We start from the raw sequence: 72,089 nt of genomic DNA, 5'->3' as shown, positions 1-72,089 counted from the left end.
ATCTTATTTTATTTCCTAGTTGCATTCTCTCAAGCCCCTTGCCACCTCTCACTCTCATACCTCAATCTCCTTAAATACAATCTTATTTTATTTCATAGTTGCATTCTCCCAAGCCCCTTGCCACCTCTCACTCTCATACCTCAATCTCACCTTACCTAACCTTTTTTGTTTTGTTTTTAATGGTCCATATCAATTAAGTTAATGCTAAAATTTTTTTTTTTTTTTTTTCTCTTTGATAAAATCTAATAAAAAAGTTGACACGACTTACTTGTTTAATAAATAGGTCATGTTAGAGTTAACAAATTTTGACCTGTTTAATAAATGTGTTATGTTCATGTCAACCCATTCAGTCACATACTCGTGAATCGATACGACACAAACCCAACACACGAACAAAAATTGTCATCCATAATAATAGATAATGTGGATTTAAACTTTAAATTTCTCTATTGAAAACACCATCGAGGATTTTTAACACTAGTTTTGAATTAGTAAAAAACAAAAACATTTTACATGACCACTTTGGTCACAACAAGAAGTTTCAAAGTTTCAATCAACTAAACTAAATATGAGTGATTCAGTTAGTTTAACTTTTGGGACCCGTTTTGTAAGAGATTTCTAGTAACATTGTTTAATTGTTGTGGAAATACAGGTGAGAAAAAAAGTATTGTGAAAATATGTATTGTAGTATTTAAACAACGAAAATTGTTGCTCAAACAACATTACCAAATAGGCCCTTAAAGTTTTATTTCACCAAAAAAATTATATATATATATATATTTGTAAAGTTTTTTGTATTCGAATAAGAAATCACATCAAAAACCAATTAGTATATTTTTTTTTTTTTTGGGAGAAAGAAAATTGGTATCTTGGTCAAGTGATGAAATACAATGATTATGGAGCGGAACCTATAAGTTAAAAATCTTTTTTTTTTTTTAAAGAAGAAGTAAGCACTAAAAGTAAGCTAAATATGACTACAACTTAAATATCTTCCTCAAATTTTTATTACCCATTTTAGAACAAGAAAAATAAAATAAAATAAAATAAAAACTTGAAACTTTGGGGTGTTTGTTATATGCACTTAAATAACCGTTTTCAGTATTTAAACAATATTATACGTATTTTTATACACTTTTTACCCATTTATATTTAAAAAAAATACAATTAATATTACTAAAAATATATTACCAAACATGTCCTTAATTTCTAAGTTTTGAACTGCTCACTGTCCAGACCTTGAGGCCCTATAATCGAAGCCAGAGTTCAGAATAAGCTTGTAAATGTAACCAACCACAACGTGCTAGTCAAATCGGTTGGTAACCCGACATCGCGAAACCCCGGTTAACAAAAACTGTGGGACCCACAAGGGTGAAAGGGCTCCACAGGTGTCACGTGAAACTGAAAGCCTGCAATGACGGAATTGATATTTTTAAGGACTGAGAGAGATATTTACTAACCTCGAAAATATCTCAGATGATTAAAATACAGATTTGCCCCTCACGTCTTACGAGATTTTCAACTTTCCAAACCTGCAATTATTGTCGTTTTTTATTATATTGTTATCCATTCATTATTATATGGGGCCCTCTAAAAAATCCAATGCACCTATCCTAGAATGGTATCTTTGTGCCTCAGCTTTGGTTTTGGATGGGAACAAAATATTAATAATTGGGATACAGGAATGGGCCGACAATTAATGGCCTTGATATTGTAGGTCAGCCCAATAAAATCTAAGAGATTATAGTGGTGGGCTTCATTTCAGTTTCAGCCATTAAAGCCCATTGGTCTCATAGGATTTACATAAAAGTTTGCAGGATTTAAGCTTAGGTCCAGTGTGCTGATCCCAACACGATTCAGAATCGTATTAGTTTACTCGACACAAATCGAACACATATCTAAAAACTAAATACGTGTCCAAATTGTCTCAACTCTAATGCACTGATGCATTGAACCTAACTCGTGTCCAAAGATATATAATGTTTATTTTATATAATTTTCACTTTAATACTCTTTTCTTTTTTGGTACATATAAAAATCTTGATTCTTTTATTGCACAACAAGGTTCAATTTTTGGGCTTTTAAAAAAGAAATTTACAAGAAGAAATTTTATGAATTAAATCAATTGACACATGGCGAAACAAATTTTAAGGTTAATAGAGTTGTATGAATAATATAGAAACCAATTAATTTGAGTTTTAATCATATAGTATGGTGCTATACAATAAAATAAAAGTTAAAGTATTAAAAATTGTGGTTTATCTACTTTATTTTTATCCATTCTAACTAAATAATCTATGAATAAACTTTGATTACGCTTACTTCCTGCCTTCAGCTTTCCTACATTTTTAAGATGTCGTAATCTTTAGGAAAGTTTGATTCTTTGAGCATTGTTTCTTCATTACTTGTTGTATGATTGAACTTCCTCCCCATTTCATCTCTACTTCATAATGCCAAGATTAGGCACATCATTGTAAAACAATTTCTCATTCTCTTCCTTCTGGCCATATTTGTATGTTCACATAGGGGATACCAAAAAAAAAAATTAAAAAAGTTTATGGAAAAATAATTATTGATCTCTTACTGTTTTGAGATTTGACAAGCATGGAGGATAAACAGGTAATGTAATCCAAAAAATGATTTTTCAAAAAAACTAAAAAAATTTACTAAATAGTATAAATTGATAAAAGTTATACCATATATAACTTCAACCCATACTTTTTTAATATATAAGTGGAGCAACCACCAATTTTCTTATTTTTCAACCATTCAATTTACATGAAGATAAAAATTCAATTTTGAGTGTTTGATATCGTATAATTAACACCATGTGAATATTCTATCTATTATATATTTGGGAACATTAAGATATCATCAACAATAACCTTGAACAATGTCTGTCAACATAATAAGACAATAACAGTCATTTTGTCGATGCAAACAATAATGCATTATGCAAAAGGATATCTCACTATGCAAAATCAAAACATTGATTCCACTATGCAAGAAGACATCCCACAATATTCCATTATCGGAAGATTCAAAGCATCCAAGACACTTACAATATTATAAATACCAAGTTATGTATATTATTCTTTCTTTTTCTTTTTCTTTTTCTTTTTTTGCCCTGTTAAGTATATTGAAACTAGTAAGATGTTTTTTTTGACAAAAAAAAAAAAATTATCCTTTTTTCTTTTTTTTTTTTTTTTTTACCATCTTTTTACTAAGTGGAAGTCTACTGCTAAACTTTTTTTTTTTAATCCCAAAAAAATGTTATTAATCTCATGAGTGCTCTTTATGGCCCAAATGGAAATATGGATCGCTATTAAGTGTTGATAATCTCTTCGGCTGCTCATAAAGGCCCAAAACACAGACAAATTGTTTGTGCAATCACAATTTTGAAATCGATTGGGCCTTGGTTCAAATTTCAACTGATTACTGGCTTTTGCCTATGGGCCTTTAGCCACTACAATTTTGGTCCGGTGCGATTTCGATCATCACTTCATAATAAGAAGTTGGGTTTGTGTGGGTTTCAGTTAGTTCAATTGGTAAAGTCTTTGATAGTTGGATAAGAGATCTGAGGTTTAATCCCTGCCTACATCAAAAATTGAACAATGTTTTGGTCTTTTGATAAAGAATTATTATTAAAAGCAGATGTCATAGGTTGAAACTCTCTCAAAAAAAAAAAAAAAGGTTGGGTTTGTCTCTCCTGGACTTCAGTCGTAAAAGCATGCATATATATAGGCCTATTCTGTTGACAAGATTTTTTTTGTTGCTAAAGATTTAAGATTTTAGTAAGTTTAAATTACTAATTATTTTTGAAAAATTAGATGTTAGTGTTTGGTATGAAACTAGTTTTAGAAATCCCGAAAGGTTTTTTTTTTAAATGAAATCCTGAGAGCTTAGTACAAATTTAATGGGGAAAACAAGTTAAACAACTCACAAGACCGTTATGTTAAGTGAGACATGATAAGAAATGTTAAATAGTTTTAGGCCTAAATTTTTACAAGTACAAAGTAATGTTAGAGATGCTACAAAATTACAAATTTCACCGTATAAGTCTTACAAATTAGTGTGTGTGTGTGTGTGTTTTTTTCTTTTTAGATACAATAAAATTTCAACATATGACATTAACTCCATGATGATTGTTTCTTATCATCAAGTCAAGACATCAATTGGATTTTGTATAAGCGGGGTTTGAACCCCTAAATCTCTTATTTGAGATCAAAATACCTACCAGTTGAGTTAACTAGAAACCGATACTAATGTGTCAACTTTTAAACATATAACCAAAAAGGTTTCAAAAAAAAAAACATATAACCAAAAAAGACTAAGAAATTTATTTTTATGCTATTAATGTAGTACCATCTTAGCAAAAAAATAAAATAAAAATTGATTTGGACCAATCATATTCATTAACATGCCAATTTGTGAACTTTTCTAGTAAAATTGATAATGAATTTAGCATTTTTGTCAAGTGGAAGGCACGAGAGATTAGAATTCCTTAACTTTTCTTAATTTCGACAACCTAAATACATAATATTTGAAAGCTCATTTTAATTCATCTAATTATATTAACGTTTTATTTTTAATTTTGGTTTTTAGAATTATAAATGGTACTAAATTATGCTTTTTAAAACTAATTAGGACTTAGACTCACCATCCTTTGGGATAAAACAGCTCAACACCAAATTAGATATGTTCCCTTTTATTTATTAATAGATTCTCTAATTAGAAAATTTATTTATTAATGCTTATTAATTAAATATGTATCAGGTTCAAACTATTTTATAAATTATAGATATGGTGAGTAGTTACTAGTAAATAAAAAAGTGATGTTAGTAGTGGACCTAAATAAAAATCAATAAAAATTTGTCATATCAATAGTTTATAAAAATATTGTAAAATAGTAAGTGGTTGTACGTAGCATTGCTCAAAAAAAAAATTGTTGGACTTTCATGCATGTGCATGACACAAATTAGAAACTGGTTTATAATATATTCTTGACACATTATATTTTATTTAAATTGTAGAATATATAGTTTCATATACAAATACAATCCTAATAAGTGCTTAATAGTAAAATATTTAGTTCCATGAATAATGCTAGAGATGCAAACTATTTTACAAAAAAATTTACAAACTACTGATGTGGTAAGTGATTATTGATAAATAAAAAAGTTATATTAATGTTAGGTCTAGATGAAAACCAATAAAAAGTTGGTCACATCAACATTTTGTAAAAATATTGTAAAATAATTTGTGTCTGTAAAATAGTTAGTTCCATATGCAACTATAATAATTATAAATAGCTATTATAAATACCTTAACTCCTTAAGTATCAAATTCCATATTTACACCCACAATATAATAAAGATAAAAAAAATTACTATGTTCAAATTTCTTGTGCATTATACGTACAAATTATAGACTATTCAATATTAAAATATAGAATAAATTTAAATTATATTATATATTTTAATATAGAATAAATTTAAGTTTTATTTTATATTTAAACTCTCCATTAAAATCTTACCAAATTATACTTTTTTTTAATAAAACATATAATTACATATACAAAATTGTAATAATTTTTTTTAATAACTACCATATATATATTTATTAGTTTCATGTAAAAACATAAATTATAATATATATATATACCTATTTATAACTACTATCATTATCAAATCTCATATTTAATATGTCATATAAGAATACATCAAAACAAATTCTTATTAATAACTATCATAATTATCAAAATTTTAATTTATAAACAAAATAAGAGCGAGAGAAAATCATTTTTTTTTTAGATAAAATCATATTTAATGAACTTTCATGTGTATAATTACAGTACATGGGTAGCTGTAATTTACTTAAAATGTAAAAAATGTTTAAAAAATATGTATATATAATCATTTATCCTTTTTTTTAATTGAATTTAGATATTTTACATGTTTTTGTTATGGGAAGATTATATTTTATACTTAAACATTCTATTTGAATATTGCCGCATCATATGTCATGCAATCATCTGCATATATGCTAAGGTCATATTTATTTCATATGCTTATAATTGCAGTTTTGAAATATTATATAGGGAAAAATAAATAAAATAAAAAGAAAGAAACTTGGAGAAGAAGCATTCCAAGAGTTCTAATAATCAATGGATTTGACTAAATCTGACAACAACATATATAATTACATTCTTTTAGCGGTGTTCACAAATATGATGGCGTATCAATGTTTTCTTCATCTTTTAGAAAGAACGCTACTTCAAATCAGAATTTTCAAGACATAAAATATAAGTTGTTCCCATCGTTTTAGTTAGGTTTGTAGGTAACTTATGTTGACCGTGTTCCTATAGAAGGAATTTTCATGCAAAACAATGAAAGATTTCATTCCTTTAGTTCCTTGAAAGTTGACACTGTTAATTCTAAATAAAATTGTGTGCTATTATTTGACTAGTTGGAGATGTTTTTTTAATGGTTATAGAGATATATATTAGAAAAGTTGCAAATATTTTTCAATTGGTTATATAAATAAATATTACAAATTCTTTGAGGATTTATAGTAAACCAATTCAAAAGCATTGCACTTATAATTTATCAATTGACTAGCCGAATGAAAAAAGTTTTTAATCAACCTCTCTATCTTATTCTCTTTTATTTAATTTCTTTGAATAATTCTTAAGACTAGGTTTAGATGCCACCTTGAGAATCAATTCCCAATCTTTAATACCAGTAAACACGCTAATACGATATCGTTCCTTATAGATATTCTCTTCACAGACGTTTCTTTCGGCTTAGGTTAGAGTAAACAAACAATTCCAACATGTGCCATTTTTTATTTTATTTTATTTTTTTTAAAAAGAGTTTCAATCCACAGCGTCCATTCCTGATAATAACTCTTTAAATCTTTATCATCAAACCAAGATATCAATCGAATTTTGGTTATGCGGGAATTGAACCTCATATCTCTTATTTAACCATAAAAAACTTTACCAGTTGAGCTAACTGGAACCCACTACATCTATCATGTTTTAATTGTGTATGGAGATATGTTTTGAGAAAATGTTTGTATCAATAAAAACGTCGGAGATTGGTATGCAGAATTGAATTGGCAGTAAAAGAATTCAAGAAAGTTTAAAATATAAAATGAAATACAAAAAGAGGTGTAAAGGATTTGTATTCTTTTATAAGTTGGTTTTGACAATTCTAGTTCCCAATATACCGAATACGGGCAAAATTTATGTCTAGTACTTAGGTGTTATTCCTTAAGTTCTCATCTTAACATTTAGCCATATGACTGTACTTAACTATAAATACATTTTCATCACATAAGAAAAAAGCCACATAGTTGAATTTTAAGAGAAAAATTTAAGGAACAATACCTAAGGTACTGTACCCAAGTTTTGTCCACCAAATATAGATTTCATGTAGCATTGTTTGTGTTCTACTTTATACTCTACTTTTTTTTCTCTCCCTCTCTCTCTTTTTTTTTTTTTTTTTTGAGAAAGTCCACTTTATGCTCTACTAATTATGGTATGCCATATGTTTTTTATTTTTTTAAAAAAGCTTTACTTATTGAGAAATGATATGTCTACAACATTTCTACAATATTTTTACAACAAATCCTAAGTGGTAGGTTGTTACTGGTTGTTATTGTTGGAGCAAAAAAATAATCTTAGTGTTAGTTTCAAATTTGAACCAATAATAACTAACCACCTGTGATTTGTTGTAAAAATGTTGTAAAATTGTTGTAAACGTAGCATCTCTCTTACTTATTTTATAAGGTAAATAAATATAATACATGGCATGGCATAATTGGTCGAGTAAATTGTAATACAAAACGAGAAATTATTGTGTACTTTCAGAGTACTATAAATGCGTACTCCCTCCTTTTACATGAATGGTGGGTCCCACTAATTAATTTCATGGTGGGATCCACTATTCATGTGAGAGACTACGCATTTATGATACTCCAAGAGTACTTAATAATTTTCCATACAAAACAGAGGAATTCTATTCCAATTGAGTAATGCTAGGGATACATGAAAATGCATAACTTTGTGAGTTGTGACTTGTGAGTAGTGAAAGTGTGTTCCCACATGGCCCACCATCACACATCCACCAATTACAACTCACCACATGGCGAGTTGTGGCATAAAGTTATGCATTTTTATGTGTTCATAGCATTACTCATTCCAATTTACAATGGACAAGACTTAAATACAGTACTTAAGTGTTGTTTATTAAGTTTCACTTTTAAAATTTTACCATGTGAATTTTTTCTCAAATGATAGAAGTGTATTTTTTAGTTAAATAGTCACATGACTGAATCTTAAGAGTAGAATCTAAGAAACAGCACCTAAATTATTGTACTTAAATTTTGTCATTTACCAATTACAATGAATGGATATGGAAAAAAAATATTAGGATCATAATGGCAAGCCTAAAAATGGGATAATTATTAAGTACTCTCGGAGTACCATAGATGTATATTCCTCCCTCTCACATAACTGTGAGTTTCACTAATTAAATTTATAGTGGAACCCACAATTTATGTAACAAGGGAGAGTACGTATTAATGGTACTCCGGGAATATTTAATCATTTTCCTTAAAAATGAATGTTTTATAGTAGTGACAATTGTTTTTGTTTTTTGAGATAGTAGTGATAGATCTTTGATACAGAGTTTCAACCCAAAAATAATAATAATTATAAATTCCATTCAGAATAGAATACTCTGCTTTTCTAGAAGTTCGTTGTTGTGTTTGAGACTTTAAGAGTTCATTTGGATACCGCTTATTTTGCTAAAAACTGAAAACATTGTTATAAAATAATTTTTAAATGTGTGAATAATGTCGTGAGACCCACTTTTAATGAAAATTTTGTTAAAAAGAGGTATTTGTGAGTCCCATAAATAGTGCACAAGACTCACTATAATCTCTCAAAAGTGCGTCCTGGAATGTGCTTCAAAAAAGGAAAAAAAAAAAAAAAAGGTGAAACACAGTAAATGCATAACTTTGTGAGTTGTGACTTGTGAGTAGTGAAAGTGTGTTCCCACATGGCCCACCATCACACATCCACCAATTACAACTCACCACATGGCGAGTTGTGGCATAAAGTTATGCATTTTTATGTGTTCATAGCATTACTCATTCCAATTTACAATGGACAAGACTTAAATACAGTACTTAAGTGTTGTTTATTAAGTTTCACTTTTAAAATTTTACCATGTGAATTTTTTCTCAAATGATAGAAGTGTATTTTTTAGTTAAATAGTCACATGACTGAATCTTAAGAGTAGAATCTAAGAAACAGCACCTAAATTATTGTACTTAAATTTTGTCATTTACCAATTACAATGAATGGATATGGAAAAAAAATATTAGGATCATAATGGCAAGCCTAAAAATGGGATAATTATTAAGTACTCTCGGAGTACCATAGATGTATATTCCTCCCTCTCACATAACTGTGAGTTTCACTAATTAAATTTATAGTGGAACCCACAATTTATGTAACAAGGGAGAGTACGTATTAATGGTACTCCGGGAATATTTAATCATTTTCCTTAAAAATGAATGTTTTATAGTAGTGACAATTGTTTTTGTTTTTTGAGATAGTAGTGATAGATCTTTGATACAGAGTTTCAACCCAAAAATAATAATAATTATAAATTCCATTCAGAATAGAATACTCTGCTTTTCTAGAAGTTCGTTGTTGTGTTTGAGACTTTAAGAGTTCATTTGGATACCGCTTATTTTGCTAAAAACTGAAAATATTGTTATAAAATAATTTTTAAATGTGTGAATAATGTCGTGAGACCCACTTTTAATGAAAATTTTGTTAAAAAGAGGTATTTGTGAGTCCCATAAATAGTGCACAAGACTCACTATAATCTCTCAAAAGTGCGTCCTGGAATGTGCTTCAAAAAAGGAAAAAAAAAAAAAAAAGGTGAAACACAGATGCAATAAGTTTTCAGTTATCCAAACATATACTAAGCATATAGGGATGGCATTAGGTTGGGTTTGGTGACTTTTTTGAACCAATCCGACCATAATAGTAAGGATTTAATATTTTTTAAATGAGTTTGGAGTGTGTTTGAGTTCACATTGGTACTCCAGGAATATTTAATCATTTTCCCTAAAAATGAATGTTTTATAGTAGTGACAGTTGTTTTTGTTTTTTGAGATAGTAGTGACAATTCTTTGATACAGAGTTTCAACCAAAAAATAATAATAATTATAAATTCCATTAAGAATAGAATACTTTGCTTTTCTAGAAATTCATTGTTGTGTTTGAGACTTTAATGATCCGTTTGGATATCATTTATTTTGCTGAAAACTGAAAACATTGTTGCAAAATAATTTTTAAATGTGTGAATAATTCCGTGAAACCCATTTTTAATGAAAATTTTGTTGAAAAGAGGTGTTTGTGGGTCACATGAATAGTGCACAAGACCCACTGTAATCTCTCAAAAGTGCATGCTGAACTTGCTTCAAAAAAAAAAAAAAAAAAGGTGAAACACAAACGCAATAAGTTTTCAGCTATCCAAACATATACTAAGCATAGAGGGATGGCATTAGGTTGGGTTTGGTGACTTTTTTGAACCAATCCGACCATAATAGTAAGGATTTAATATTTTTTTAAATGAGTTTGGAGTGTGTTTAAGTTCACATTTTTAAACCCATCATGATTTGTAAAGAGTTTTGTTTTTTTTTTAGATATGGGAAGGGTTTTGTTTTTATACCTTATAAGTACCCAATTATGTCTTTAAATTATTAAATACCTCTATTATTACTTTACTTGTAAAAAGCTAAGGGTTTCTATTAAAAAGTAAATGTACCTATATTTTTCTCTTTAAAAATTTCTTTTATTTATGTAAAAGTGTTTAATAATCCTTATAATTCATTAAAAGGCATTTTAAATATTCAATTTTAGGTTAGCATGAGCTCTTCAGACTTGTTTGACCCGACTCTTATTAAGATATATGGATGAGTTTGAAAAAGGTTGGGCCTTTCATATGTACAACGGGATGGGTTTGGGATGGAATTTCTAAAATTTAAGAGTTTGCTATGTATAATACTTGTGTTTGTTTGTTGTATAACTTATTTTTTTCAATATTTTGAAAATGAACCTTTTGAAAAAGAATGTACCTAAAATAATGTGAAGTTTAAAAAAAAGTATACCTCAAAAAAGTGTGGTTTCAAAATGATATCACAAATGAGGATTGAGTTTGGAAGGAAAAAAAAAATCTTTGTCTCAAACCCACCAATTGCCATTCTTAGTTGAGTACCCCTTTATCATTTAAGATGTTGACAAAGGGTCGATTATCATAATCTAAAAGATAATTCAGTACTTAATCGGTGGAAAGGACTTGGCATATGGAGAATATTGGTGTATATGAGCATATGCAAGAAGTTTGTACAACAACCAATGAGCAAGTACAATCATAAATCTCAACCAAATAATCAATTTTGAAGTAATAATTCCAAATTCAAAAACAAAATTGATTGAAGAAATGGTAGGTTGGTGAAATTTGATTTTATTGATGGCAACTATCCTGTTTTTTTTTTTTTTTTTCCGATGGGATATAGGTGCCCTTTTAGGCTTGAGTGACATGGTCTATATTAATCATTATAATGTCCTTGTACGCCAAACTTAATCATTATAATCCTTCTCAAAAAAAAAAAAACTTAATCATTATAGTGGTATAATCAGCTCGATTCCTCATGATTGTTGTTCTGTCGTTGTCTTCTATAGTTATTTATCCTCTTCTTTATTGAATGAAAAGTGCAGATCTGCACTAGATGATAACATAACCAGGACAAAGTCAGTTTAGCTTCTCACGTGTATTGATATAAACTATAAAGTATAATATATATATATATATATAATTTAGCTTGGAATATTAAGGAATTCTCCATTGCATTCCTTAAAGAATTAATCTAGCTGTCCGTTGCATTGGGAAGCGGCAAAAAGTTAATAAACATATACTTTTTAACTAATACAAATAATCTATTTCATTTTTTGTGTTTCATTTTAAACTCCATCAATAATGGTAAGTCATGTGTTTTATTTTTTTTTTTTCCATTATAAATTTTGATTATTTTATAAGAAAAGTCAAGTAAACACATAATTAGTTGTAATTAATAGAAGACAAATTGGACCACAAAAAATTTGGTACAGATAATTTATATTCTCTCTTTAACTGAATGTTGTGCGACTCCTCATAAACAACTAATCTATCGTAATAAAAAATTTAACTTGCCAAGAGCTTTATAACTTAATTTATTGTTCCATTTTTGTATTTCCAACAAATATATATATTCAAAACTTAACCATAACCAATGCACTATAACACTAGTTAACCGGATCCTTTAAGATTAATGCATATTCTATTTTGCTACAGTAATATTGCGATACCTCAAGGGTTGTTGGACATGAACATGATGTCAGTTTGTGTGGTAGTCCATTGCCTTAGTTATATGGTAATAATAACTCATAACACGATGTTGTTTTAACTTTACTTTTAAAAAAAAAATTTAAATGTAAATATGATTGCATTTGAATTGTTGGTTTGATTATGATTCTCAATTATGTCAAAACACTAATAGTTTTGTCTTAGATGTGATTTGATTTTAAAAACCATTATTTGACGACAAGAGATTTTATAAATTGAGTTAATTACAACTCACAACTCGACATGCTATTAATACTTGAGAGGGGTAAATAATGAGATTTGAAAACCATAGTCTTCTCATTTGAGATGAGACACATACCCTCAAAATTATTGATGATTTTTTTTTTTAATAGATTCAATTGATGAAGTCATTTGGATATGAAATAGAATAGATTACTTCATGGTACATTGTACTACTCAGTAGGGTTTTTTTTTTTTTTTTTTTTTAGTAAAAGAGCTTTTTAGATTTTAGCAGTGTTACAATTTTTTTTTGGGCATTATTGAGTTATATTTGCAATTTTTTTTTCCTTCTCAAAAAAAAAAAAAAAACATTTATATTTGAAATTATTTGTTAAGTTGATGACAATGCATTAATATATTTTTTTAATAAAATACTATTAGTATTTTAATCTATAATATACAAAGTTTAATATAACTTAAATATATAAACACACGTTAAAAATAAGTTAAAAATTTTATAATAAAGACCTTATGAATGGATTGGGTTTGATCAATCACCTAGTCGGATTGAGTCAAAATCAAATACCGGAAAAAACATTTTAGACAAAAATAGAGTGCTATAACTATTATCTATATTTTATTTTTTTGTGTTCAATTTTTTAAAAGTCATTGGCAAAAAAAGGAATATATGTCAAAGGTTTTAAATAATAAATAAGGAGAGAGAAACAAAATTGCTAATAATTAAATGAATGAGGTGTAAGTCAATTAGCATTTAATGCTATTTTTTTAACCATTAGATCAATTACAAATCTATGGTCTACAAATGGTGTAACTCTTGTCAAGTTACACCAGGTGTAACTTGAACTCATCTCATATATATATATATATATATAGAGAGAGAGAGAGAGAGAGAGATGGGTTCAGGTTACACTTAGTGTAACTTCACAAGAATTACACCTTTTATACACCGTAGATTCTTACTAAATCTAAGGGTGAGAAAAACATCTTCTCATGTCATTAATGTAGAGTATTAATTTCCCAAATTAGCTACTGTAGGGTCAAGATTTGTGGCCCAAGACCAAATGATTTGGAGTATGAGTCCAATAAGCCCAATATAATGAATTTGTAGAGAGTGAGTGAAAGAGCTGGGCTGGTTGTGAATTGAACATCGTTCAATACAGGTTTTACTAATGAATCAATGTAAGAACAAACTTGAAACTTGAATATATTCATGTCCGAAGAGACAAACTTTTGCATGTATCATTCTTAGAAATATCACAGGCCTTTCTTTTTTTCCTTCCCCCCTCTCTCTGGGAGACCTCTTACATTATATAGTCTCTTTTTAGATCATCTTGATCGTACACATGTTAGTCATTTGAGCCTTCACTTGAGTGTATATCCCATCTGGCATCTTCTATGGTTCTCTGTGAGTGGTGGTAGTTGAGAATGCATTGTTTAGGGGTCTTCTCTACATTAATGCGGCTAGAAAAGTTGCTGCAGTGCATTTAATGTGGTGGTAGCAGCTTTTTCTCTAGATATTTATTCGTTCTTATCATCTCTATATATGTCTGAGGTTTATCTTTATCATTGGAACCGTTAGGAAGGTCACTCGAACCTCCCAGGTGCTTGCTTGACTGAGACTCTTTATATCCGAGGAGAACACACTCTTCGGACTATACTCTCTGTTCATTCTCAAGTGTAGTTCTCACACTTGGGTTCCTTCTCAACCATTTTCTTCCCTTCGGACACACTTTAGTCTTCAAATAGGGCCTTAGGCCTAATACATAATTTTGGGCTTTTATCACCACAACTACTTTTACTTAAATTCCTCACATTTAATGCCTCACGCTAATCAATCATCTTCCCCTCTTGTCCTATACTGATATGGTGGTAATACCCTTTAATTTTTGTTTCCCCTCTCCTCATTTGTGTCCATTTTTGTTAAAATCAAGTTACAATTCATGTATAGTCAAAGAAGTTGGTAGGGTTAGAATATTGGGTTTTGAAATTTTGGACACTGTTAATTTTAGTTTTTATTTAGTCTGTTTATTTATTTTTTCTTAGTTTGGTGGATTTGAAATCTAACCAACAAGTTACCCATGACGCTACCAATACAATAAAAATGAAAATGAAGATTAGATCTAGAACTGGAAGATCAAAATGAAAATGGAGATATATGGTTTTGGGTTTTGACAAAGGATGTAAGAAAAAAATGGAAAAAATTGGCATTTGCCATTTTAAAAAAAACAATCCAGCATTTTGCCTTTTTTTTCAAACTAATTAGGGAAATGCCATTCTTTTGAAAATCGATTTTCTCAAAATCATGTTAAGCCCTATAGCGGCGTTTTTAAGGAGCCTATAGTGATGTTTTAAGTACTTATAGTGGTGTTTTGTAACTCGATCTCCATGAAGTCGAGTTATAGGTAAAAAAAAAAAAAAAATTACATGTAACTTGACTTCATGGAGATCGAGTTACAAAACGTCATTATAGGTCCTTAAAACATCACTATAGGCTCCTTAAAAACGCCGCTATAGGGCTGCAGAATTTTTATTTTTTATTTTTTATAACTCGATTTTATGAAAATCGAGTTTCAAAAGAGGGGCATTTCTCTAATTAGTTTAGGAAAGGAGGCAAAATGCTGGATTTTATTTTTGAAAGGGGCATTTGCCCATTTTCTCCAGAAAAAAATAGAAATGGAGAAAAAAAGAGGGGAGGGAAATTTATTTAGGTGGACTGGTAGAGGAGAATATTAATATAAAGAGAACATTGAAGTGGTGGGTCATTGCAAGATTCTTAGAAGCATCTAATACATTTTAGCTAACAATAACAAAGAATGACTCATGATGAAAAGATGAGGCTCTCTTTCTTGAATTGGGCTCATAATTTCTTCTATGTTTCCTCCGATTTAATTCTTAACACATGGTTTTGCTATGCCATTTTATTGCATGTTTTGCTATTATAGATGAGAACCAATTAGCTGTCAAAACTATCTTTGAACAATCATGGAACTTCATTTTTCTCAAAGGGCTTCCTTAGTTCCTTTACATGAGTTCTTAGGAATTAGAATGGGCTAATTAGGCATTGCTAACAATTTTCATTTTTTTTTTAATTTTAAATTTTGCTGGTGACCTAGCCGTGGAGGAGATAGAGAGAGATTTTTTTTTTTTTTTTTTTTTTGGGGGGGGGGGTACATACATTCAAATATAACAATTGGATTACAAAAAACTCACTCATATTGCTGCAAAGATTTGATTTATGCATATGAGTACACATGCATTCCCTAGGGGTCCCAACTCCCAAGAATCAGTGAGTCACTTGGTTGTACTGTACAGTCTGGACTAAATGTGTAATCAATTAGGCCACTTGGTTGTACTGTACTCCGCCCTTAATTGAACGTCAGATCATGAATGATGTAATCTTATTGGACTGTTGTCCGTATTAATGAAACCCAGTCATATGTTTCCAATCAAAAAAAAAAAAAATTAGGCCACTAATAAATAAATCACAAGTGGTCACACACTTGTATTAATCTTAATCATAGAAATAGTTTGATTCAAGCCTCATAAGAGAATTAACATTGGGGTGTAAACACCCCTCAGTTGTTGTAAGAGCACGTTTTACTTCACAATCCAAAAAATGGATGGACAATGGCCCAATGAGCCCAAAATAATAAATTTGTTAAAAAGTGGGTTTGAGACTAAATTTTTAATGAATTAGGAAGATATTGGTCACAATAGATTAGTTATTAGTGAAACGAACAAACAATTTGAACAAAAAATGTTCTCCTTGGTCAAGTCTGATGAATGTATGTTCTTATATATTTCTCTTAGACTTGTACAAAAATTACAGTTCTTTGTTCCACAGTGATGTTTGCTCTAGTTTTTCTCATGCTCCCCTTTGTGAGGGAGTTCATCCCTTTTAGACTTCCTTTCTCTTTTTCATCTTAGCCCTCCATGTGTAGATCAAACTACTAATTTTCTTGATATTTGTTCTATCAGCACCTTCCTAAAGTCTTTAGAGGTAGCTGTAAGGTTGAAAGCTACTGTTCAGGCATTACTTCCACATTAATGCGGCCAGGGGGTTAGATGTAGAGCATTCAATATGATAGTAGCAGCTTTCTTCTCAAATATTTCTCATTTCTCTTTTGTCTTATATCTTTTTGACGCTTATCCATCCAAGCACAATTGTCTGCTGCCCAGTACTCGATGGGTAGTTGGACTTTAGGCCTCCGTATTGTTGGCCGAGGTGGCATTGCTCCTCAGACAACGTCACCTACTCATCATGTCCTGACCTCTTCCTCAGCCCAATATCTATCTGCCTTTATTTGCATTAGTCTGTCCTCGAGCTATTTGATGTCCTTGGGCGCGACCCACAGCCCAGTATTCTCATTTGGGCCCTTCATCCCTACAGTTGCTATTTTACAACTCAAAATAGCAAAAACCCATTCCATCCGGATTTGTATACCTAAAAAAATTTGCAACTTATGAATAGTAAGGTTGCATACATGCAACCATACTATTCATAGATTGTAAAGAAAAAATAATATTTAATCTTATAGTTGTCTGTGATGAGAAAAAGATAGTGGGAGGAAAGAGAGAGATAAGAATATTTTTTATTATTTTATTAGGTAGTTTATATTGTTTTATTGAGTTGTATGTAAAATAAAAACTGGAATGTAGGGTGAGTTGTAAAATAAATTGGTAAAATAGATAAAGTAGTGTTTGAAAATGCAAAATAAGTTTTTTTTTTTTTTTTTTTTTTTTGCATCCTTGGATGCTAGCGCTCTAAGATTTAAATTATTGTTTGAAAATGCAAAATAAGTTTTTTTTTTTTTTTTTTTTTTTTGCATCCTTGGATGCTAGCGCTCTAAGATTTAAATTAATAGCAATGCTATTAAGATTGTATTAGTTCAAGTGAGCGGAGAAAAGCCAATAAAAAAATGGGTCAGTTGCAGTGCATTGTACCTGAATTTTTGTGGTGGTTTGGTCATTATGTCTTCTACAATTTACTAGTATCTAATATATGAAAATGGTTAGTTAAGAGAAGGGAATATGCATATCTTAGATGGGTCATTTGGCAAGTACTAAAATAATCTAAAGTTTAAATCTTTAAAATGCATTTTGCTTTTGATTTGTGCTAACACACCTGCTGAGTGCACCTCATGATGTAATGTAACCCATCAAGAATATCCAAGACGAAATAGCTAATTTTTTAGACTTTTTTTTGTTGAGAAAAGGACATTCTATTTTAAACATTTTATTTGTAATTTAATTATAGTTCTCTTTTCAATTATATTCTCCAATAAACTTTCTGTTCTTTAACTATTCCATTTAAACATACTCTTTTATCTCACTAAACCACCAAAAACAAACACCACATCAGTTACCCGAACCCACAACTTGTAACACCCATAATTTCTCTCAATTAGTTTTATTAAATCTGGGGATGATATTAGGGTGAAACTTAAATTTTACACAATTGGGTATTTCCTAAAATTTTTACAACTTCAGCTTTAGTATATTTTTTCTAGGTAAATTACATTTCTCTCTCTTGAGATTTGGTAACAATGAACAATATTTAATTAAAAAAACTTTCATTAAGAATGATTAGGGTTTATGGGTTCTAATTAACTCAATTGGTAAAATATCTTGTTATTGAATAAGAAATATAGAGGTTCATACTTCACTTACACCAAAAACCAAATAGTGTATTGACTTGATGATAAAAAAATTATCATAAAACATACAACATAGGTTGAAATTCTATCATATTTATTATAAAAAAAAAAAAAAAAAAATTATTAGGGCCATGGAGAGGACGTCATATGTTGAAGTTGTATCCAAAAAAAAATGATGATTAAGGTTTGATCAAATGAATCTTTCAATATTTTCTTATATTGTTATTAATAGAATGATTAATATGTTGGTTTAACAAAAAAAAAAAAACCTTAAGGAAAGGAAGCGTCACTTCCTTTAATTGGGATAGATATCATTCTTCCAAATTTTGTCGAATTTCTTAAACCTTAGGGGGAGGGAAATGTCACTTATTTTAAAGTTTGAAGACTTGAAGTGGATATCATTCTCCCAAACTTCAAGTAAAGAGAGTAGTTTTTATTTTTTCTTATTTTTTTTAAAAAATCAAACGATTAAAACAAAACACTATTATTCATCATTATATCATTAAATACTTACCAAATTAAAAGCATCCTCATTATCTCTTTCCTTTTTAATTGCTAATTGTGTTTTTTTTTCCTCTCTCTTTAGTCTTTATTAAGTCCTTTCACTGTAATTTTTTTTTTCCTTCTCCTGCAATTCATCAAACGTTTCTACCCTCATCTTTCTAACCTTTCCTTACTTCAGTCAATTTTTTACTCCCTTAAATAAAACCTCTATCACTTTCCTCATCTTTTTAACAAAATGTTTAAAACCACGAATTCTTGAAAATAACTTCTAATTATTTTTAGTTTAGGTTCCTTGTATCTTGTGTTCCAATTTTATTTAATTGATTTTTTAAAATATTTTTTTAAATGTTTGTTGATTTGCAAACAACCTCGTCACCTAAGATACAATCTGATTATTTATCACTAAGGATAGACTTCTATAAACTTAGGACTTGTATATGGTGTGGTTGCCGGATATATTTTATCACTAACGATAGATTTCTAATCCAAACTAATGTACCTCTAAAATTGGCACAACCACGTTAGAGTGAGGGTTTAGTGGGTAATACTAATCCACAAGAACCTTCCTAACCCTAATTTCCTATCACTCAGGTGCCACAATGTACCACTTAATTATGTTGATGGCAAATCAACCATATTGTTACTATAGATCCATGAAACTCCAGTGCATCCAACTAATTTTGTAGAAGAATATCAATAAGTTCGATAAAACCATCAGATTTTCTCACACATTTTTTGAAACTTTACTCCAAAGAGGTCTAAACTCCATTCATTGTTGCACAAGATCACAAGACATGAATCACAGTTTGATTTTGTAGAAAGAAATTTTCGGAGTCTGTTGTTGGATATCGAATTAATATAGGCTTCTATTTTTATGATTTAATCATTTTTTATGTTTTATTGTAATTTTTGTAATTCTAGGAGTTAGGGTAGAAAGATGAGGGTAGAAATGTTTGATGAATTGTAGGAGAAGGAAAAAAAAAAAAAAGATTACAGTGAAAGGATTTAATAAAGACTAAAGAGAGAGGAAAAAAAAACACAATTAGCCATTAATGAGGAAAGAGATAATAAGAATGCTATTAATTTGATAAGTATTTAATGATATAACGATTAATAATAATGTTTTCTTTTAACCGTTTGATCTTTAGAAATCTATGACTTAAAAAATGTGTATCTTTTATAAAGTTACACTAGGTGTAATTTAAACCCATCTCTTTATATTTTTAATAGCATATATTACTATTTATTAGTTACAACTTACTATTATATATTTACCGAAAAAAACTTATTATATTTTTATTTCATAATTACAAAATCATGTATTAGAATCAAAGAATTGGGAATCATTCCCTTTGTTTATTTTTTATCCAGCTCGATTTGTTAAATCATGGAAAAGGATAACACACTTTCACATTTCCTTTCAAGTGACGTTAAAAAGTTGAAAAAAAAAAAAAAAAAAAAAAAAAGAAGAAGAAGAAGATGGGAAAGAGTAGCAAAGCATGCGAACACGTCTGGCTCTAATGTTAGAAAGGAAAAAGATAAAAATTGTGGAATCCTTCAAAATGAAAGAAAAAGTTTGGCAAGTGATTGAATACGATGCTAAATTTATGTCTTTCTTTGGGAACAGCACGATGAAAGGACGTACTGTAATAAATTATAGCATTAAATAGCATTAAAACGAGCATATCAGAATTTGCATTTGACTTCTTCATAAAAATGGTTATTCTCTATTAAAAATCAAAAACAAAAACAAAAACTATATATATATATATATAAAAGAAAATTCAATTAAATTCTACATTAAAGTCTAACATGTTTGATCTAATTTTTAAATTTGTCAAGTAAATTATTATGTGCAAAAATTAAAAAGTTTGAATTTAATTAGATTTTAAATTGAAGTTCAATTTTGTGTCATGTGTCCTATTTAATTTTTTAATTTTTGTGGCAAGTGAATTATTAGATGCAAAAACCAAAGAGTCTAAATTAGGGATGCAATTTTTTCCCGCCCCGCTTAACCTGCCCCTTCTCGCTTCGCTTCGTGTGAGCTTTCCCTGCCCCACAAAGGTGATGGAGCAAGGATGGGCCAAGATTTTAACCCTACATCACGGGGCAAGAATGAGTTTAGAATTTTTAGACCCTTCCCGCCCCGCCCCGCCCCTCCCCTCCCTGTCCCCGCCCCGCCTCGCATTGCTAAGGGTTATAATTGTAAATTTTTTTATACCCTAAAACCCTACTATTTAAACAAACATATCAGCATTAACTTATTTTATTGAATTTATTCTACCTAATGTGGTTCTTTATCTTTATTTTGCTATGTGTTATACTATACATTTTTTTTAATTATTGTATTGTTAAACACTTGGATATATTATTCAATTTTTTCTAAAAATTGATTTGATTTGATGGGATGAAGTTAATTATAATTTCAAGTATATTTTTATTAATGAAATAGGTTTCATTAAAAAAATTGTACTAGCTGTAGGAAAAATTAATAAAAAGTTGAGTTTTACAGGGTGGGACAGGGCTTCGCGGGGCTCTAAGGGGCGCAATTAGTCCCTTAAGTTTGAAGCGAGTACAATTAATCCCTTAAGTTTTAAAACTGAGTTGTATTGGTCATTTTACTAACTGCTGTTAACGGTGTTACTTATGTGGCTAACGGAACAATGACTTGGCATTTTTTTAACGATGTGGCATTTTTTTAACATGTGGCATGTTTTTAATTAAAAAAAAAAAAAACAGTTTCCACGTGAGATGAAATTGAAATCATATTGACCCGATTAAAAACAAATCCGATATTTATTTTTCCATAAATTTTTTTTTTTTAAAAGTTGATATTTAAAACCAACTGGGTGTTCATGGCTAACAGAACTCTCTGTTTTTTCATAAAAATACACCAATCCTACCATTCAATATGAAAATTTGGCAACTGGGTTTTCATCAATAACTGGGATAGTAATTGAGAAAGAGTCAAAAGGGCATCACAAAATTCATCTTGATAATTATTTTTCCAAATAAAAACTCACCCATCCTACGATTCAATATTAAAATCTGACAAATGGGTGTTCTTCATCAAAAACTAGCAGAGTAATAGAGAAAAGGCCAAATGGGCATGGAGTACGTACCCATGTTGATCGTAGCCCACACTCATTTCCACGAACAAGAGATTCATGGGTGGGCAAGAGCTGCTGCTGCTTGTGCTTGTGCTGGTGCTCGTGGTGGTACTTTGGTCGGCTTCCATGGCTGTCGATGTGGCTTTGGATTGAGGAGTTGGAGGAGGTTGGATTTTAATTTCATCTAACGCGGAACCTTTTTTTTTTTTTTAATTTTTTTAATTAAAAACATGCCACATCATTAAAAAAATGTCAAGTCATTGTTCTGTTAGCCACATAAGTAACACCGTTAATAGTAGCTAGTAAAAGAACCAATACAACTCAGTTTTAAAACTTAAGGGACTAATTGTACTCATTCAAAACTTAAGGGACCAATTGCACACACAGGGCAAACTTCAGGGACCAATAGTGTAGTTTCGCCTAAAAATAAAATCACAAATTTCAAATAATAAATTTAATTCTGAATTCAAAAGGTGAACTCCTAAAATTTAGAATTTTTTTTCCTTTCAAGTTTATCTTTTTATTCCTTAAAATTTAACATTTTTTATTCATTTTTCATCCAATAAAAGTAAAACACCCCAATTTAAAAAATAAAAAATAAAAAACTAAGAAAACTCTTAAAATTTAGCCTTATTTCTTCTCACATTCTTCGTATTTTTCCTACCCAAACTTTTCTCTATATCACTACACCATTTTCAAACACATGTTCAAAAAAGAAATTACAGTTAATTTTTATCTCTAAAATTTATCTTTTTTATTTGTTTGAGGAAAAAAAATATTTCTAAATTATAATAGATGCAAACTATTAACTTGTACAAAATATATATATATATATATATATATATATATATATATATATAGAAGAGCATCTAAGCACACGCAATGCGCGTGCTTAGAAACTAGTGTGTGTGTATGTAATTGCGATTGTTTTTAAATGTACTCATGTATATGCACATAGTTATACACTAGTTACAATAATAGAGGAAAATTTGAACCATGATTGTCTAGGTTAGAAATACCAAACGGTGCTAACGAATTGAGTTACAACATTTTTGTCAAACAAAACAATTATTTTATGATCATACTGTTAACATATATATGTCACAATTTGTTAAAGTGAAGGACAATTACTTTCACATAAATATATATATATATTTATCTCTTATAAGTTATAACCAACCACATCGTGATCGCAATTTTGCTAGAAATTTGATTTTTGCGAGTTATGTTACTAAAAGGTCCCGTTCAAAAGTTATTTAGTTATATAGTTTATTTTAGAACTCAATTTTGCCGGAACTCAATTTACAAGGTTTTTGGTGAAATCAAGTATTACTTTGAACTCAATTTTAGTATATTTGAATTCCCAAAAAAGTAACAAAACTAAGGGTGAGGTTTGAGTCCAGTGTCCAGTTGCACTGAACCCGTTAAGATTATAACACATGTCCACTTTTGAATACATATCAGTGCATTGGACCTAAGCCTCACCCCAAAACTAATTATCTTGCTAACGAGGCATTTTAGTTATATAATTCATAAAAATATATTCTTTAAGTAAAAAAATACCAAAAATTACAACATAAAATGTGCATACCTAGACTTTCTAGAAGAAATGCCAGAAAAGGCAAAAAGAAAAAACGAAATTCTTATGCAATTTCAAATGAACCCTGTTAGAGCATTAGCATTGGAGAATGCAAATGCCAAATGTAAGGAGAATTTGACATTTGTAGCCCCAAAGTGCTCTACATCAAAGAATTGTAAACCCAAGTATTGCAAATTTTTTTGTAATACTGATACAGTGCAATTTTACTTTTAAAATTGCACTATAGCACAATTCTAAACACAAAAAACTAATATTTTATTATGTCTCTTTCTCTATCCGACTCTCAATCTTTGATTCTCTCTCCTTTCAGTCCTCACTCACTCCCTCTCTTTAGACTCAAAACTCCATAGCCACCAAAACTCAAAACTCCATAGCCACCAAAACTCCAGATAAGTGTGGTGGAGTAGAGATCGACGTTTGGGTTTGGCACAGAGATCAGTGTTTGGGTGTTGTGTGGAGATTGGCATTGGGCTGTGGGTTTGCCATAGGTTTTGTTTGGGTTTTTCGTGGGTTGCGTGGGTTTGGATTGGTGTGGGTTTGGGTGTGGTGTAGAGATCGGCGTTGGGCTGTGGGTTGCGTGGGTTCGAATCGGTGTGGGTGATCGGTGTTTGGGTGATTGGCGTTGGGCTGTGGATTTCTGCCAGTGGTTTTTTTTTTTTTTGGGTGATCAGTGTGGTGTTTGGATGATCGGCATTGGGCTGTGGTGTTTATGTGATCGGTGTTTGGTGTTTGATGGTCTGGGGTTTTTTTATTTTATTTTATTTTATTTTTTTTGGGTGTTGATGGTAGATTATAGGTTGGTGGTGGTGTTAGGTGTGTGTTGTGTAGCGGTGGTGGGCAGTGGTGGGCATGTGGTGATGGTGTTTTTTGTAAAATTTGTGGTTGTTGAACAAAAAGAATGAGAAAGAAAGAATAAATTATGGTAATTGGGAGATATATTATTTTATTATGTAGATATATTATTTTAATTAGTAGAATAGAAAAATAAAAGTTTAGAATGCCAGAAATATTATAAAATAGTATAGTATAATAATAAAGTGACTTTTTAAATGGTAAAATGTAGTAGAATTGAAATTTCATGCTAATGCTCTTACGATTTCCAAAAGTGGAAAAAATTTCGCAGAAGCAGAAAACAAAAGGAAAAAAAAAAGTTTGAAGGTGGGGCGTGCAATTTAGATGATGACGTGGCAGCCGACAAGTAGAAAAGAAAAAGATGAAGCAAGTGGTAGTGGCAGTTGACTAACTCAATAATTAAGACAAAAGTAAACAAGCTAGACTCGGTCCACATCCATATGTAATAATGCAATGCGTTAAAAACCACATTTCACATCACCATTCAAAGCTATTAAAAGATGCTTAACTTTTCTTAATAGTTGACAAACTTTTTATATTTCTAATTACATAAAAATAAATAAATTATTATTATTATGAGAATATAAAATAATGTTCACAAATCACAATAAGTTAAAATTTTAATTTTTTTTTTTGAGGGCAGGTTAAATTATCTGATATATAGTTCATGTGATGTTTAGGGACTAAAAATTATTTATTTATTTTTGCATCACAGTTGACCCATATTTAATTTTATTGACTAGCTAATATTTATTAAAAAATAGAATAACTATTTCTTATTGCTTTCGCTTGTAGTAGTTTTTTCAAAATTTTATTATATTTTATAAAATAAATAGAAAGGAGAGTATTCAAATCTTGTCGAATTCAAGTATTTAATTATTTTTCTTGCATGTAGTCTTTTCATTCTATACATATTAAATTATTATAAAAAATAATTTCACATGGATCTGATTATTCTCTTAAGTATGTGGAGTTTTTAAATATAAGTTAGAGGTTTCTCGTGAAATCTTAAGAATTATTGAGTCAATTCTTGGAATTTTCAAATTTTATTCCACTTTAAGGATATTTTATGAGTTGATATTTTGCTAACACTCACAATAACTTCTTCTTTTTTCCTTATTTTCTTCTAAATACTAAAAGTTCTATTTTAAGGAAGTATAATAGTATTTGCTTAGTTGCTTACTTACATTCGCAAACTAAATCAAAGATTATAATCATTATATATCACATTATCACTTTCTCAATTGTTTGGAAAAAGAAAAAAAAAAAACAGAAGCTGACAACAGTAATGCTAACTTCATTTCTTGTACAGTTGATTGTGTCTTTTATGAGTGTGGTTGCTGTCATTTATTATTGTTGTTGCCTTGTCGGGACCTTCGACGTGAAGAGAGAGATCCACTGATCCAGACAGACAACGGTGGTGTTGACCACTAAGTGTACTTGACTCTCCACTATCTAGTATTCTCTCTCTCTCTCTCTTAAACTGAAAATAAAAATCAAATTGTCGAGTAGAGCATAATTTATATATATATATTCTAAGTAAAAATGAGATTTTTGATATGCAGTTAATCAAAATGACAGTAATTAATAATATAACATATATCAACAGAGCCTTGATGAGATTATCATCGTGGCTAACAACAATTTTGTTTGTTTTTTTTTTTTTTTTTTTTTTTTTTTTTTTTTTTTTTCAGTTTGATACGAGTGTTATCAAATAAATGATTATTTGGATCAAATTCTAGATTTCTAACTACCCAAAAAAAAAAATTTGGTGTCTTGAATCTATTGAGATAATAATTAAAAAATTATTATTATTAAGCAGATATTTTAAGTATAAATCTAATTATATCTAAAAAAAAATTCCTAACTTCTCCAAAATTTGTAAGAGTTTTTAAATTTACCAAAACATTTATCAAGTATTTCAATTTTCAATGGAATTGAGGCAGGGAAAATGGTAGGGTGAAGAATATTCTTGACTAATCCTAATTTTTTTTTTTACTAATCCTAATTACCCGAACTAATCCAATATTATTTTGAATTATAAATCAATTTGAGTTTATTTCCGATAAGATTCTTGAAACCTTACATCTTAATTTGAAGGTCGCAACAATCATGGATGCGGTTATATAAAATATTTCAACTCTCAACTTCAAGTTTCTACCTGTGCCAACAATTTCGAATTTTGATATAATTTCTTTAAAAACAGGTGAACCAGGACCACATTAATCGAGAGAAAGTTATGTTTTCTTGTGTTTGACCTATAGCTCTATATATTAGTTGAGTGATGGTATAGACTAAATAATTTTTACAAAAATTTTCACACTAAATGAGTTGTCAGGCTTTTACATATTCTTATTTAAGTTTATCACTAATATAATTACATTTATTACCTACCAATAACTACTTGCTACCTTAGTAGCTGTGAAGTTTTCTTGTGCCTCTAAATTTATTAATATTAATTTGCTAAGAAAGATGCATTCCTTGATAGAAGATACTTCGTCGCTAGTAGTTGTAATTAGGACAAAATTGGGAAATGTCCCGTTTGGGTAAAAATAGCAGCATAATGCCATTTTCTCCAAACTATATAAGGAAATGCCCCTCTTTTGTAACTCGATTTTCTCAAAATCGAGTTAGGCCCTATAGCGGCGTTTTTTAGGAGCCTATAGTGACGTTTTTAGGACCTATAGTGGCGTTTTTTAACTTGATTTATAAGAAATCGAGTTATAGGTAAAAAAAATTAAAAAAATTGCCTATAACTCAATTTTATGGAAATCGAGTTACAAAATGTCACTATAGATCCTGAAAATGTCACTATAGGTCCTTAAAAACGCCACTATAGGGCTCCAGATTTGTTTTTTTTTTTTATAACTCGATTTTGAGAAAATCGAGTTACAAAAGAGGGGCATTTCCCTATATAGTTTGGAGAAAAGGGCATTATGCTGCTATTTTTACCCAAATGGGGCATTTCCCAATTTTGTCCGTTGTAATTATGTGGTAGGAAGCATGAACATGGGTATGGACTTTAAATAGGATAAGATAAATAAATTAAGATATGAGAAGTGTTAAAGTTACTGAAAATGTTACTGCAAAATATATACAAAACGATATGACAATGAATATAATTAGTGGACTTCAATACCCTAACAGATGAATATTTGAATTACTTTTTTGTAATTGAAAACACATCTTTTTATAAGTCTCATGTTGCAAAATTTGTATTTATCATCTAAGATATATATCTTACATTATGCATATTTCATTTATTTATATAATGCATTTTATGTTTATTTTAAGTTTTAAGATAAATAATAAATATAAAAATCTTTTAAAAACATGCCTAAAATTAAAAGAATTGTCGAAGTAAATTTTATGTTTTCTTTCACATTGTAGACATGTATGTATGTTGGAAATTTTGGGAGGGAAAAAAAGTCCATACTTCTAAAATTATTTGCAACAAAGAAGATACTTAAGTAATTTTATTAACTTTTTTTTTTAGAGAAACATTTTATTAACTTAATGCATCATACTCATAGACTGGTAATGGCATATTAAAGAAAAACTTATTCTTCCATGACCATGACTCATGCGTGGAAATATATAAAAGCTCCTTCTCCTTAGTCCTTATCTAGAAAAAAAGAAATACATAGATGAGTTCTTTTATTTTTGCTAATAAGTCCTTTTTTGTCTGCATGTAATTGTAAGCAAAATTTGACAAACAACCGTGCTTCATTTTTTTGGGTAAGTGAACCATGCTTGCATGTTACTCTTAAAATTGATTGAAGAGAAACCTCACTGATATTGAGGATCTTAACTGTCAGTATTTTGATAGTGAAAATTTTCAGATAAGAGACAGGTGGAAGTATAAATGCATGATAGTGTCTTTTTTATTTTATTTTTTGAAAAAAAAAGTTTAAGAAAAATTCATTAAATCTACAACTGTGGTTATTGATTAATAGGACAAAATTTAAATACAGAGTATCTTAGGTTTAGATTCTTCTTTTAGAATTCAGTCATATGACTATTTAACTAAAAATTATACTTTCATCTTATGAGAAAAAATTCACATGACAGAATTTTAAGAGAGGAACATAAGGAATAATACTTAAGTACTGTATCTAAGTCTTGATCTAATTAATAAAATCATTCACTTTTAATATAACTTATTGAAGTAAGGAAAAAAAAAATGGTTTTAAATATGTTTTGAGCTATCTTACTTTAACAAATTATATGACAACTAAAAAAATCATCTGTGTAGTTTTTGTTGTTTTCTCAACAACAAAAAATGTAGTTTTACTATATTTAGTCATATGACTTTTTTTATAAAGTCATGTGACTTGTTTATAGAATATATATGAATAATATAATTAATAGTTACTTAATAAGTTGGAAAAGATAGTTCCAAAATGTTTAAGAGTAATACTACAGGCACAAACTATTTTGCAATATTTTTACAAATTGTTGATGTTGTCAGTTTTTTATTGGTTTTCATTTAGGTACATTATTAACATCATTTTTTCATTTACCAATAACTTAGGATGCACGAACACTTCTTTTGGAGTGCTGTACACGTGTCATACCTATGTCATAATGGTGTCCAATTTATCGTATCATATTATAACTTTTCAAAAATTGCTTGTGGCACCGTATCGTACCTGTGGTCCTGTACTCGTAACTGTGTCCGTGCATCCTAGCCAATAACTACTTATCACATTAGCAGCTTTAAAAATTTTTTATAAAAAGTTTTGTTTCTCTAGCATTACTCAAATGTTTAGAGCCAAACGTTATCCATAAAATAATTCATGTAAATGGTTTTATTAATTGCCAATTAAGGGTTTTATTTATCGTTGATGAAGAAAATTTCTCTAAACTAACTTAAAAGGAAAATTTTGTCAATCAGGAGCTTCATAATATTTTTTTCGGTGGGTAGTATAAATCATAATCAACAACTTTTTATCTCGAAAAGAAAAATTGGTTAACTTATCATATTGTGGTGGAGGAGGATTCGAATTTAGGTTATCTTTTTGGATAAACCCATTCAACTATAGAACTTTTGACGGTTAAATTATTATATTTAATGTATATAAAATGCAAGAATGACGTATATTTTTTTATGGAGCAAAAAACTTGCACGCATGAAATTCATGTTTATAAGTTTTAGTGGCGGTTCTATAAAATTTTTTTTAGGGTGATCATTAAGAAACTTAAATTATACAAAATTTAATAAAGAGACAATTTGAATATATTAACGTCACAAAAAAAAAAAAAAACTTAAATACAATAAATATTACAATTTTTTTGTACTAACAAAAAGAATAAGAAAAAAAAAAAAGACTAATAAAAGATAAAGTGCAAATTAAAAATGCTGATATGAGAATAATAAAGTGACTACAATAATTTCATAACAAATCTTATACAACAACTTGTTAGCCTGTTATTAGTAGGTAAAACAAGTCATTATTGAACTCGAATTAAAATTAGTAACAACTTACCACATAAGATTTATTGTGAAATGATTGTGAAAATGTTGTGGATGTAGTATTATTTTCATATTTGTTAAACTCAAATTCTTATGATTCTCAAGTAATGGTGTTCAACATTTTTATTAAGAGGTCAAAATAGGTTAATTTAGTATATAATATATTTTCTTAAAGTGTATATATATATATATACATTTTTTTCAAGTCAGAGTAGTCACATACCATATTAGTTTAAAATAATTATTTATATAAAAAAAAATTTGTATGTGTATAAATTTTTTTTGTCGACAAGCGAGGACCACCCTCACCTACAAGTAGAGCCGCCAGGGATAAGTTTGAAATACTTTGAATGCCGTAGGTGAGCAAATGTAGACAACTTTGAATTTTAGCGTCGGGGTGTAAAAACATGGTTGTTTGGTAGTAGTTGGTGGCCTATGTGGCTATGTTTCTGGTTCTTTTACGCTGTTTTTCTTGTCTGCATAGAAACCTTCTCTACATGCCAAAATTAAGCACAGTTGAGCATTTCTTGCACTTTCAAAATTGTGTATTGAGAATAAGAGAAAAGTAAAATGCACTGCAATACAAATACTAAATTAATAATTGCAATTTTTGTTAAAAATATTATAAAAAAACCACTTTTCCGGATAGAAGAAAAGAAAAAGCTGGTCGTGATCACTAAAAAATAGCTTAAAAGTTACTACAACCTGCATAAATTTCATCTGTACACAAGTACAACCTGATAACTTTAATCAATGTTCAAAAAAGAAGAAGATAACCTTAATCAATGAATACATACGTATAGTATATGATTTAAGGTGAATTATTCAATTTATTTGGTGAATTATAACTTTTTGAGTTTTTTCGTACTGGTGAACCCGATGTGTAATAATACTTCGACGTAAAATCCAAGAACGTAGCTTAACTGATATTTCATGAATATTCAAGTTAGAAAATACATAATTTAATCCCTTTTACCCCACATTGTACTATCAACTTGTTAAAAAAAAAAAACTTATTTAATGGGCTTTTGCACTGAATTTAGATGGGAAAAAAGATCTAAAAAATTAATGCATTGTGGAGAATAGTTATCTTCTATTAAAAAGATAATACTATTAATTTTTTGAGTAATGATAGAAATACAAACTTTTTTACAAATTTTTTTACAAACTGCTGATGTGATGAGTGATTATTGGTAATGATAGTTATCTACTTTTTGTTAATTTGCCCTACAATTAATACAATTTTTTTAATGAAACCTATTTCATTAATAAAAATATATTTGAAATTACAACTAAATTTATCTTATCAAATCAATTTTTAAATATATCCAAGTGTTTCACAAGACAATCATTTAAAAAAAAAAAAAAACTCATAGTATAACACATAACAAAATAAAGGCAGAGAATCACATTGGGTATAATAAAATAAGCTAATATTGATATGTTTGTTTAAATATTAGGGTTTTAGGGTGTGAAAAATTTACAATTATAACCCTTAGCAATGCGGGGTGAGGTGGGTTTAAAAAGTCTAAACCCATTCTTAGCCCACCTAGCGGTGCAGGGCTAAAATCTTGCTCCATCCTTACCCCACCACCTATGCAGGGTGGGAAAAGCCTGCGCGGGCGAAGCAGAGAGGAGTGGGTTAAGTGAGGCGGGAAAAAATTGTCATCCTTAATTATATATTCATAAATTCAGATATGCAAGCGGTACTTGTAACCCATTATTAAGCTTGTGAGTCTACTTGTAAATAATAATATCTTAACAATCCCCTTGGCATTTTATGATTTTCTCTTTAAAAAAAAAATTCACCCTTTACCATGGTCAATATTCTGGCAAACCCATGGGCCAATGAAACTACTAACCTTGACAAATATTTGGCTTTGTCTCACACGCAAAGGCCTTCTTCAACACTATTATTTTGCTTCATCCCTTCACACATGTATAGTTACTCGCCTTTGAGCACGTGCTCATAGGCCCTTCTATTTTTTTAGGTAAAGATTAATAATTTGCATATATTATAATTTAGATATATATATATATATATATATTTCAAATAGAAAAAGAAAAGGGATAGATTTTAGAGAGAAGCAGTAATTGTAATTATTTTTTTTTTTGAAAGTGAAGGGAAAAAAATCCTAAATTTTAGGAATTCTCTTTTTGAATTCAAAATGAAAATTTTTATTTGACATTTATGACTCTGTTTCTAAATAAAGTTGTCCTTTATTAATGAAGGTATTTTTGAACCATATAAAAGTCCAATTGAAAGAAATGAATTCTCTTATATATAGTATAGATACATTTTATACCATGTAGTTTGAAGAACACAATAGTAAATATCATGAAAGGAATACTGTAGAAAAAAATAGTAATTACCCCGTCATTTGATATATAAAATAGTAGTGTCTTAATCTAGTCATATTATTTCACTATTTGTTCATAAGACTTCCTTTAAACCTTATGGACCAATAGTGCAATGGATTGTATATGAAAATTCTAAATTTATATTGTGCCTCAGAATAATGAATCTACCACTTGAATACTCTTGCAAAGATGGTAAAATAAGATTTGAGTTAGTTCTTTTATTGCCGTTTACTTTTTTTTACCGGTCTAAAAAATAAAAATCTAAATAATTTGTTTCTAATTTTTTCATCAAGTTAAGTTGAATTTATTAGAATTTTCTTTTATTTATATTATTATACTAATGTGAAAAGTGTAACACTTTGGATGCAAAAGTTTTTATAATTTTTTCTTTTTTATAATTTTTTTCTTTTACAAATATTGATGTAGTAGTAAGTTAAGATTGAAACAATATTATCGTTTTCACATGAATCTATCATTTACATTATTTTTAGTAATACTAATCAATAGACTTGTTATTTAACTGATTTGAACAACATGAAACAATGTTATAGAGCTTAGGCATTATCTTGATATGTCCATTTTAGTTGAGTTAAAGAAAAAGAGAGATGTAGATATTGTTGCTCATTTCCTTACTAAGTCTGTTTTTGCGAATAGGTCTTATGCTTATGATAATAAGTCTTCCTTTTTGTTTTTATGTTTGATGAAATTTTGTATTATCTATAAAAAAGGAAAATAAAAACTGAAAATAAAAATGGCCATACCTAATGTACAAAATTCTCATACTAATAGAGGTGATTAGTAAACAACTTTATCCAAATTAAGACTATACATCAACTAATCAAAACAAAATCATAAATTTTTAGTTTTATACTTTAAAAGGAAAAAAAAAAATCAAGTGGGAATAAAGGTGTGGCGAGTAGCTAACACTTACACACTCTCTCAACTCCCAAGAGTTTCAGAAATCGTAAAATCCCTTTCATAGCATTGGGATCATAGATTTCCATTACCATCCAGCCTAGAAGTCTAAAGCCCTAAAAGGGTCTCTTAGGTAACCTTCTTAAACTGTTGAAAGACATGAATTCATTCCTAACTTCCTTCACTTCCCACATAAACCCAAAATGGAGAAAAAAACAAAATACCACAAAATACAACCACCTTATAATTAAATTAAGAAAAAGTCTAAACCGTATAATTTTTTACAATTTTTTGTCATACAACTACAACGTGACAAAGAGTAATACGTGAAGAAAAAATAATAAGTTTATTAATCATTTATAGTCTGTTAAGTTAAAGTTGTATAAAAAAAGTTATGGAATAATTTGTTGTACTATAATATCTCTTAAATTAAATCACTTTCCATTCAAATCTTAGACACTTCACATATATAATAATTATATATGATTCTTGTATCTATATATATCTATTTATATATAGAGAGAGTTAGATACAATACTATATATGTATATATATATATAAAATAAGCTGATTGGTGCTTTGTACTAGTTTAGGATTTGAGCTTAGCTGGACTAAGCTGGATTATTGGAGGTCAAACCCTTTGCTTGTTCCGTGTCAGACACTTAAACTAGGACCAACGAGCGAGCCATTGGTCCAGCCTTGGCTCGTGCCATTTTTTTAAAATCCTTTTGCAAGCTCATACCACAATCATAATCTACCTTTTATAAAAGTCATTAAAAAAATATTAACAATAATAAGCCGCTCTTTTAACTAAAAAAAGAAAAAGAAAACTTTTTACTACAGCAGCAAAATGAGAGTGTGACAGTTCAGGCTTTAAAAGATTTATTTATTTTTCAGTTTCTCTCTCTAAAATTATTATGATTCTTATTTAGTTTAACAAAAATAGTAAAATTTTTAACTTGCCCAATTTTTTTTATTATTTAAAATTTAATATTTCTAAACCCTCAGTCTCTCTCCCTCTCTCTTTTTGTCAACAGAAAGAAACTGAAGGATTCATAGAGAAGTAGGTGGAGAGAGAAAGAAAGAAAGAGACAGAGAGAGAGAGAGACAGAGACAGAGAAACAAGAAAGCAAAGGGAAGGAAAAGAAAAAAGAAGAAGAAAGTGATACAGATTTGTCACCATTCACAAACAGTTCTGTTTGTTATTCTTTTTTTCTTTTCTTTTTTTCAAAGAACCAAACTTTGAGGTAAGAGTTTTGTTTTGTTCTTTTCCTCTCTTTACATTTTTTTGCTCTCTTTTTGAGAGAGAGAGAGAGATAAAAAATGCATATTGATGTATTGGGTATCTCTGATTTTGGTTCTTGTAATAGTCAAAGATACATGTACACCTGGTTATACATACATATGTGAAAGAAAGAGAAAAGATGGGCATGTTTGGATCTTTACTGGGTCAGTGTTCATAAGCCATGGTGGATCAGCGAAACATAGTATCTTTTTGGTTGTTATTGTTGTTGTTTTTGTCCGTGTTGGAGTCTACATTAGAACAGTCACAGACACCGAGTTCAGGAGCTGAGAGAGTTGCTCTACTTGAACTCAGATCGTCCTTAGGGTTGAGAAGCAAGGACTGGCCTAGAAAGGCCAATCCTTGCTTTATATGGAATGGTGTGACATGCCAGAATGGTAGGGTCATTGGGCTAAACATTTCTGGGTTTCAAAGAACCCGAATTGGCAGGCAAAACCCTCAATTCGCAGTCAATGCCTTGGCCAATTTGACCCTTTTGTCATGGTTCAATGCTTCCAATTTCTTGCTTCCGGGCCCGATTCCCAACTGGTTCGGGTTTCAAATGGCTGCTCTCCAAGTGCTTGATCTTAGTTCTTGTTCTGTCATTGGAGCTATCCCTTCAAGTCTTGGAAATTTGACCAATTTAACTACTCTGTACTTGTCTCATAATAACCTCACTGGCCAAATTCCTGTTAGTTTAGGACAATTGCTAGGCCTTTCAGTTCTTGATCTTTCAAGGAATTCGTTTACTTCATCGATTCCCAGTTCATTTGCCTCACTCAGAAATCTTTCAGTTCTTGATTTGTCTGTGAATAACTTATCCGGGTCGATTCCCTCTGGCATTGGGACCTTAGTGAAGCTTCAGTATTTGAATCTTTCCAGCAATGGTTTATCATCTTCGATACCTCGTCAGTTAGGGAACCTTAGTAGCTTGGTTGACTTGGATCTCAGTTTCAATAATTTGACTGGATCGGTGCCTGAAGATTTGAGTGGTTTGAGGAGTTTAAAGAACATTATAATTGGGAATAATTTGCTTGGTGGGTTGTTGCCGGATAGCTTGTTTGCTAATCTGACGCGGTTGGAGTCCATAGTTCTGAGACATAGTGGTTTTAATGGTACTCTCCCTGATGTGTTGTGGTCAATGTCTAATTTGCGTTTACTTGACGTCTCTGGCAATAATTTCACTGGTTTGCTGCCCAATTCTAGCTCGAATGTCAATGCCACTGGCGTAGTACTCAACATTTCTCAAAATATGCTCTATGGAAATCTCACGGCTATACTGAGAAGATTCAGTGTCATTGATCTTTCTGGAAACTACTTTGAAGGTTCTGTTCCAGACTATGCGCGTAGTAATGCGTCTCTTGACAGAAATTGCCTCCAAAACGTGCCGAGTCAAAGGACTTCAGCTGAATGCTCATCATTCTATGCAGAGAGGGGTCTGACTTTTGATAATTTTGGACTTCCAAATTCCGTTCAACCTCCTCCTGCAGCAGGAAGTTCTAGGAAGAGCAATGGAAAGACAATTATATTAGCTGCAGTTTTTGGGGACTTGGTTTGTTGCTTTTGGTGGCGGGGTTGGTAGTGTTGCTAGTATGCACCTGCAAGAGGGGTGCTAGAAATCAAAAGGGGGTTGACGTGGGGCCAGTTCCTGCAGAGGGTGGTGCACCAACTCCTGGAGTAGTGATTAACTTTTCCAGTCTAGGAGATGCATTTACATATCAGCAACTGCTTCAAGCCACAGGTGAGTTTAGCGATGCGAACCTCATCAAATATGGCCACTCAGGGGATCTTTTCCGTGGTTTATTGGAGAATGGGGTCCCTGTGGTTATCAAAAGGATTGATTTGCGCGCAGCAACTAAAAGTGAAACATACATTTCGGAATTGGATTTCTTTAGTAAGGCTTCACATACAAGGTTGGTCCCCTTTTTGGGATACTGCCTAGAGAATGAGCACGAGAAGTTCCTGGTTTACAAATATATGCCAAATGGAGACTTGTCAAATTCCTTGTATCGGAAAACAGATTCAGAGGAAGATGGTTTGCAGTCATTGGATTGGATAACAAGACTGAAAATTGCAACTGGAGCTGCGGAGGGTCTATGTTATCTGCATCATGAATGTACTCCTCCACTTGTGCACAGGTATTTCTAGACGTGGTTTTTGTAATGTTTCCCTTCTGTTATTCTTTTATGTTTCTCCATATGGTCAATTTATTTTAAATTTCTGTCATTGATGTGAGTCGGTGTTTTTGGTGAAGTGTTGGATCTTCACAATCTAAGACCACTCCCACCCTTTGATTGTGTAACTAATACTTTAATATTGCTAATGCACTGAATCAAGTGGCATGTTATTAATGAATGTATACCCAACATGAAAAAATAAAAGGTGGTATTATGGCTTGCCTATGACTTCTTGAGAAATTAGTATTTTTAAGAAACTTTGAGAGTAATAGTTGACAAGCAGTCTGCACTAGAGTCGGTATATACTGTTGAAACATTTAACAGGGTTAAACCGTCATATAGTTGCTGCACAAAGATAGCTTATTACATGGCTCAAGATGCTGTTATGGGTGTCAGTGGAAGTTAAAACTTGGTCAAACAAGAGTGGCTGCGAAATAGAAACATATATATTGGGTTGATATATTAAACAGAAATAAGTGGGTTTTATTAGTTATTGTTCTAATTACATAATGAGTTATTTATCAAAATTTGTATAACATAACTCTCTCGGAGCTTGTAAGAGGTAACTATAATATTCTTGAGAGAGGAAGTCAGATATTGCAAGTATTAACTTTACTGCTTAGACAGTTTATGAAACAATTTTGAGAACTATAATATAATTGAAAGAAAAAGAAATAAAGGAAAGTAATTTCTCCTTCTAACAATATAATTTCTTAAGAAATTATGGGACACAAACACAAATAAGATGGGAAAGTATAAAGCTGTTCATTTTACCTGTATATCTTCTCTACTAGACACCTAAGCTTTCAAACTCAGGCCTCTTGTTATCTTGCAATCTTGCCGTACCAAGTTGAACGCTCGGTTAATTACACAACTAATGAGTTAAGTATGATGTTTGGCTGTAACTGAAATAGTCAAGAAAAACAGAAGTACTTGATAATTCCTCTTTGAGATATGCATTGTTGAGCCAAAGAGGTTGAAACCTTGAGAAAGTTACTTCATATAGAGCAAAATTTGGAAATGTAACACAATACTTGTTTGATTGTTTAAGCATACATATTTTCCAATTAGATGAATTTTTTTAATGTGTGGTTTTACTGCAAATCTATCCTTTCATCAACCATTAGAGAAAGAGTTAACGTTCTTACTACTTCGAGAGATAGAGAAAGATTGTGAAGAAGTTTATTGAATCATTGCATCTCTCTTTCCTTCATTTAGATGTCTTAACTGTGCATTAGATAAATTTATCACTAGTTCTATGTTAGGATAATTTGTGCCTGTGGGTGCATATGGTGACATGGCTTTCTTCTCGTTGTTGAAGGGATGTTCAAGCAAGCAGTATACTTCTTGATGATAAATTTGAAGTGAGGCTAGGGAGCTTGAGTGAGGTCTGTGCTCAAGAAGGGGATACTCATCAAAGCAGATTTACTAGGTTGCTGCGGTTGCCACAGTAAGTATTTTTTTGATAGTTCTATATGTTGATAATTGATACGAAATCCATATCTTTCTTTCAAGATTGTTATCTGCCTTTATAATGCGTTTATGATATTCTTCACCTATTCACTTGGTGAAAAGTTGATGTTTGAAATGGAATATGTACAATGTTTATTGCAAAAAGCTGTGACATGCTTACTAATGAAAAGAAAATGTTACATTTTGCTATAGCAACATAAGTGAAGGCATAAATATATACATCATCTAACTAATTGGTGTAAGCTAAACCTGGAGCAAGCCTAGACATTGTTGTGATACTTGTACTTTTGAATGTAATAATAATCTCCAAATAAATTATCTAGTATTTATTGTAGCTGTGGGGGTTTTATTTAGTTTTACCCTCTCTTGTCTTCATCTTTTATGAAGATCTTATGTATTTATGATGCCTGCATGACATTGTCATAATATTTTTCTTTATTTTGTGCAGGTCATCCGAACAAGGCACTTCTGGTAAGTTCATATTTAATTGTAAAATTTTGTTTCATTTTCCAAATCAGTTTTGTTTCATATATGTTTCTTTCTTGTTTATTGATCGATATTGGTGGAAATAGCCATTTGCTTCTCTTAATGCCCATCAATCTTTTAACTTTGTATAGCCTTTCCTCCTGCATATGGCTGTTTAGCAACCTTTCAAGTTTATACTTGATAGCATAAATCCTGTTCCTTGACTCAAAAGATTAGTGTCAGTCTCTAAAGAGCCCATGCTTGTGGTTATTCAAAACCCCTTTAAGTTCATCTGTAGTCATGCTGTGACATAGCATTAGAGTAAAGAACTTGGATGGCCTTTACTGATGAGTTTTTTCAGTGGGCTTATGTTCAGTAAAGAGTGCAAACCTGTATCATGATGAAGTGGTGGTTGGTGGTTAATATGTCGAGAGGCTGGTGGTCTATGATTGTCTTTCTCTGGTTGAGGCTGTTAGATTTTTTGAATTGAATTTAGTGATTGTGATTCCTAATTGATTCAAGATGAGTCTAATTTTTTATATTTTCTAGCAGCACTAGATAATGTCTTAGTTTATGGATTCTTTAAAAGTTTGTTTTAAAAGAATGCTATAGTTTGCCTGACCTGTACAGGGGAAAAAAAGAAAAGAAAAAGAAAATAGAAACGGTTAAAAGATTAAAATCACTTACATGTGCTGGAGGGCTTTGTAATATATAATTTATAGTGATCTCTGAATCTGTATTTCGTTACTGAAACTACATCTTCATGAATGGCCAGGTTCACTGACATCAGTGTGTTCCTATGATGTGTACTGCTTTGGCAAAGTGTTACTCGAGCTAGTGACTGGTAAAATTGGTATCAGTGCCTCGAGTGACTCCCAAGTTAAGGAATGGTTTGAAAATATGCTACCTTACATCAGTATGTATGACAAGGAACTGGTGACAAAAATTGTGGATCCATCTCTAATAATAGATGAGGATCTATTGGAGGAAGTTTGGGCCATGGCAATTGTTGCCTTGTCTTGCCTCAATCCAAAGCCTTCAAGGCGACCCCTCATGAGATACATCCTCAGGGCTTTGGAAAATCCTTTAAAGGTAGTCAGGGAAGAAAATTCTGGCTCTGGAAGGCTTAGAACCACTTCTTCTAGAGGGTCTTGGAATGCTGGTGTGTTTGGTAGCTGGCGTCATAGCACATCTGATGCTTCTGGTATTCCAGGAACCTCCACATATAAAGCTGAAGGAGGCAGCAGTTTAAAACAGTCTGCAACCACAGGTTCACAAGGAAGTGGCCAAAATGGGGAGCATTCATCCTCACGCAGACGGCATTCCAGGGAGATAGTCCCGGAACCATCTGATGTTCAAGATATAGTGAGATCAAATCAGGACTAGCACAGCACAGAGTTTGAGACTTCTTGATTCTTTGTCAATAATACAGCAGGCTTCCCATTTGAGTGCCTGCTTCTCTGGTACCATCCAGTGCCCTCCCCTCTTGTTTTGGAGCTAATTGTGATTTCAATCTGTTTTTGTACTCTACCCCCTGAAGGGAGACTGATACTGAGATTTTCATGAAAGTTATCGTCTTCGGGATGGTGAATTCATTTTGTGGATTGGGTCTGGATACAGAGAATTTTCAGAGGGGGTTCGGAGGGTGCCACAGACGGATATGGTTCTTATTTGTTTGACAGCTTGTTCATCGTGGTAGATACAAGCTACAATTTTTAGCTGTAATTGATTTTTTTTTTTTGGTTTCTGGTCCTCTTGTGGAATGTAAATTGTAATTGTTGAGGATGCTTCATTCAAATCATATTCTTATTTTGGTTCTGGAAAAAAAAAAAAAAAAAAAGAAGAGAGGAAAGGACCAAGGGATTAAAAAAAAAAAAAAAAAAGGAAAGAGAGATTATACCCATCTTCAGTTTCATAACGCTTATTCTAATCGANTGTGGATCCATCTCTAATAATAGATGATGATCTATTGGAGGAAGTTTGGGCCATGGCAATTGTTGCCTTGTCTTGCCTCAATCCAAAGCCTTCAAGGCGACCCCTCATGAGATACATCCTCAGGGCTTTGGAAAATCCTTTAAAGGTAGTCAGGGAAGAAAATTCTGGCTCTGGAAGGCTTAGAACCACTTCTTCTAGAGGGTCTTGGAATGCTGGTGTGTTTGGTAGCTGGCGTCATAGCACATCTGATGCTTCTGGTATTCCAGGAACCTCCACATATAAAGCTGAAGGAGGCAGCAGTTTAAAACAGTCTGCAACCACAGGTTCACAAGGAAGTGGCCAAAATGGGGAGCATTCATCCTCACGCAGACGGCATTCCAGGGAGATAGTCCCGGAACCATCTGATGTTCAAGATATAGTGAGATCAAATCAGGACTAGCACAGCACAGAGTTTGAGACTTCTTGATTCTTTGTCAATAATACAGCAGGCTTCCCATTTGAGTGCCTGCTTCTCTGGTACCATCCAGTGCCCTCCCCTCTTGTTTTGGAGCTAATTGTGATTTCAATCTGTTTTTGTACTCTACCCCCTGAAGGGAGACTGATACTGAGATTTTCATGAAAGTTATCGTCTTCGGGATGGTGAATTCATTTTGTGGATTGGGTCTGGATACAGAGAATTTTCAGAGGGGGTTCGGAGGGTGCCACAGACGGATATGGTTCTTATTTGTTTGACAGCTTGTTCATCGTGGTAGATACAAGCTACAATTTTTAGCTGTAATTGATTTTTTTTTTTTGGTTTCTGGTCCTCTTGTGGAATGTAAATTGTAATTGTTGAGGATGCTTCATTCAAATCATATTCTTATTTTGGTTCTGGAAAAAAAAAAAAAAAAAAAGAAGAGAGGAAAGGACCAAGGGATTAAAAAAAAAAAAAAAAAAGGAAAGAGAGATTATACCCATCTTCAGTTTCATAACGCTTATTCTAATCGAAATGTTCTTATTCTTTACTATAATTTTGTTTGAGGGCAGTCAATGGCTGCAGATTATGAAACTTTTTTTTTTTTTTTTTCGAGGGTGCAGATTATGAAACTTGAATTAAGGTTTCACTCTGCATTTTTGGTTTTGCTAGATTGTCATCCAACCTTTTCTTTTGAAGTTACAAGATAAAAGTGTCATCCAAATTTTTAGTCCTCCAGGGAATAAAAAAATATTAGAGAAAAACAGATAAGGCTTGATACATTTTCAATCTTGGACTAATATAATGGCTTAATGCTGACACTGATAGTAAAGATGGAACTTTTACGTTTTACAGACGCTGATTTAATAGATTTACTTTTTATTTATTTTTAAGTAGGGATGATGATTTTTTGACATACGCAATTCGTCAAATAAGCCAGAAGAGAGGGGGGTGGAAGAAAAAGGAGAAAGGAAAAGTACCCAAAAAATTGTTAAATTTGAGGTCCCACCGAGATTTGAACTCGGGTTACTGGATTCAGAGTCCAATGTCCTGACCACTAGACCATGGGACCTTGTTGTGCTCAAAAATGATTTTATATTATATAACTTTAAAGTTAAACTATTAAATGTTTCCCAACATTTATAGACCCAAATTCCTCTTATGCACGCTGAAAAAAGAATTTATCATTTTTTCCCATAAAAATGAAGAAGAAGAAGAATATAACAAGGATTCTATTGTTTATAGTTGAATAAAATCTAGGATCGCCTACATTAAAATAAAATAAACCCCTCACCTTGGCTTCATGATAAAAATCTTATAATGGAGTGGATTCTATTAGTTTGTTATATATTACAAATTTACAATTATATATCTCATGTAAACGTAAGAAATGTATTACTTATAAATAAATGTGCATTTAATATTATGTCATTTAAAATTTTAAAAGTCAATTATTTTTTCACCGATCTTACTTTCTCTCTTATTTTTTTGAATGGAGGTTGGATGATATTTAAGGCTCTCACCTTTGATAGACTATTCTACTCTTTAGTTATGAAAACCTCATAAATCGCTAGTACAATGAATATAAATATAATTTGAAAACTTCTGAATTTATATCACAAGTTTTTCAAATCTATTGAATTTAATGCTCGAGTACAAATACTTAATTGTCAATTCATTGAAAATACATTAATTCACGAGTTTAGGGGTTGTCATTCATGACTCCTATGGTAGAGTGATTGGATCTTTGGCTGAGCGTGTCCCACTCCCAATATTAGTCGGAACGGTGGAAGCTCTTGCCTGTAGAAGGGCGTTATTGTTTGCTAAGGAGCTGTGCATTTTCGATGCTATTTTTGAAAGGGATGCAGAGCACATCATCAAGGCGCTGCTGGGTAGAGAGGTACATCATCTAGAGTATGGTCATGTTATACAGGATAGTCTTGTCTTAACTGTTGAGTTTCGGATTTGTAAGTTTAATCATGTTAAGCATTTAGGCAACTCGGTTGCTCATTTTCTTGCTAGATGTTCTAAGTCAAGCAATGAGCTATAGGTTTGGATTGAGTTAATCCCTAATGATATAGCTCTTCTTGTATCGAGATATGCATTGTAATTTTTTCTTGAAATAAAACTTGGCCGTGAGATCCGGATTCTCCAAAAAAAAAAAAAAAAAAAAAAATTAAGTTGTCATTTTTTTAAGAGAAAAAAGAACCAAAAAATTCCGTTCTCTAAAAAGAAAAAAGAAAAAAGAAAAAAGAAAAAAAAAAAAAATATATATATATATATATATCCATTTCTCCCTCCCAAAAGTCTCAACACTGCCACTTCACTCTTTATCCAAAAAAAAATAGAGATGCTTTCATGTCCACTCCACCAGCACTCCCACGCTCTCCTCCTCCACCACCGCCCAAACACCGCCATCTCCTCCTCTCTCCGCCGCACACACAACTCCAAATCCACCTCCCTCCTCCTTCGCCACCTCTCTCAACCACAACCACAACCACAACCTCAACCCCAAGACCACGCTGCCCCTGCCCCTACTCCTCTCGACGAAAAAGAAAAAGTAGAATTTCTCGAACTCTCCCTCGTCACCAAACGCACCCCTCAGTTCCCAGGCTCTATCTACGTCCAATCCCCCTCTGACCCAGATGTCCACACCTCCCTTCCTCCCTTGCAAACTCTCTTCCAAACCCATACCAATGGCAGTGACGAAGAACAAGAAGAAGAAGATCATGACTTGATAATGCGAGCTCTCGAGATTCGACGCAAAGTCACTGCAGAGATTTTCAAGGAATCCATGATAAGAAAAGGCAAGTTTGGAATCACTTACGCCACCAATTTAACTCGCAGGTTGTCTGATTTCATTGATTATGTTATGGTCGAGGCCGCCGCTATGAAACGCTTGCCTGACTTCTCGGAATCCACCTTCAATTTTCGTGCCAAGACTGTCATTGATGACTCCCGTGTTGTGCCACTCATCAGGTAAGTTTTGCTAAATTTAGTCACTGTTCACTGTTTTTTGTTGTGTAATGTAGTTTATGTTCTGTTATTTGTGGAATTTTGGAGTAAGTTTGTTTCATTTATCAAATTTGGTAACTGGGATTTTTCGTTTTGAGTGAAACCCAGTTGCTTAAGTTTGATACCAAGTTGGTATATTTGTTTTAATTTGAAGTTTGGTGACTAGTTCGTTGTAGTTCAAAGCAAAAAGATGGGCTTAAAGGGCTTGGTGTTATGTTAGTTGTACTGCTTTTTCTGTGTGTTGTAGTTTATGTTCTTAGTATTATGTTAAAAGTAACTAAATTTAGTCACTGATCACCGCTTTTGTTGTTTTGGTTGTGTAATGTAGTTTAGGCTCTGTTATTTGTGGTGTTTTGGTGTAAATATGTTTAATTTATCAAATTTGGTAACTGAGTCCTTTTATTTGAATGAAACCCGGTTGCTTAAATTTGGTTAGAATAATGGTTAAATTCATCATTTCCTAATGTCTTAAGCTAAGCTTTTGAACAACTGCTAGTTTATCATGGTATCTGAGTGGGTGGTTCCAAGTCCAAACACTCTCTCCACTCTACCACCCATTTAAAATGTTAAAAATTCCATGAATTGGACCCCATTTATTAAGGGAGATTTTGGACTGACTTGTGAGGGGATGGTTAAATGATTAAATTTACCGTTTTCTAATAGTTTAAAATTTTGGGATAATCGGTGGCCTATCAAATTTGATACCAAGTTGTTATATTTGTTTTGATTTAAAGTTTGGTGATTAGTAATTTTCAATTCAAAGTGAAAAGATGGGTTTAAAGGGCTCATTATTATGTTAACTGTGGTTTCTGAATTGTGGATAGGTGGTTGAAGCATAATTCAGTGTCCTATCCCAAAATTGGGAAGCTGATTTGCATGTCCAGGGGAAAAATCGAGTCGATAAGACGGGTAATTGAGTGGTTGAAGTCGATTCATGTAAAAGGGGAATTTCTTGGGGTTGCGCTCACAAAATCTGGAAGGAATATTTTGGAGCGGAGCAATGAAGAATTGGATGAAATCGTTAATTACTTGGAGAGCAATGGAGTTAGGATGGATTGGATGGGTTATGTTGTGGGCCGGTGTCCGCAGTTGTTGTCTTACAGCATGGAAGAAGTGAGAGCCCGTGTGGGGTTCTTCTTGGATATGGGTATGAATGAGAAGGATTTTGGAACAATGGTCTTCGATTATCCAAGGGTACTTGGCTACTTTACTTTGGAAGAGATGAATGAAAAGGTATCTGAGCCCCTTTTGCCTTGCTCTTTCATAATTTTGGAGTCTTGTTGCATCCATTTTTTGTTGTGGACAATTCTAGCATTAAAAACAATTGAAACATGGAACATAAGTAATTTTAAGAAATTACTAATTGTGTGCATAGGTCTTGCTTCAGTATGATGTATTTTTAATCAATAGCCAATTTGTATATACATTAACAGATATGCTGGTTGTGTTTATCCAGGTTAGTTATTTAAAGGAATTTGGCATTGGTACTGAGGAGGTTGGCAAATTAATAGCGTTTAAGCCACAACTGATGGGCTGTAGCATTGAGGAAAAATTGAAACCTCTTGTTAAGTATCTGTACTACCATGGGATTTCCCGAGATGGTATGAAGAGAATACTTATGAGTAAACCAATAGTTTTCTGTATTGATTTGGAGACGACCATTGTGCCAAAGGTATGCCCTTGTTAGTTATACTGTAATGTGCTTGGACCTTGTTCTAAATGCAATATTTTTACCGAGATTCTACAAACTAGTTGAATTCTTTTGTTTAGATTTCCTTGGACTAATTTTGGTATCAGTCCTCAAGTTCTTTCCCCCAGTATCAATTTGCCATAATGATTTTTGAAACACATGTATATTGAATTATTTGAACACGAATCCGATGTATGTTGTATCAAACTATATGCCATTTTTGGTGTTATGCCTTGTGATAACAATACTTAATTGGTTTTTTCTTTCATGTGAAGGTACGGTTTCTTCAGGACATTGGCATTCGAGATGATGCCATTGGCAACATGCTTGTAAAGTTTCCTTCATTACTAACATGCAGCCTCGACAAGAAGATCCGGCGAGTGGTTTGTCCCTTTCTTATCTCCTCCCCCTCAGCACGGGCTCCTTCATTGCATGTTTATCTGTTTGTCATTTCTTTAGTGGTCCCCCTTCACACACAGCAAAGACAATTATTTATAATATGTTGTCAGGTGTTTCTAACTGGCAAAACAGTCAAGATGGGGGACCTCTTTTAACTTTGGACAAGTAATGCTTGTATGAAAATGCTAGTTGGTTATATTTGTTTCTGCTGTTTATTGGTCCAACATAATATTTATTAAAAAAAAAAAAAAAGAAAGATCCAGCATAATGAAAAGCTAATAATTAGGTACATTTTTTTTTTATCCAGCTGAATAACATCTAGTACTGAGCTGTAGTGACATACTGAAATTGGATTATAATACAGGTCATATTCTTGATGACCAGAGCTGGAGTGAATGAGAAGGATATTGGGAAGGTTATAGCTTTGGGACCAGAGCTCTTAGGATGTAGCATATCGAAAAAGCTTGAGGTTAGTGTGAAATATTTTCTGTCACTTGGCATTCGTTATCGACAATTGGGTGAGATGATTGCCGATTTTCCCATGCTCCTCCGATATAATGTAGATGTCCTCCGTCCAAAGTATCGTTACTTGCGGAGAACTATGGTCCGGCCTCTTGAAGATCTGATCAAGTTTCCAAGGTGAGCTGCATCAGAGTGCTGTATTGCCTTGAGTCCTATCTGCCCATGTTTCTTCATTCTGTTTTTTACAAAATTAGTTGGATGATCAATCCTAGTCATAATAAAATGGCTAGTCATTGATTAAGTGAAGGCAAGGCTCAGAAAAATAGCACCTGTCATTTTCAGTTTACTTATTATACTGGTAGTTCATGCTTTTGATTTACACAATGAGAGTTTGGGTCTGGTTATTTGCTTCTTTTTTTTCCTTAATCACCTTTATCCTCTTGTTCTTTATGTTTTTGCTATTGATACTGTTGATAATGAAATTGTTGATACTGTCCATAATGAAATTGCTGCAGGTTTTTCAGCTATTCTCTTGATGACCGAATAATACCAAGGCATAAGATTTTGGTTGAGAAGCAGATCAATTTAAAGCTGCGCTACATGCTGGCTTGCACTGATGAAGAGTTCGACAAAAAGGTCGAGGCTATAGTAAAACGGCGTCAAAGATTTGAATCTGGTCTTTTGGTAGACACTCTCTCTGAAGCTGCTCTTTTGAAAGAGGATCTGTCTGATTCGCAGGCAACTGACGACCCTGTGGAGAGTATGAAGCTTTCTGAAAGTGAGTCAATATAGTAGTTTCCAAATTTCAATCTGTCTTAAGGGGTATTCTGCTAGCACTCTACAAATTAGAGTTTTGAGGTCAAAACAGCTTGGGATTTAGAAATTGGGAACGCGGCAATCGAGATGTGTTTGAGCAATGCAGAATGACGTACATCTGAGAAAAAAAAAATGGCATGGCTTCTGTAAACAAGATGCATTATGGAATATAAACGGTTGGTCTTCTCAGGAAGAGAGACGACAAGCATTTCATAAATGGAAAGACATCCCTCTCCAGAAGGGAAATGATGTGTTTTTTGGATCAAAAAGAGTACGCGTTTGAGGGAAAGACAGGCATTTCTTTTGAAATCATATCAATATGCATTTTGGAAACTAAAACAAGCATCTTGCAGAGGGAAACAATGAAACATCCTTTCAGAGATCAGTACTCTCTACTCCTCTGAACCGAAAACGATTATCCTATGGATTAGAACTCATGCCAGGTTTAAGGTCTAGTATATACCTCATGTTACCTGCAATAGGGGCAGTATGCTTTTTTGAATGTATCCCTTCAACATTCTCTTTGTAATCTTTTATGGGTCATGTTAGCGAGTGCCCTTAGGGCATTGGTTAACAATCTATTTTAAGAAAGTTTTGACACTACTTTTATGGGAAATGAAAAAAACTATCAAAACATTATTATTTTTTTCCTATAAAAACTTTCTTTAAATGGATTGTTAACCAATGCCCTAAGGGCATTCGTTAGCATTTCTCATCTTTTATTTGTCTAAAGGAATCTGTCTAAAGGAATCAGCAATATCGTAGTTCTTCCCTATGTTTTATGGTATTCAATGCAGTGGTTGTAATTTACTACATGGACCTCTTTGTAGATTTGTTGCTTGAATACTTGTAATAAGGATCAAGTCATGCCTCATGGGTTCAAAGGTATGGCAGAAACTGATTCATGTCAATGTAGCTGAACATACTTTTCATTAACAATGGAGGCAATATTGATTACTCCACATTAAATTTTTTAGCCAAATATCCTTCTAGCTGAGACCCATCTGAAAGGAGCAAACCTAAAGCAATTCATTATTCGTCTTTGTTCTCTTTACATTTACTCGTCACACTTATTTTTTCCTTTTTGGCATCAGTGAATACCAAGTTGCAGAGGGAGGGTAAAGAAAACATGATAATGGTTTTAATTCTCTAACACACTAAGATGAGAGACAAGTAATTAATTGAAAACTAGAAGTTTCTCACTACCCGTTGGAACCATCCAATTATTGATGACAACTGAAAACCCAGTGGCTTATGCAGTCTCTGCTAATAATACAAGTCCACTTTGACAAAAATTCTTGAGGCCTTATACCCAAAATAAATAAATTTAAAAAGAAAAAGAAAAAGAAAGCCAGATACTTGAACAGAATCCAAACCTAGCATCACAGACAGAATCCTTCGCTTCATAATTAGCCTGGGTATCACAAATAAAGATTACATTAAATCCTAAGCACAACCCACAAGGAAAGGGTACCAAGCTCAATAAACTTATCTTCACTACTGCATTATAATCTTCACATTTTATGTGGCTCCCCTTTAAATTCCCAAATTTTACATTTAGGGGAACAAAAATGTCAAAAACGGAAAAGAGAAGGTAATTTGGTATGTAATACCATAAACAAAACTGGAGAAGACATTTTATTACCAACTAGAAATTCATGTACCTTTAATACAAATGACATCTAGTTTTAAAGAGAAATGAAATTTTAAATTTTGAGTCAGATTAATTGTTGCACTAAATTGCACCAAAAGACAAATGAAAGCAAGAACGAAACATTTACCAGTACCACCAATAACTACAACTACAAGATTTCAAGTGCCGCTTAAAATTTATGGACTCGGGGCATAAGAGTTGCAAATTTCAACATATAGTGTGTACAATATGAGAATTAAGCAGCTGTCTGTAGGTTCGGAGCCCCAGCTTCTGCATACACAGGATGAAGCACATGACCATCCTTGGGCTCAACATGTACCCATTTGCGTCCAGTCAGCTTGTTTCGTTCAAACTTGACACAGCCTTCTTTCAGAGCATAAAGTGTGTGATCCTTTCCTATTCCAACATAGTCTCCTGGATGGAAACGGGTGCCACGCTGGCGTACAATGATATTGCCAGGTATTACCCTCTACAATGAACAGAAGAATCCCATTGTAAGTAAAGAGAAAAGATGATTGAGTATTCTTCTCTTATTGTTATTAATATTTCTCAGTCATAACTTTACCCAAAGCATCAGTCAGTTACCTCTCCACCAAATTTTTTCACTCCAAGATTCTTAGGTTTTGAATCCCGTCCATTCTTTGTAGATCCTGCACTCTTTTTGGTAGCCCAACGTCTAAACATCAAACTTAATCCATCTCCAGAAACCTCTACATTCAGAATAACATAAAGCATTAGAACCAAAACTCATAAAATGTTCATGAAACGAGTACTCTAATTGGCAAAGTAATGTGAAATTGTACCACTAGCACTGTTGTAAACAGGAACATTGGAAACCAGATCCCTAACACTTAGTCTTCTGCATAAAGATGCTGCAAAATTCATGCTGTTGATTTCAGAATGAAATGGAGCCCAAAACCTGAAACAAAATGACCACAAAACTTAAAATGATTGAACAGTAAAAGATGGGGTTGGGGATCAGGAAAAGTTGGTTCATCCATAAGAAATAGTCATGTCCTGACTCACAAAATACCCAATCATTAATAGTCAGCATTCAAATCTTCTCTGAGCTCAATGACCTTTCGTCACCATCCAATTTTTAAAATTTTTACTTTCTTCTTGTTCTTTTTCTTCCTGAATTTTTATACCTCTATATAACCTCCTTCAATTACTCATACATCATTCAGTTAGACAGGAAAATTGAGTGAATCAGAAGTCAGAACCAATCCCTTCTATTCTATAATCTGACATCCAATTCTCTTTTAATAGCACTGGATGATTCCCTTAAAGAGCCACCAGCAGAAATTTTACCTAAACCGTCTAATATTTGCACTAAATTCAGTTTTAAATTATATGGACACAAGAACAAAGGAAAAAAGAAAAAGAAAAAAAGAAACCCAGCAAATGAAACATACAAAGCCAACACACCAATAAGGTTAACGAAAAGGCAAAGTTGAAAATCTGAAACTGCAGATTACAAATCTCACATTGACTAATCAATACTAATTTAGTTCAAGAGGTCAAAATTCAGAAACACAGCAGAAGAGTATATATTATTTTCAAACCGCGCACAATTAAAAAATTGGAATACAAACATGCATAATGAATATACCTACATTCCTAAAAAATCCCCACAATTGAAAATGAAGCAATAATAGTAGCAACAACAACAACAACTAAATCTTAGTCCAAAAAATTTAACAATACTTTATTCCAAACAATCTCACACGGCTCTCCTCATCTTTTCATCAATAAGGGCACCCCTATCTTTATGCAAAATTTCCTAGTTCTGAATCCTATCTTATCCTAGCTGATAAAATTTGTAAATTACAGCAGCCATATTAATAACAAAACCCTTTAACTCCCACAAGAACCGAAAAAACAAGCAAAAAAATACAGCAAGCACACAAATTTTCCAATATCCAATTCAGAATAAAGTTAAATAAGCAAGGATTTAGATTTAGTTACTAGCAAGGAATTTTCACAACTTGAAAGACACCCAAAACCAAAACCCAAATGAAAATCCCATTTTTCAAACCCCCCAAACCCAAACCCAAACTCACCAAATCCCTAAACCTACAAAACTCAGCCGAGAGAGAGAGAGAGAGAGACTACTCACCGGAACAGCCGTCTTCGCCGCCGTCTGCAAGCTTCGTTCTTGACCAATACGCGAAGAAGGCTTTGTGGGTTTGGAGTTATTGACTAACGAGTGAGCGTGATAGAGGTCTCAGTCTGAGATGGACAGTGAGGAAGAGTGATGTGGCATAAAAAATGGTTTTTTAAATTAGACTTTTTTTTTTTTTGGGATAAAAATTTAATTAAACTTTATCATTAATTTAAGACACTAATTAAATTTTGGTATCGGCAAGAATTGAATCTCAGATCTCCTATTCAACTACTTGATATATTAACAAATTTTTTTTTTTATTTAAATTGACACAGCACTTTCCATTAAAAAAAATAAATTGACACAACACAAACAGTGACTAAACACAATTAAAGGTTTAGAACACAAGGCTTAAAGTTTAGGAATTTTTTTTTTTAATACCAAATAAACAAGATATTCTCAACAAAGTTTAGGACTTAGGACCATGTAATTCTTATCCAAAAAAAAAGGAGTATGTAATTTACCAAAAAAAAAAAGAAAAAGAAAAAGGCATCCAGACGCATTGGGGCGTGATCAGTATATATGCCGACCTTCAAAAAAGAAAGAAAGTACATATGCTGGAATGAACCCATAGGCCCAATTAATGGCAGAACATAGAGCACATTGTGTGTTTTCTTTGGGTTAATTAAGAGCCCATTAATTGATGAATATATATAGTTTGGGCCTCTTAGGCTTTTACAATTATAGCCCAATCCGATTCTTTATGCACCAAGACCACTATAGGAAGAAGCGGAGATTTATCCTAAAGTGATTTAATAATTTTAATTAGGTGGGAGTTTTTTTTTTTTTTTTAAACTCTGCTGATAAATTCTACTATAACTCAATATAATTGTATGTATGTAAAGCTTTTTCCTAAACATTTGAAGCTTGACATTTGCCCTTCATCCCACAAGGACTTGTATTTATAGAATAACCAACACGTTTAGAATGCTCAGTAACGAAATCTTTTAGTTTAAGTAGAATGATGGACCATTACACAAAAGTGACGTTATTCACCTAATCACTCTATAATTTTTCCTAAAACTATTAGCTTTAGCCCTTATTACATTCTTCAAAAAAGGAGAGAGAGAGAGAGAGAGAGAGAGAGAGAGAGAGAGAGAGACCAAATGAGGAATTTGTGGTCAGTTTCTGTGGACATTGCGATCACCTTGTAGTTACTCCTCGAACTACAATCGAAAGATAGAGTTGGCTAATTTCTAGTTAACTCTACTTTACTTCCATAAATCCAAACGAACCATAAAGTTCTAAACCCAGACTCAAGAGATTTCTTTGTACTAATGACAAAGAGAATTTCAAAGCATCTGCCCATTCCATTTTCCTCAGTCCAGTTGGTGCACAATCGTGGTGAACATGTAGGTAGAGGGTCTATCCTCTTTGATCCGATAGGCAATAGCTATGGGCCATTTGGTATGGTAGTTTAAGCAACACTTTCAGTTTTTAAATAACATTATACGTATTTTCACACACTTTTTCACCCACACATATTTTCAAAAAATATAAACAACATTACTAGAACAACGATGTAGTAATGGGGTAAATATCTCTCATTTTCTGTTTGCAGATGATAGCTTCATATTTTGCCAAGCTACAGTGGAAGAATGCCAGTACCTTCTTGGTTTGCTGAATTGCTATGAAAGGGCTTTAGGTCAACAATTAATACATTGAAGACTTTGATTTTCTTTGGCAAGAATACTACACCAGAAGTTAAGGTAGCAGTTCAGAATTTGATAGGAGGAAGAATTATGAAGGATTATGAAAAATACCTTCGGCTTCCTATGGTTGGGGGTAAATCAAAGATGAATACATTTAGAGACTTGCAGGAAAAAATTACCAAAAGAGTTATGGGGTGGAAAGAAAAATTCATCTTAAAGGCAGGAAGGGAAATTCTAGTAAAAACGGTGGCTCAGGCCATACCTACCTACTCTATGGGTATTTTAAAATTCTTAAGGCTTTATGTGACACAATGAATTCTACTCTAGCAAAATATTGGTGTGCGAAAACAAGAGATGAGAGGAAAAATCCATTGGATTAACTGGAAGAAGTTATGTACTCCAAAGAAAAGTGGTGGTATGGGTTTTTGTGATATCCAAGCGTTCAATTTAGCGTTATTAGCTAAACAAGTGTAGCGTTTAATTCACAAAACCCACTCACTGTTCTACAGAGTATACAAGTCCAGGTATTTCCTTATGTGTTCATTTATGGATGCAGACCTTGGTAATAATCCTCTATTTGTGTGGTGGAGTTTATTGGTAGCAAGGGATATCATTAAAGAAGGCTCGTGGTGGAGGGTAGAAGATGGGAGAACAATTGAAGTATCAACCCAAAAATGGCTGTCGCATAAGCCAATCTTTCTAGAGGATACTCGACCTATATGTATGTCAAGGATTTGATTGACTATGCAGTGGGATAGGGAAAAATTCTTTGACTTGTTTGCTCACAAAAAACGGATGGAAATACTCGCAATACCTCTATTGAAAACTTTAGAGCATGATGTTGGGTGCAAAGCACCGTGTGGGTCCAGCCGACATGCTTGGTCAAAGCTCATTTGTGAGCTTGTTTCAAAAGTCTTCAAAGTAAGCTTTCCCATTTATTAAGAAATGACCAAGGAGAGGTCTCTTCTCTTAATGAGAAGTGATGCAAGACGTGTTGGACACGTTGAAGAAAAAGAAAAAGAAGAAAATAAAGAAGCAAAGGTCATTCGGCCAGAGAGTGTGAGAAGAAACACACTGAGAGAGATCTGAAATATCGTGTAAGTTCCACAGAGTGAGCAAGAAACACAGAGAGATATTCAGCCATTTGAGGTGCAGGCCGAATGAAGAGATAGAGAGAATCAGTGAGAGAGTGAAAAAGAAAAAAAAGAGAGTTTTTTTTATGCTCAAGTTACACACAAGAGAGATAAATTGGTAGAGTTCTCTTATAGTTTTTGAGTGCTACATGGAGAGTTGGAGTATTTAAAAGAAGATTTTGCTACTGACTTTGTGGTGAGATTATATTTACTTTTTCAAATTTATTTGTTATACATCCAATTTATTGTAAACTCAAATCTAGCACAAACTTAAGAGTTATAATTTTTATTTCATAATTGATATTTTTTGAAGCTGCCCTGTGATTTTTCCCTCTACATCAAAAATTTTTCACGAAAGATTTGATGTTCTTTTATAAACGTGTCTATGTGGTACTTGCTAGATTTTTTTTTTTTTCATAATATTACGTAATTATATATTTTAATTTACTCATAGACATAGAGTACACAACACATGACACCTTGAATTGGATTGAAAATACTAATAATGTCTTCACTGTGACATCAGCATATCGGGTGGTGCTGAGGATGAAGGAACGATCCAGAATTGAGCACTCAACTGCTGGGCAAGATGGGCATCACTAGAAAAAAAATCTGGACTTTGAATGTCCCACCAAAGTTTAGAACTTTCTTATGGCGTGCTTGTTCCAATATACTGCCTACCAGGGAGAATCTTTCTCGGCCAAAGGTATCAGTTGAACCTCATTGTGAATTCTGTTGCCAGTTATCAGAATCTGTAGGACACCTCCTATGCGAATGTCCTTTTGCCAGAAACGTGTAGGATATGTGTTGGGGTAAACTTCAGAAGTGTTCAAATGAGGCTCGTGAATTCTTCAATTTATTCAATTTGCTTGTTGAGAAGCTTCCACAGCTGGAGTTAGAAGCTGGGCAATGGTGTCTTGGGCAATATGGAACGCAAGGAATGAATTCTACTTTGATAGAATCCAACAGCATCCAAAAATCATCCTAGAAGGGGCTATTGGCATATTAGAAGAGTATTAGAGACTGTGCTTTACAGAATAGAAACTAGCTCTCTTCGAGTTGGTTGAATAGCATTGTTTTTCTGTAGCTGTTGATATTGTATTCGTTGTTTTGTTTTGTTGGTATTGTCCAGCTAAATGATATTATTTCCTGCTCTGGGAGTTTGTTCCTAGTGGTACTCTTGTTATACTTGCTCTACTTCAATAAAATATCTATCTTTTATCTCAAAAAAAAAAAAAAAAAAAAACACTCCATTCACCACCTTTGTTCCATTTAGTGGAACATTATTTAGTTATTTGAAGATTAGTGGCAAGTGTTTGAAGTTGGGAATAGTTTGGTTAAGTACACTGGTGGAGCTATTGATGGCTGTGCCTCAATCCCTTACCTCCAAGCAGCATGTCTTAAAGAGAGAAGGATTCGTTTTGAAGTTTCTGCTTTAGGGTGGGTTTAGCATCTAGACGTGCATGTGTATAATAATATGAAGTTTGACTTTTTTTTTTTTTTTTTAAAAAAATCAAAATTTACACTGTTTTTGGTTTGAACATTTTGGATTCCATATTTGAATACCTATGTGCATTATATCCATGTACTGCTTGTGATATGTGAAAGGAGGTGAAGGATATTCTGTTTTGACTTTGTGTACATTTACTAATTGTTCAATATTTAAGATAAATAAATAAAAAGTGAAATTATATATGTTTTCTTCTGACAGCCTATTTGTAATTTTAGGTTTTTCAGCTGGAATAAAGAAAGAGTTTGCTGCCACTAAGAAGAAGGTTGGTACATTAAAGCAAGCTATATGTGTGAACTGGGAATACATTTTGTGATAAGATCTCCTCTCATTTAACCTTTCAAGTCTTTTCCATTTTTATTTAAATATAAGACATATGACATTTAAAAATTAAATAAATGCCACTTGTTGCTCATGAGAGGGAAAATGAGGACTCCATAGGAGGAAATAATTTCCAATAAGTTTTTAAGGTGTAGTGGGAATTTTTTGGCTGAATAGGTGGAGCGAGATTTCTAAATGTTAATTACTGTTACAATTGCAGATTTGCCATTCATTTGGTATCCTAGAGGCCTACTAGAACTATTCTTTTATTGTTTGATATTATGACTGGCAACCAGGATTTTTGTGACATAGGCTGCTTGCAGTTGAATGGATAAGAGCTTGTTTGGATATCATGAAAACTGAGTGATATCACTCAGTTTTTATGATCCATCATCCAAACCGAGTGAGTCCCACGGATGACAAACTGTTTGGCTTAGTTTTAGATGATTGTTTCCATGACTCAAAACTCAAAATTTTGGATGTGGATGATGGAAAATGAAAATAGAATTTTGGTGTTTTCAAAAGTTGAAAACTGAAATTCAGTGGCAAATGTGGTAAATAAGATGACGTTGTGGGCCCCTTACTAGTGCGTTGTCACATCAGAGTCAGGTTGGGTTATTATCGTTACAACTCCCCTGTCTCATTTCATTTCTCCCCCAAATTTTCAGCAAAACTTTTCCCTCTCCTCACTTCCCTCTCTCAGCCTCCTCTCACATCAGAGTCAGGGCTCTTCTCATTTTCACTTCCCTCTTCATTCCTAGCAAGTTAGCTCCATGACGAACACTTCGTGATCGAAGCATTGAACCAGGCCTAAGAAGAACACTGCGTGATCGAAGCACTGAACCAGGCTTGAATCTTCACCGGCGAGTCCATACCGACCTTTGTCACCATGTCCATGCCTCTCTCTCCCTCTCCCAGGTGCAATATATGTCTCCCAGGTGCAATGTATATCTCTATCCCCCTCTCCATTTTCCATGTCCATTGCTTGATTTGGGTTTTTTGCTGGTATTATACTTTAGATATGAAAATGGTTTTTCCTCCATGGACTGATGTTGATGACCCTTTTTGTTTATACTAGTAATTACACATATCAATTAACTGAGAGCATCTAATTGAAAAATTATTGTTCAAAACCTTGTATGGAGGCAGAACTGATCCTGCTTTTCACGTATGAAAAATCTAGAAACAAATAGGCTTGCAAGTGAAATAATAATCTTAAATTGGTTCATGTTGATCTTGCGAGACATGCTTACAACATGTTGTCTTAGTTTATTTTTGTTCATCTCCCCTACCCCACTTCTTTTTTTCCATTTCTTGTTTTCCTATCCCTTTTCAAATAGATACTATCAAGGTTCATTGCTTCCTTCTTTTCGTTCCTGTGCTTGATTGTCTTGTTAAATTATAACAAGTGAACAGGTTTTTTAATGAAGTATTAATGCAATTATATGTCTTTTGGTTATTCAAGTTCCTTAACTTTTTGTATCCTCTTATCTTAGTTACTGTGATCAAGACTTGGAAAACAAACATAGGACATTGACCAGGATTCTCTTTTATGCCAACCAAGGATAACATTAACTACGACATGACTTTCTATGTTCCAAGAGTGCTCTTTATATGAGCTTTCTATTGTATTTATCAGAGCAGAAAATTAGATTAACACAAACAGCAACATTTGGATCATAAACAGTTACAGCCTCAATTCCAATATGGTAACAAACACAAGCCAAATTCTCAGCCTCAGTCCTTAAATCAAGGAGCTGAATTACCAAAGATCATGACGGATTGCCTCCCAAATCCAAATATCAAGCCTAAGGGCTAACTTTGTTCTCTGCAATTTCTTTAGGTATTCTGCATTTACTCTAGAATCTTTCCTTGTACAAATTGTTTTCTATATATGATGTAAACCTGTTGTTATATAAGGAAATAGAGCCACACTTCCATTGTATGGAGTGAGGATACAATTAGAAGGTTGCTTAGCTGCATCAAATAATCATTCTTCTAGGCTTGACTGTGTTTCTGCTATAATACCTTAGGTGTTGCTCATCTTCTTGTTTATAGGCCACTTAAGTTGATGCAGTACAACTTTGATGCAATATTTGCTGCTCATGTCCATGCTTATGAAATTATAGGTTTTCTTATCTTCTTCACTTAAGTTGAGTGGTTGGTTAGAGATTCAAGTGGCCTATTCATAAAACTATTAATATACATATATATTAACATATGCAATTGTGTTGGGAAATTTGTATTAGATGGTAGAAGAAACTCAGGATGCTGATGATAAAATGTGGCCTCCCCACATTGAACAAAATTTCATTGACATTATGGTTGATGAACAACAAAAGGGGAATATGGAACATGATGTCTTTAAGGGTACAACTTGGCTATCAATTACGAAAACCCTAAATGAGCAAATTGGGAAGAGTTTCCTCCCTAAGCAAGTGAAAGATAAGCATAATAGGCTTAGGCAAAAACAGAGAAAGTGGGGCCAACTTTTGAGGCATACCGGGTTAGGGTGGGATGAGACAACCCAAACGGTTACTGCTTCTGAAGAGGTGTGGGCTAACGTGGTTGCGGTATGTTATATTTACTATCCTAATTCTTTGCATATTTTTTTGTAATTTTCTATTTCATATTAGCAGGATTTTGATGTATATATTGTCATTTCAGTGGGATCCTAAAACACCTGCATTACGGAAGAAATGGTGTCCTAATTATGACAAGCTGGGGCAACTTTTTGCCCCTAATACTGTAACCGGTTCCCTTCAAATTTTCTCAAACACGCCAACCCCAGATAGTGATGAAGAGCGTGCTCTAGAGGAGGAACTTGCCAATGAGGCATGTCGTACCTAGTTGGGTAATGATGATTGCTACAATCCTAACATGGAGGGATATCCTAAGACGATCCCCCTGTTTTTGAGCAAACCCAACATGCAGACAAACGTCCCATCGAAGAGCCTACTACCAAGGGAAAAAGGTTGCCAAGAAAGTGGATGGGCTAGTGAGATGACCATGGCTCTTCAAGAGTACACTGTGTTGGCAAGGGAAAGGTTTTCCAACAAAAAGGGAAAGTCTAGTGGTAGCTCTAAACATGTTGCATAATCCGCCGGTGGTGGTGATCCTTGCTTGCTTGGGAGAGCTTTAGAAGTGCTGAACCATTATGAAGATCTTGATGATGACACCTATGTTAACATTGTCGAGGTTCTTCAAAAGAAAGGGAAAAAGGTGTTGTTCATGGGCATGCCAGAGCATAGGAAGAGGAGATGGATGGAGCGCCATGCTCAGCAGCCGGATAATTAATGGGTATTGCTTTTGTAATGTTTTCTTATTGTGATTTCGATGTGAATCACTTGGTTGTAGTTTTTAAGTGGTATTTAAGGACTTTATGTGTGTGTGCTTGGACAATGTTCGACGTTAGGTTTTATTTCTCTTATTCAGTTGAACACTTTTATTTAATTTAGTTTTATTGTAATGTTGAGTGTTGTGAACTATGCACATGAATTTGATGTTATTTAAATTAGTATGTGAGCTTTGTTACTTGGTGCTTTGTAGTTGACATTATTAACATAAAGCATTGTGTGTTTGGTAATTGCTATTATGTACACGGTGTTTTTTTTATAGTATTATACTTTTTTTGTAATATTTATTATTTAGTTCATGTTACTTACAGTGTAAGGTGAGTTTAGCTAACATTATTGCAATTCCCTTAGTACTTTATATTAATTTGTCCCTTTATATATTGCAATATTTTTGGTTCTAATGCTTTGGTTTTGCAGGGTATAGGGTATAAAGGTCTCCCCCAATGATCCTTTCTGGCAATATGATTTTGACAATGCTTATTTAACTCCGATGATGATGACATGGACATTGGTGGATGTGGTGATGACATGGGTAGTGGTTTTAGTGGTGACGACATGGATATCAGTGACTGTGATGATGACATGACCATTGGTACAGACACAAACTTAGAGTATGATAGCAAGGAGGAAGAGTTTTGGTTTGTATTTCCACTTATTGGCGAGATGGTGGCATATTTCTAGCGGCATTACGACAAGTGCCCATAACATACTAGCATTTTGAATGGAAGCAATTATATGGCTGAAGTGAGAGATGACAATCCTACCAATTGTCATGATATGTTCCGCATGACACTAGGTCTATTCTATCACTTGGTTGATGAGCTGAAACATTATGGGTACTTGAAGGAAGGGAAGGGGCGTGTTGACATGCAGGAGTTAGTGGCCATATCTTTGTACATTGTCGGCCATAATACTCGGATGCAACCTGTGGTAGACAGATTTCAGCGTTCCACTGAAACTGTGGACTGCAAGTTCCGTAGGGTGTTATGAGCTATCCATATATATGGCCAACATTTAATCAAGCCGATCCGAATGTGGTAGGCCTTCCAAAGCTTTTTTAGGGGGGGGGGGGGCAACAAGTACTACCCTTGGTTTGCGGTAAATGATTTCATAATATAAGTTCTTCCAAAATGGTTGTTCACACATATTACTGTATAGTATTTCAACTAATCGGCACTATTCATTGTAGAGAAGTATAGGAGCTATCGATGGAACAAATATTAGTGCTCAGCCATTAGCAGAAAGACTCCAGCCTCACAGGAGTTGCAAGAGCATTGTTACAACCAACGTCATGTGTGCATGTGACCATGACATGCGGTTTGCGTATGTCCATTCTACTTGGGAGGGAAGTGGCAATGACTCAAGGGTGTTTGAAAAAGCTATTAAAGACCCAAAGCATGGATTCCCATGGCCACTAGAAGGTATGCGTCTTTAACTTAAATTCTGCATTATATGTATTGCAGCCTTTAAATTTTCACTGCTACAAGCAAGCAGTAGCTATAAAACCGATCTGTGACCAAGTCGTGCCCTTAGGCTTTAAAGATTGAACTTTAAACCTTAAGTTTTGACTATTGCTTCTATGGAATGAGCTGGTTGAGAGGTGTTAGTACTCTATATTTATTGTGTTTATTTATTTATTTATTTTTTATGTGGTTTTAAGTTATAATTTATTTTGTAGTGGTGCTGTATGCTGAATAAGATTGAAAAGCAAGCTACTAATGCATATTCATTCTTTAGTTTGGACAATAGATTGTAGGGAACAAGGCACTTGTAGAGAATTGCATGTGTAATTCCATAAGTTGCTGGATGTGGTTCAGTGGTCAGTTAACATTTGAAATGCAAGTGCCAAAAAGGTTAGGATTATGGAGCAACTAGACAATAGTTGTTGCCCTTGGGTATTCATCATTCAATTCTTTGGGCACATTAACTGGTCAATGGTGTCAAGTAGAGACTGTCTCATTAAAAGCATTTAAAGGGTACTTTTTATTTTTTGCATTACTAGGAGTGGACAATTGAATTGCATAGTCTGACTTTCATTTATTCCTCGGGAGTTGGGGCTGTTTTTATCCATTGCTATTTTTTTAGCTTATTTTTGCAGTGTTTTGGATGCATATTAATTTAAATAATTTTTTTGTTTATAGTTCTCATTTCTTTAAAAGAAAAAAAAAAATCTTAGACAAGTACAAACTACAAACATAGAATTGAGTAATGCAAACCTTTAGAAGGGGCTTGGGATCCCAATTGTGAGGTATTGGACGCTTGCAATCCATTGTTAGTTAAAGAACTAGAATCTTGAGGTTTTACCAGAGATCCCTATTGACATGAATAAAACATACTAAGTTAACTAGTATTTATTTGATAAAAATAGCTTCAAATCTATATCAAGCAAAATTGAAGTAAAAGAATTAATCTTATGCAACACATATACAAAAGCAAATTGTAGATATTCTTAATCTCATACCACAGAGACAATTAAATTCTTAAGCATCCATATCAATGGTAGTTTCTAGTTCCTCAAATGATTATATATGCCACATAGAACCTGAGGTTAGTTGCTTGTTTTCCAATGCAGCAGTTCTTCAACCTCCTCTAATCCCTAAACACAGTGGGTGTCTTTCCTTGACATTTGATTCAAGGCTTCTAATGGTTACACCAAATGGAACTATTATTACATTGAAACTATTTTCCTTTGCATCATCTTCATTTGATTTATTTTATGTTGTTGAATGCTAGAGTATCTCTCCCATTTTTTGCATTGTTTGATTTGCATATTTGGGAGTCTTTTCACTTCCTATTCTCTTTATTTAAATTAATGGGCTCTTTCATGTGGGATACTAATTCTAAAACTGTCTTGTGGCTGTCTCGTGGCTGAACCATCTGTTGCTACAATCAGAATGGGTCACATTTTTATTAGACAAACCATCTGTTGTAGGCTGTCTTGTGGATAGCAATACGTGTAATATTTATTATTACTGATTTAGATATGCTATTCTTGTAGGTTCCTCTTACTTGGTTGATTCGGGGTACCCCATTGGTGCATCGTTTCTTCCACCACATAAGGCCACTCGATATCATGCCCAAGAATTTAGGAGGAGTAGTAGGCAACCGAGATTGGGGAAAGAGTTGTTTAACTATAGACACTCCTTATTGCGCATGGTGATTGAGAGGGCTTTTGAAGTCCTAAAGGCTCGCTTTCCCATCTTGAGTTGCACGACGAAGTATAAGCAATATCGTCAGCGTTTGGTTGTTTTTGCGTGTTGTGCGTTACATAATTTTATACGCATCAATAATCGAAGAGATGTAATGTTTAACACATGGGAGAACCTTGACATTGATAGGGATGATATACAAACTGGAAACAATGAAGGTTCTCTTGAGTCGAGTGCAAGTGTCGAAAGGAGGCATGTGAGGGAGATGTCTGATGCAGCGAAGAGAGCAATGGGTGAGTTCAGGAATGATATGATTGACCGCATGTGGGAGGAGTACGTGCAGCATCTAGGTTGATGGTTGGCATGTCTAAGGATTCACCTTTTTTGTTGGGACTTTTGTATAAAGCTAGTACCCATTACTATGATTTTTTGTTGGGACTTTTGTATAGGTCTAGGTACCGTGACTAGAAGTCACTTAGCATAATATATGAAGCATTCTTTTAGACATTATGATGCATTTTTTTGTAAATTTAGATTAACTGTGGACATGCTTACATGTAATGGCTAATGTCAATAACCTATTGACATTTCTGATGTAATTCCTTTTGGCAATTTTAAACTAGGTGTATCTAATACCTATTGGTAATCTAAGTATAGGTGGACATGCTTATATGCAATTGTATGTAATACCTTTTCGCAATGGAGTATTTTACAAGGACCATTGGGTAGGTTGTTATTGCATCTTCATTGTCAAAGCCTTGTTGACAATGTCTTTTGTATGGTGGAGTATTTTGGTGGGCTGTTGGGACTCTGTATCTTGCTGTTAGTATATGTTATTGGCACTGGAACTATATATATATATATAGGTTATATTATGTTAGATGAGAACTCATTAGGCAGGTTGTATTATTATATATTCATTGTCAAAGGCTTGTTGACAATGTCTTTTGTAACTTATGAACTAATCTTGTAGTTTGACAATGGAAGTTATGAATTTGCTGGTATTTTGTATATTTGGCTGCAAATCTTGATACTCTAATAATAATTGAGCAAATTTTTAGTTGGCTGCAAACCTTGATGCTCTAGTTATGTTTGGCTACAAATTTGTGAGGTTGTAGGCAGTTTTAGTCTTTTGTGAGGGGCTTGGACTCTGCTAAATAAGAGTATCTTGGAACCTGCACATTGCTGGAGTCTTTGGAATGGGGCTTGATAGCTAAGTCATGTATTTCCCATAATATATGACCTGGAATATTCCTCTGTTTTCACGAGCTTCCTCTTGTTCATGTTTACTTGAGAGTTGTCAAATGGATATAAGAACAATTTGATAATTGGGTTGGCAGCTTATTGGTGTGACACTACCAGTAAATTAGTGGTTAAAGATAATTGATATAAGTTTTTAGGTGGTATTAGAGTTCTGCACAACTTCACAGTAATGGATGCTTAAACCTGCAATTTGTTACTTGTTGTAAGCATCAAACAAGGAAGATGGTAGAAATTGGAATTACTGTATCCAGCTGAACCTACATTTTTTTTTTTTTACACAAAAGTTTGTGATCTTGATGAACACAATGAGAAACAAGGATGCCATATTTTGGCTGCTGTAAATTTTCTATTTCTTGTGTTGTTTTCATATATAAAAAAAGTCTATGCAATCTTTCTGTCATCCTTAACTGCAAATGGGCTATACTTATTGCCTTGAACTGTTTTTTTCCTTCTTGGTAAACTAAGAAAAACTATGCAATCTTTCTGTCATCCTTAACTCCAAATGGGATATACTTATTGCCTTGAACTATTTTTTTCCTTCTTGGTAAACTAAGAAAAACTACTCATTATGATTTTTTTTATCACTAGGATACTCTTATATATGGGGCTTGATAGCTAGGATATTTTTTTTAACCAAGCTGAAATTAATGGGAGAAAGATATTCATAAAAGAGTCATTATATTAAATTAAAATGTCAAGTGTTACATCAGATTGTTGGAGTCATGTATCCAAACTCAATGGGTTACATATTGCCTATTACATACACCACACTATCATGGCAAACATAATTGAGTCATTCTAACATCCCCAAACCTAGTACTAAATAAGTAGAATACAACAAACAACACCTATGAGAGAACTAGAACTTGTTTATATGTGTTCATCTTCTCTTCAGCTATCCTTTGTGCAACCTTACATTTTTCTGCCTTTCACTTTGCAACTCTTTCTCTTTCTCGTGCTTCTTCAAGCGATGCACGTGCTTCGTTCTCACCCTTAGTAGCAAGCATTGCCTCATTCTCCAATCTCTTGAACTTTACTATCACGATAAGTGCTGTTTCCGCGCCACGCTTGCAGGTGTTGCTATCCAACCATCTAAAAAATTTACAATGTCGGTCATCATCTTGCAACGTACATGACAATATCAATATATGCGAAATGAAGGAATTTATGACATATCACAAATAGTGTAACTAAATGCAAATGTAAACTCACCGGCGTCCATTCCCTATAACTGTAAAACCTCCTACCAAAGTTATGGAGCGACAATGATGTCCTAACCACACAACGATCCATGTTGCATAGATGGCCATTACAGCTGGAGTAGTAATTACTTCCTTCTGACATCAGTTCAAACACCACAACCTCTGCACATAGCACAAAATGAGCAGTATTTTAATGCCATATGCTTGCAAGGAATATTGTAAAAGTAAACCAATCTGCTCCTTATTGTAACTCAAAATTTTCATATAGTGAAAGTGAACGATGGAAGAAAATAGATTATGCAAGAATATAGGAATGCAGATTCCTTTCAAATGCTCAAAACAACCAATGTCACTGCAGCAAACATCTTAATCAAACTAACTCCATTAATGCAAAATGTTATGAAAATTATTCATCAAAGTGCTACATGTCAATACAAAGTACTACTATCCCAGATAACAATTATAGTAAAAACAAACAAAACCACAGAGGCAGAATCACACGAGAACAATCTAGACAAACTTAGAGCATAGTCACAAGAAACCAAATACCCACATTCCTGACCTCAGAGCATTGTCACCAAAAGCTAAACAAACTCAACACTGCACAAACAAAATTAAAACACAATTTCAGTAGTCATGAAGTCATACATCGGGAAAAAAGAGATGTGGGGAAAATAATAAAGCAAGTAGAGATATGAGTTTTGGAACCCATTCATGAATTTCGGTGTTCCTTTCGGGGCAGAGAAAGAAAACAAAATGAAGACCAATAGAGCAAGAGAAACAGAGCACTACAATTGAGAAACGAAAAAAAAAAACTCACCAATAATCTTTGATTTTTGCTAGAGATGGTCTTTGACTATTGTTGGAGAAGAATAGAAGCTTCAAACTTTGCTTTTGATGAGTCTGCGATCTAGATGACGAGATGGGTCTCTTTGTTTTCTAGAGATAGGTATTAGGGTAGATGGGTATTCGTGCTAGAGATGGAATATGCAGTGTGTTGGAGATTAAGGAGATGGGTATTTGATGGAATGTGTTAGAGATGGAAATTGGAGTGTGTGGGAGGTGCTGGAGATGGATTCAGAGAGTGTTGGAGATTTGGGGAGAAGAGTATTTGTTGAAATGATAGAGTCAGAGTGTGTGGGAGAGAAGGAAATTGTTTTTAAACGAAATTTATATGGGTTGAGAGGACATGCAAGTTACCGATCTGAGTATTTAGCAGGGTGTGGGCTCCACTAAAAAAGGGAAAAAGTGAAGAGGAACAAAATCTCAGTTATGAACCAAACAAAGAATTTTGAGTTTTGGGATGTTGGTGGAATAGAGTTTTGAGATATGAGTAATGAGTTTGAGATATGAGTTTTGAGTGATGAATTTTGAGTAATGAGTTAGCCCTAATCCAACCAGCCTCTAAATGTTTCATTTTGTTAATATTATTTATCCTTTTTACTTTTAGCTGGCCTTTCCTCCTAATGAGCTTAATTCTTTTACTTTTTAGGTTCTTCCAGGAAGCCAATGAAAGTAACCAAACCCCTCACACCAATACAATTGTACAAAATTGAGGACTGAACCAATTTTTAGATTTTTCTTATTGGTAGTGTAGCCATATTAAAACGGGCTTACACCGATGAATTGTTCATTAAGAGTCTATTTGGTATTAACTTTAAGTTTTAATTGCTTTTTTTTATTTTTTAAAAAAAGGCTTTAAGTTTTAATTTTTATGTACAACTTTTTCAAAATTCAATTTCTCCTACATTTTCTCATTTTTTCAAAATAATTTAAGGCACAAATATATTTTAGATAAGCTGTTCCCAAACAGATACTAAACATTTAACCTTAAGAGCCTTGTTTGCATAAAACATTGGACAAAGTTTACAGGCTTGACTTGAGATGCTTTTTGCAACCAAACATGAGTTTTGGGCAGAGAGAGAGAGAGAGAGAGAGAGAGAGAGAGAGAGAGAGAGAGAGAGAGAGAGAGAGAGAGAGAGAGAGAGAGAGAGAGAGAGAGAGAGAGAGGGAGAAGAGAGTAGAGAGAGAGAGAGAGAGAGAGAGAGAGAGAGAGAGAGAGAGAGAGAGAGAGAAGAGAGAGAGAGAGGCATTTTTTTTTTAATTTAAAAAAATAATAATTCAATAGGTTTTTTTAACAAACATTATTGAGAGGTTTGAATTGAATAAACTCCAAAATTAGAGGATTGAAATTGAATGAAAGTGAAGTTCTTAGACTAAATTGAATTTTAGACAAATTAGAGGGTGTAATTTGTAACTTAACCAATTTTAAATTGTAATTTATTCCATGTAAGCGAGTTTGTTTCTATTTATTTATTTCCAACACATTCACTTAGTCTGTACTTTCCTTTTATTAGTATTTATTCCTCCCCCCCCCCCCCCCCCATCCCTCTCTCACCTTAGCTGTCACTATCACTGATCCATCAATTTTTTTCATATTATATGGTCATCCTCCTTGGTGGTTCAATTTTGTTCGCCTTAGTTCATTTGGCAACCTTATAGTCTCTGAACTGAAGTCAGTCTTCTCAAACTTTTTTTTTTTAATTAGCAACCTTTAGGGATGTCTTCATTTTTGTATCGACCATCGCATGGATTCATATCATCTCTACCATCACAACAGCGGAGAAGCTCATTACCTTCTCCACTTCCCCATGACACACGGCTTCAAATCTTTGCATTTGTGATCCCTTTATTTGTCTCATTTATACCATTGAAGTGTCTTAACACCGATTTTAATCCTCATGCTACTCACCCAAGAACCATGAAGGCTTTCATTTACATCTCGATTGTCTTCTGTGTGTCTTCCATTGCTGAAGCCAAGTTCAACCGTGTAGTTGATAATATATATGGGCTTGTTTTTGGTCACATCAGCGAATTCGCAGCCATACTTGCAGTGATGTTGCTAGCATCTATAGGTTTTCCAGCCCCACTTACATGGTTCGATTATATTGCTTTCATGTTCATACTGATGTGTTCTTTTCTCAGCTTACTTGCTTGGTTTAGAAGATGGCTTTATGAGAAAACAAGGAAAGCAGTGCAGTTTGCACTAGAATGTCTATGGGACTCATGATGGGAATTTCAGTGAGGTATCATCGCCTTCTGCACCATATGATTGTTCAACCTTGTTGCCTATCACTTTACTAGTATATCAAGGGTACGAACTCCGTGATCTATTTCATTTATCATGTTAAAAATCATTGTTCTAATAAAGGTTTCAGATAAAAGGTTATTTACACATTTGTGAATACCTTTTTTGGGACGTTGATTTGAGCATTCAATACAAATCAAGCTTTCACTAATCCCCCTCATCTCTGAGTTTGCACGTTCTCCTTCTCTGTTCTCTCTAGCCGAACCAAATTGTTTCATAGTTTTTTTAGAAAAAAGAAAGAAAAAAAAAAAAAAAAAGCTTTATATATAGCTATGTGTATTCCATATGATTTTGCGCAGAATCCTTGTAAAATCTTAGATTGTAATTTACTTAACGTAAGCGAGTTTGTTTCTATTTATTTAATATTCCTTTTGTCTAGTATATTCACTTGGTTTCTAAATTTGCATTATGTTATGATGATTGATGATGAGTATGGTTCATTATCTGTTACGTTATACGTATTCTAAATCAATGAAAGTGAACTTATATTTTCTTCGTAAATACTGTAATTAATATGCTCCTTCACCTACTCTGTATACTTTGTTTTTCATTATGTGCCCTATTTAGGGCCTAAGATTCTATTTGGTTGGAGGCAGGGGTGTCACACGACACAAATATAACACGGTTTTTATGGGTTTGGATTGGGGTTTAGCAAGTTATGGTCATAAACAGGTTGATCTAAAAGAGATATAATAAAAAAAAAAAACGTGTTATAACCGAATTGACCTACGTGACCCATAATTGACACGTTTGATACGTCAATTATTCATGTCAACATGAAATGACCCATTTAATACTATCCATTTAAATCGTTTACCAAATAAATATTCATTTTATTTTAGATTTGTCAAATACCTTTTATATCCAACTAATATTTTAAATTAAAAAAAAAAGTGAGTAATTATAAAAACTTATAAGTGATATAATTGAAGTTGAAACTTTACAAACCCTAAAGAATCTATGAATGATACTCATAATCATAGTCATGATCAGTTTACTGGTTGCTCCAACTCTTTCAATATATATATATATATATATATATTTGGATCAAAGACATAAACTTCATTAAATACAAATAGAAAACGATAATACATCATGGAGAGAGCTTGTTCAAGGAAACAAGGACTCTCTTCAATATTGATACTTAGTATTAGGCGAATTCAATGTATGTTATATTTATGTTGAATTATGTTATTTGATTTGGATTGAAGTGTTTGCACATTTTTTGGGATGAAAATAATTTATTTCTAGATGGATGGTATCATGGTATTACATCATGGATTTAATATTTATCAAGTATTATGATGTTATTTTGAACTTTTTGACAATGTGTTTTAAGTATTTGATGTTATTATTAACTTTCAAATTGTATCCTTAATAGGCATTTTTATATTATAAGTTTGTATTAAATTTGTTGTTTATTAAATTTATAACAATATTTATTAGGTGCTTTTTTTGAAGCAGGTTAAATGGATTGAATTTGTGTTAACCTTGCCTTTTTAATACTAGGCAAGTTGAAATGAGTCGTGTTACATTTGTGTCACTCCAATACAACCCGTTTATTAAGCGTGTCAAGTGAGTCGTGTTATATCAACCCGTTTCATTAATAGGTCATGTTAGGGTTAAAAGGCCATGACATGATTATTAAATGGGTCGAGTTTGGGTTGAGCCATTTAACTAAATACCCTTACATCGATACGACATGCTAACCCAAATTGATATCCGTAGTTGGAGAGATGGAAAAGTGAAAGGATAAAAAATGGAAATGATTAATAGAAAAGTGGGAGGATATGAAAGATTTAGTTTTTTTTTTCTTATATGTGTTTGGTTGGGAGGATGGAAAAATTGAGAGATGGAAAACTCATTTGTTTGGCTGAGAATAAAAATTAGAGATGTAAAATGAAGTTAGTATAAATTTACAATTACGTCCTTATTAAATAAAATAAAAGGCAGCACATATTTTTATTAAAAAATTGTGTATGGACACTTCAATTTTTATTTTTTATTTTTTATTTTTAAAAAGCACAAGCCAAAAAGATCCAAAATAGATTAAAAGGAAAAAGGAAAAAGAATGAGAATGAAATAAACAGATAAAACCAAATAGAAGAAAAAGAAAAAAAAAAAAAAAAAAAAATAACCTTGCCTTTTTAATACTAGGCAAGTTGAAATGAGTCGTGTTACATTTGTGTCACTCCAATACAACCCGTTTATTAAGCGTGTCAAGTGAGTCGTGTTATATCAACCCGTTTCATTAATAGGTCATGTTAGGGTTAAAAGGCCATGACATGATTATTAAATGGGTCAAGTTTGGGTTGAGCCATTTAACTAAATACCCTTACATCGATACGACATGCTAACCCAAATTGATATCTGTAGTTGGAGGGATGGAAAAGTGAAAGGATAAAAAATGGAAATGATTAATAGAAAAGTGGGAGAATATGAAAGATTTAGTTTTTTTTTTCTTATATGTGTTTGGTTGGGAGGATGGAAAAGTTGAGAGATGGAAAACTCATTTGTTTGGCTGAGAATAAAAATTAGAGATGTAAAATGAAGTTGGTATAAATTTACAATTACGTTCTTATTAAATAAAATAAAAGGCAGCACATATTTTTATTAAAAAATTGTGTATGGACACTTCAATTTTTATTTTTTATTTTTTATTTTTAAAAAGCACAAGCCAAAAAGATCCAAAATAGATTAAAAGGAAAAAGGAAAAAGAATGAGAATGAAATAAACAGATAAAACCAAAAAGAAGAAAAAGAAAAAAAAAGGGAGATAAGCACCCAAAAAAAAAATAAAAAATAAAAAAGCATTAGCCAAACCCAACTAACAATGTGAATAAAAGAAACTAAAAAACCAAAAATACCCAAAAAACAAAAAGTTGTTGAAAAATGACAATTTAGTCCAAAACATATGATCCCCTTTTCTCCTTCATTTTCTCCCTAATTTGGGGGAGTAAAAGTTTTGGTGGGCCCAAAGATAAAATAGCGGAACCTAACATTTTTCTCTCTCCCTCCCCCTTCCGACCAAGCACCTCTTCCACCTATTTTCTCTCATATTTTCCACTTCTTTTTTTTTTCAATCTCCCCAAAATCTTCCCAACCACACATATCCTATTAATAGTAATGGCAACGGATAATTATATCTGGGATAGTCTTATTCCTTATTTCATTTTTTTTATTGCTTTGGCTCGTTCAATTTTAGATTTGTTTAGCTTGTAATTTCTATTTTGTTGACTTTATGTAAATATAATGGATATTAGAATGTGAACTTCGAAGTACAATGCATTTGGGATTTTTTTTTCAAAGAAAAATTTGTTGATATGCCAAGTTCATTTTGAAAAACTAGAAATATAAATTTGGGTCCTAAGATGTTTGGTCCAAATGTATGAATATGATAGCCAGCTATTACATGAAAACAGTGGCAGCTTTAGGAATTTTTCTTGAGGGGTTATTAAGAAACTTAAATTAAACAAAATTGAGTTATATAAAAAACACACACACACACACACATGAATTTTACAATTTTCTTCTACGAGTTTTCATATTTTGAAATCGTTTCATAATAGTTTATTATTAGTTGTCATTATCTATTGTCAATGGGGCAAGGCTTCTGTCCAGTGGAAGTTTCCACTAGACACGTTGGATGGTGGACACGTGTCCACCATCTGGACGTGTCCAGTGGAAACTTCCACTGGACACAAGCCACACCCCTGTCAATGTAAGTGTAACAATTTTATTTTGTTAAGTTTGTATAATATATATTTTTTTTTATGCAATTGTGGTTAAATATTTGTCATTGTTTTTATAAAAACATTTTAAACTAAATGACAAAACTCAACTCCGCTTGTACTATATAATTATTAACCCGCATGTAATCAGGGTGTGCAAGATTTAAAACAAGGTGTGAAAAATATTTTCATGAGTAAATTAAATTAGTAAATTAACTTGAACCCAACCCATAAATAATTTTATTTTTTATTTTTTATTATTAAGGAAGGGGCCGGGGTTCATTTGAACCCCAAGTGAATGTGCAGCCACCCCTGCGTGACGATAACTCATGTTACAAAGCTTCTGCTGCTTATTAGAAAACCTTTATGTATTGTTGGTTTTAGATAGATCCATATTCATGAATTTTTATTTTTACTTTTTTTATTTTTATGATGAGAATCTATTCATGAAAAACTTTTTATTTTTGAGGGAATATTTATGAAGAACTTATTT

At 32.6% G+C, this 72,089-nt stretch overlaps 5 protein-coding genes and 1 non-coding gene across 6 annotated transcripts; 4 read left to right on the top strand and 2 right to left on the bottom strand.

Moving 5' to 3' along the window:
* Positions 1–34,154: 34,154 nt before the first annotated feature.
* LOC112038621 (probable LRR receptor-like serine/threonine-protein kinase At2g16250) lies at positions 34,155–40,383 on the top strand. The gene is given in 5 exon segments (XM_024071449.2): positions 34,155–35,977; positions 35,980–36,563; positions 37,924–38,052; positions 38,524–38,546; positions 39,316–40,383. Coding segments are annotated over 5 exon segments (2,715 nt in total). The 5' UTR covers positions 34,155–34,609; the 3' UTR covers positions 39,927–40,383.
* Positions 40,384–41,929: 1,546 nt separating this feature from the next.
* TRNAQ-CUG (transfer RNA glutamine (anticodon CUG)) lies at positions 41,930–42,001 on the bottom strand. The gene has a single exon. It is a non-coding gene; the product is annotated as a tRNA-Gln (tRNA).
* Positions 42,002–43,225: 1,224 nt separating this feature from the next.
* On the top strand, positions 43,226–48,222 carry LOC112038612 (transcription termination factor MTERF2, chloroplastic). The gene is made up of 6 exons (XM_024071438.2): positions 43,226–43,908; positions 44,769–45,177; positions 45,401–45,616; positions 45,910–46,017; positions 46,398–46,672; positions 47,011–48,222. The coding sequence occupies exons 1-6, from the start codon at positions 43,280–43,282 to the stop codon at positions 47,285–47,287; spliced, it is 1,914 nt and encodes a 637-aa protein (XP_023927206.1). The 5' UTR covers positions 43,226–43,279; the 3' UTR covers positions 47,288–48,222.
* Positions 48,223–48,926: 704 nt separating this feature from the next.
* LOC112038617 (uncharacterized) lies at positions 48,927–51,219 on the bottom strand. Its single transcript, XM_024071444.2, has 4 exons — positions 51,085–51,219; positions 49,769–49,884; positions 49,551–49,675; positions 48,927–49,434 (listed from the first exon to the last, which is right to left on the bottom strand). The coding sequence occupies exons 2-4, from the start codon at positions 49,848–49,850 to the stop codon at positions 49,201–49,203; spliced, it is 441 nt and encodes a 146-aa protein (XP_023927212.1). The 5' UTR covers positions 49,851–49,884; positions 51,085–51,219; the 3' UTR covers positions 48,927–49,200.
* A 6,454-nt stretch (positions 51,220–57,673) lies between these two features.
* LOC136064462 (L10-interacting MYB domain-containing protein-like) lies at positions 57,674–60,139 on the top strand. The gene is made up of 3 exons (XM_065766226.1): positions 57,674–58,321; positions 58,416–59,048; positions 59,522–60,139. Exons 1-2 carry the CDS (start codon positions 57,998–58,000, stop codon positions 58,596–58,598), a joined length of 507 nt encoding a protein of 168 aa, XP_065622298.1. The 5' UTR covers positions 57,674–57,997; the 3' UTR covers positions 58,599–59,048; positions 59,522–60,139.
* Positions 60,140–60,189: 50 nt separating this feature from the next.
* On the top strand, positions 60,190–62,872 carry LOC112038606 (uncharacterized). Its single transcript, XM_024071429.2, has 2 exons — positions 60,190–60,525; positions 62,103–62,872. Exons 1-2 carry the CDS (start codon positions 60,396–60,398, stop codon positions 62,606–62,608), a joined length of 636 nt encoding a protein of 211 aa, XP_023927197.2. The 5' UTR covers positions 60,190–60,395; the 3' UTR covers positions 62,609–62,872.
* The last annotated feature ends 9,217 nt before the right edge of the window (positions 62,873–72,089 follow it).

Source organism: Quercus suber, unplaced genomic scaffold (genome assembly GCF_002906115.3).
Source record: "Quercus suber isolate HL8 unplaced genomic scaffold, Cork oak 2.0 scaffold_692, whole genome shotgun sequence".
Classification (NCBI taxonomy): domain Eukaryota; kingdom Viridiplantae; phylum Streptophyta; class Magnoliopsida; order Fagales; family Fagaceae; genus Quercus; species Quercus suber.
Note: the sequence above shows the minus strand (reverse complement) of the source record. Positions and strands in the feature narration are given on the sequence as shown.

Coding starts and splice junctions, on each gene's coding strand:
- LOC112038612 (XM_024071438.2), top strand. CDS start 43,280: ATGCTTTCATGTCCACTCCACCAGCACTCCCACGCTCTCCTCCTCCAC. Junction 45,617..45,909: donor AGACGACCATTGTGCCAAAG/GTATGCCCTTGT, acceptor TTTCATGTGAAG/GTACGGTTTCTTCAGGACAT. Junction 46,673..47,010: donor GATCTGATCAAGTTTCCAAG/GTGAGCTGCATC, acceptor AAATTGCTGCAG/GTTTTTCAGCTATTCTCTTG.
- LOC112038617 (XM_024071444.2), bottom strand. CDS start 49,850: ATGAATTTTGCAGCATCTTTATGCAGAAGACTAAGTGTTAGGGATCTG. Junction 49,676..49,768: donor TGTTTACAACAGTGCTAGTG/GTACAATTTCAC, acceptor TTCTGAATGTAG/AGGTTTCTGGAGATGGATTA. Junction 49,435..49,550: donor TGAAAAAATTTGGTGGAGAG/GTAACTGACTGA, acceptor TGTTCATTGTAG/AGGGTAATACCTGGCAATAT.
- LOC136064462 (XM_065766226.1), top strand. CDS start 57,998: ATGGTAGAAGAAACTCAGGATGCTGATGATAAAATGTGGCCTCCCCAC. Junction 58,322..58,415: donor TGTGGGCTAACGTGGTTGCG/GTATGTTATATT, acceptor TTGTCATTTCAG/TGGGATCCTAAAACACCTGC.
- LOC112038606 (XM_024071429.2), top strand. CDS start 60,396: ATGTGTGCATGTGACCATGACATGCGGTTTGCGTATGTCCATTCTACT. Junction 60,526..62,102: donor ATTCCCATGGCCACTAGAAG/GTATGCGTCTTT, acceptor CTATTCTTGTAG/GTTCCTCTTACTTGGTTGAT.